General features: G+C 42.8%; 1 protein-coding gene and 1 pseudogene across 3 annotated transcripts; one reads left to right on the top strand and one right to left on the bottom strand.

Moving 5' to 3' along the window:
- Nucleotides 1–22,158: 22,158 nt before the first annotated feature.
- Nucleotides 22,159–30,290, bottom strand: LOC109894851 (peroxisomal multifunctional enzyme type 2-like; annotated as a pseudogene).
- Nucleotides 30,291–47,223: 16,933 nt separating this feature from the next.
- LOC109895596 (protein Largen) lies at nt 47,224–60,227 on the top strand. Of its 3 annotated transcripts, none has more exons than XR_004210834.1 (3): nt 47,224–47,798; nt 53,283–54,204; nt 58,748–60,227. XR_004210834.1 is itself a non-coding variant. In XM_020489429.2 (3 exons), exons 1-2 carry the CDS (start codon nt 51,095–51,097, stop codon nt 54,018–54,020), a joined length of 876 nt encoding a protein of 291 aa, XP_020345018.1. In that variant the 5' UTR covers nt 50,483–51,094; the 3' UTR covers nt 54,021–54,062; nt 58,748–60,227. The 3 variants fall into 3 exon arrangements, 1 of the variants encoding a protein (XP_020345018.1); XR_002256007.2 differs by lacking the exon at nt 47,224–47,798 and adding an exon at nt 50,459–51,232; XM_020489429.2 differs by lacking the exon at nt 47,224–47,798 and adding an exon at nt 50,483–51,232 and having other exon boundaries at nt 53,283–54,062.
- Nucleotides 60,228–60,336: the final 109 nt, after the last annotated feature.

Genomic DNA, 60,336 nt, shown 5'->3' on the forward strand with positions numbered 1-60,336 from the left:
TGTGTAATAACTACGTAACAAAATGAATGAGCGTGTTAATTATGTGATGTGGAGTCATATTCAGGTCCTGATTGGTCAAGAAGCTTATTTGACGTGTATCTTTTTGACACGCAAAGACCCAAATGGCATTCCATACATTGGTGGCAAATCTGATGGCCGATTGGTAAAGACCATCTAGCAGCTCGAGAGCACCCTTACCTGCTGTTCTATAAATTACGTCTCTATAATCAAGCATGTGTAGCAACAGATCGCAGTAACTCGTAACTATGACTAGTTCGTCAAACAACAACAAAAGGCAAGAGTGATACAGCCTGGTTTGGCGGTTGATTGCTGGCTGATGAAATTCACTTTCATTTCAAGGTTAAAAGTTAATCATATTGGCCAATGCCTTTTTGAACGACATGTTGTGCAATCTGGTCAAGTGTGAGAATGCAGTCATTTAGAGCGCTGGGGTGTGTTCCCTAGGAACCAAGCGGAAGCAAACAGCCAAAAACAGTGAGGGACTAACCTGAACTTTTCTAAAGAAAATGCTACATTTTATTCTAAAACATTTTATTTGCGAAACGTTTTCCATTACAAAATTGTTTTCCATTGCATAACGGTTTGCTACGGTGTGCACTAATGAATACACCGCTGCACGCTACCTACCCTACTGGGAGTTTTTTGTTTTGTTGTGCTGCTCCATGCTGCCCCTGAGCTGCTGCAGGAACACCTCAATGGCTAGGGTAAGGTACAGCTCCTGGTTGTTGAGCCAGTGCACGGTGAAGGGCCCGCCAGGCTCCTCGTCATCCCACCCACACAGTGACGTGATGGAGGGCAGCAGGGGGATATCTGCACCAGACACACATATCATCACTAACTCTGTACAGTAATGTGTGTGTGTAGGGCCCAGTGTTAACCCTGGTCAGGTTACATTGCCAGGAAACACTTTAGAGCCTCAATATGTGCAACGATGACTGATCCGTCAGATGTGCTTGTAAGACCAAGTCTAATCCTATTCTTAACCATTAAGTACAGTAGTGTTTGAGAGAGGCTGTTAAAGATAAGTTTTATCCTAAAATGAACTGTTACGCAATGTAAACAATGCTACTGAACCTCTTTATTAATGGTGACAGTTGGTTTGTGTCTTGAATTCCTGTGGCAGGGTTGATGCTGGCAGTGATGTGGAAGTGGCAGAGACAGTTGACATGGAGCATGCTGTTGTAGTGTGTGCTCTGCTGGTACGGGAGGCAGCCGTCAGGGAGGGCTGGGCCACACCTCTCAACAGGGCTCTGCACAACTCCTGCAGGTTCAACTGAGGCAAGAGACAAAATGGCTCCTAAGTAGGGCTCCCTCTCTTTGGAAAGACAGACAAACTAAAATAGTAGCTCTGATATGGCAATGTAACCTGACGCAGTCAGTGATTTTAATAAATTATTCTGCAAATGTCAGACTTTCATCACATTTACATATCAATTTTTTCCCCAATGTAATGTGTCTCTTGCTTATGTGTTTCTGCGTTTCTGGCGAGACGCATAACCATGTAATGACCACCTTCAAGTTTTGTACACTAGAAGTAATGAGGAGAGTGCATCCGGTCATACAACTAGTTACTAGGTCACCTCAACAAAGGCCAAAATACATTAAGAAAAAAGAGCGGAGGTACAGTAATTCAAGGGTGCACTGTACAGAAGCAAGGGCAATTTTCTTAATGAAGTTCTCAAGGGCTGCAAATCCTGGAAAACAATCTTCCCGACAGATATCCAATTCATCATGCCCTTTAGCTCTAAGCCAGCTGCTCTCACATCTTCTCACCAGTCTGATGGACTATGAAGCTGCGCTGGAGACACTTTTCCTATCTCCAAGGTGTTCCTGCCCTGCGTTTTGATATGAGAGGGAGTCTTCTTGTCGATTTGAGCATGTCGCTGATCTGGCTGTTATTAACATGTCTGAGCGTGTGTCCGGACAGCAAGGTGTCACTGGGAAGCAGGGTCTCGGCCCACAGGCGACACGCACTGTCCTTACAACAGGTCAGTAGCATATTACCCACAGAAGCCCTGGAGGGATGGGAAACACAGAGAATAGAGCTTTGTCAGATCAGGTATGGACAAACAAGGACAATATCAGTGCTTCTAAAACCTTTAACGATGGGCATTACCGTGGCATGTACTTGCTGTTCTTTCTCCAGAAGAAGCCTGTCACCGATCGTGGGTGGGCCAGGTAGACAAATGAGAAGTCCAGCTCCCACTGGGATTAAGTACACATTTACTACAAAGGCTAATGGCTATTTGACTGTGCACTTAATGAGTCATGTGTTTCTCTGTAAAGTCTTTCCTTTAAAAGGAACCGAGTGGCGCAGCAGTCTAAGGTACTGCATCTCAGTGCTAGAGGCGTCACTACAGACCCTGGTTCAGTCCCAGGCTATATCACAACCGGCCGTGATCGGGAGTCCCATAGGGTGGCGCACAATTGGCCTAGCGTCGTCAAAGTTAGGGGATGTTGTTGGCTGGAGTAGGCCGTCATTGTAAAATAAGAATTTGTTGTTATCTATAATAAAGGTTAACTAAATAGAATAAAAAATATGACACCAAAGGCCACCCTGGCAGTTGCAAAGAATTCTCCATCTGGAGAGAACTTCATGAACTGAATTGGGGAAGCGGTTCAATCTAAGCAGATGAGGGGAAAACGACAGCATATCAGTAATGCATGAAAAGGTTTTTGGGAATAAAAAAATAGTGCAGTTCCTACTTGTAGTGCCAGATACACATCCAGGGACACTGAGGGTCACCAAGGGTTATTTCTGCAAGTTCTCCTTCCTCATCCAAACCATCACTGATATTAGACCACAGCTGGAGGCCCCAATTAGGAGATGAACGCCTGTGCGCATCAACAACAAAAAAACTGACAATAAAATAAAAACATATTGGGGCAGCAGGTAGCCTAGTGGTTAGTGTTGGGCCAGTAACTGAAAGGTTGCTAGATTGAATCCATGAGCTGACAAGGTAAAAATCTGTCGTTCTGCCCCTGAACAAGGCAGTTAACCCACTGTTCTAGGCAGTCATTGTAAATAAGAATTTGTTATTAACTGACTTGCCTAGTTAAATAAAGGTTCAATTAAAAATGAAAATGTGAAAAACACGTTCTTATTCGAAAAGATACTAAATACACTTATCAAAATGGTTTGACCTGTGGGGTCCCAGGCCAGGTTGCATTCTAAACTGCAAAACAAACTGTCCAATCGTCTGCCACTGGTAGCTCAGTTTCTATATGCGCACAAGCATTAGAACAATCAAATCCAAATGTCAATATCAACTCATTCGGAACAGTAGATGTGTAATTTCCTTGCATATGTAATATTAGGAACTAATAGTGCAGTCATTAAGAATCAATTACTTATTTAGAATCAATACAATTAGCACTTACAGCTGATGCCCGGTCTTAATTATTAAGCTGCAATCCGTCAGCAACAATGAAGAGGGGGGACATTTTAATCAACGTGAAGACATTGTCACTGATTATAACAAGTACTATGCACATACTTGTGACTTTTGAGAGAACTGAGTTGCAGACCAATGTGGAGAGTGAAGATAATCAAAGACGACAGTACTGAAATATGCATCAAAGAAATTAGTACATAAGCTAGCCCAATTGTTAAGGAATCCTCACAGATTGTTTTTAGCCACATGTTCAGGGAACCAAACAGAATAAAATCCTACCCAAGGAACAAATATCCAAAAAGCAGAAAAATGTATTGGGACCTTAGAAATGCTATAATTGTACTTTAAGCATTTTACCACATGCTAAATGTTTTGTCTACTTAGCATAATTTGAAATCTGACCAAATAATTCACACATAGAAATAATGTTGGGCTAACTAATGACAGATCCAAATGAGGTATTTCCATGGCTATGCACAAAATTAACTACAGGCAAATGCTTACTTGCTTAGAGAATATAGGTTGTCTAACAGAATAGAATATTCCAACTGTCAGGAAGACTAAATGTCATAGAGTATTGAGTCTGAGTCACAGTTGTTTGTCTATTTATTGCTACAATGACAGACTAAGGCTCATGGGACAAAATTACATATCAGGACCTTTTACCCCGTCTTTAGTTGCTGGCTGGGTTTGCTTCTGTTCCTTAATTTCCTTTCAAACAAACCTTGACATCTATTGTCAGCGTAGACAGCCAAGCTCAATGACTAGTACATAACTGAAAATGTATTGTTAACCTAGGAGGAACGCACAATGGATCCATGCAACATGGACCGCTTTGTGCGGTACACCATGTATACTGGGCCATTTTATTTTTAGTCAGATGTTTATTTAAACAATACAAAACATACAAAAAAGACATCATACACCGAGTATACCAAACAATAGGAACACCTTCCTAATATTGAGTTGCACCTCCCCTTTTGTCCTCGGAACAACCTCAAATCGTCGGGGCATGGACTCTACAAGGTGTCGAAAGAGTTCCACAGGGATGCTGGCCCAAGTTTACTCCAATGCTTCCCACCGTTGTGTTAAGTTGGCTGGATGTCCTTTGGGTGGTGGACCAGTCTCAAAACACACAGGAAACTTGTGGAAAAAATCGGCAGCGTTGCAGTTCTTGACACAAACCGGTGTGCCTGGCACCTACTACCATACCCCGTTCAAAGGCACTTACATACACAATCCATGTCTCAAGGCTTAAAAATCCTTCTTTAACCAGTCTCCTCAAATCAAAAATCAAATCAAAATGGATTTATATAGCCCTTCGTACATCAGCTGATATCTCAAAGTGCTGTACAGAAACCCAGCCTAAAACTCCAAACAGCAAGCAATGCAGGTGTAGCAGCACGGTGGCTAGGAAAAACTCCCTAGAAAGGCCAAAACCTAGGAAGAAACCTAGAGAGGAACCAGGCTATGTGGGGTGGCCAGTCCTCTTCTGGCTGTGCCTGGTGGAGATTGTAACAGAACATGGCCAAGATGTTCAAATGTTCATAAATGACCAGCATGGTCGAATAATAATAAGGCAGAACAGTTGAAACTGGAGAAGCAGCACGGTCAGGTGGACTGGGGACAGCAAGGAGTCATCATGTCAGGTAGTCCTGGGGCATGGTCCTAGGGCTCAGGTCCTCAGAGAGAGAGAAAGAAAGAGAGAATTAGAGAGCATATGTGGAGTGGCCAGTCCTCTTCTGGCTGTGCCGGGTGGAGATTATAACAGAACATGGCCAAGATGTTCAAATGTTCATAAATGACCAGCATGGTCGAATAATAATAAGGCAGAACAGTTGAAACTGGAGCAGCAGCATGGCCAGGTGGACTGGGGACAGCAAGGAGTCATCATGTCAGGTAGTCCTGGGGCATGGTCCTAGGGCTCAGGTCCTCCGAGAGAGAGAAAGAAAGAGAGAGAAGGAGAGAACTTTCATGAGTTTGCAACATGTATTTGAGGAGGATCTCATTCTGGGCAGTGATCAGACAGATGCCACTCAGGAAGCTCCCGCTACAGACACTGGTAGGATGAGGAAACACACACTACTATAACCTTCACTTTGCTCTTGTGTCCCATCTCATTCAGTGTAATAAACATGTCATTGTGTGTTTGTTTTTCTCCTGCAGCCTCCAGCCAGCCAGGCTTCTCTGCCCGCTTCTTCCTGGTAGTGGTAGAGTTTACCCAGACTGGCAGGTCCCTCCTGCATATGTGGCATCTGGAACTGGCAGCTCTCCCAATCATTATGGGTGTGTACCAACAACTACACTCAAGGATTAATTTATATCTTAAAGTGTTGTGTGCAAAGTAAGCTAGCTTTATCTTGGCACCCAATTTTTGGCTCCCATCTGTTTTTGTGTGTCCTTACAGACGAGACCAGTGGTCCGCCTGAGAGGGCGAATGTAACCTCATCAACTCTGAATTGCTGTCACACCCTGACCATAGTTTGCTTTGTATGTTTCTATGTTTTGTTTGGTCAGGGTGTGATCTGAGTGGGCATTCTATGTTGTGTGTCTAGTTTGTCTATTTCTATGTTTGGCCTGATATGGTTCTCAATCAGAGGCAGGTGTTAGTCATTGTCTCCGATTGGGAACCATATTTAGGTAGCCTGTTTTGTGTTGGGTTTTGTGGGTGGTTGGTTCCGTGTCTGTGTTTGTTTCACCACACAGGACTGTTTCGGTTTTCACATTTATTGTTTTGTATATTTGTAGTGTTTTTCCCGGTATTCGTCTTGATTAAAGATGTTTAACCCTATCCACGCTGCGTTTTGGTCTGCTTCTCTTTCACCAGAAGAAAAACGTTACAGAACCACCCACCACAACAGGATCAAGCGCCGTGGTGAGAAGCAGCTAGCATCACAAGACTCATGGACTTGGGAGGACGAGTTGGACGGAAAAGGACCCTGGGCAGAGCCAGGGGAATATCGCCGCCCCATAGCAGAGCTGGAGGCAGCGAAAGCAGAGAGGCGGCATTACAAGGAGCAGGAGAGGCAGCGATGTCAGGATTTCGGGACATGGGAGCAGAATCTGGCAGGCTAGAGTGGGCATCGAGCTTGGGCAGGCTCGGTGCTCAAGAGCTCCAGTGCACCTGCACGGTCCGGTCTATCCAGTGCCACCTACACGCACCAGCCCTCCGGTGGCAGCCCCCCGCACCAGGCTTCCTGTGCGTGTCCAGAGCCCAGTACTCCCTGTTTCTCCTCCGCGTACTCGCCCTGAGGTGCGTGTCCTCGGCCCAGTACCTCCAGTGCCGGCACCACGCATCAGGCCTTTAGTGCGTCCCACCTGTCCAGCGTTGCTAGAGCCTTCCTCCTCTCCAGCGCAGCCGGAGTCTCCCGCCTGTCCGGCGCTGCCAAAGCTCCCGCCCCTCAGTCCAGAGGCGCCAGAGCCCCTCAGTCCAGAGGCGCCAGAGCCCCTCAGTCCAGAGGCGCCAGAGCCCCTCAGTCCAGAGGCGCCAGAGCCCCTCAGTCCAGCACTGCCAGAGCCTTCCTCTCCAGCGTTGCAGGCGCTGCCCGTCTGCCCAGCGCCGCCTGAGCTGCCCGTCTGCCCAGCGCCGCCTGAGCTGCCCGTCTGCCCAGCGCCACCTGAGCTGCCCGTCTGCCCAGCCCCGCCTGAGCCTCCCGTCTGTCCAGAGCTGCCAGAGTCTCCCGTCTGTCCAGAGCCGCCAGAGTCTCCCGTCTGTCCAGAGCCGCCAGAGTCTCCCGTCTGTCCAGAGCCGCCAGAGTCTCCCGTCTGTCCAGAGCCGCCAGAGTCTCCCGTCTGTCCAGAGCCGCCAGAGTCTCCCGTCTGTCCAGAGCCGCCAGAGCCGACAGTCAGCATGGAGCCGCCAGAGCCGCCATTCAGCATGGAGCTGCCAGAGCCGCCAGTCAGCCAGGATCTTCCAGAGCCGCCAGTCAGCCAGGATCTTCCAGAGCCGCCAGTCAGCCAGGATCTGCCAGAGCAGCCAGAATCTGCCAGAGCCGCCAGTCAGCCAGGATCTGCCAGAGCCGCCAGTCAGCCAGGAGCTGCCAGAGCCGTCAGTCAGCCAGAAGCTGCCAGAGCCGTCAACCAGCCTAAGCTATCTCTCAGTCCTGAGCTACCCCTCAGTCCTGAGCTACCCCTCAGTCCTGAGCTATCTCTCAGTCCTGAGCTACCCCTCAGTCCTGAGCTACCCCTCAGTCCTGAGCTACCCCTCAGTCCTGAGCTACCCCTCAGTCCTGAGCTACCCCTCAATCCTGAGCTACCCCTCAGTCCTGAGCTACCCCTGTCCCGAGCTGCCCCTCTGTCCCGAGCTGCCCCTCTGTCCCGAGCTGCCCCTCTGTCCCGAGCTGCCCCTCAGTCCAGTAGGGTCATTTAGAAGGGTCGCCGTGGTTAGGAAGCCACGGAGGCGGACAATGAAGCGGACTAAGACTATGGTGAGGTGGGGGCCACATCCAGCACCAGAGCTGCCACCGCGGACAGATGCCCACGCAGACCCTCCCCAATAGGTTCAGGTTTTGCGGCCTCCTGCCCTGGCCAAGTACACGGCTCCCAAGACCATCACGACAGAAATTATCATGCTTCCATGACCAGCCTGACCCAGAAACTGAGTGGTAAGAGGACAGCTGCTGTTTGAGGCAGCGCACCACCTGTTCCCAACGCGTCCCCACCTGTTCCCAACGCTGCCCCAATACCACCCGGTACAGCTGCTGGAGCTCATGGACCTGGGGAAGGTCCTGCGGGCCAAGGCCATCCTCTCCCACCTGGTCAGATGCATCAGAGATCGTGGCCCTCAAAGACGATGACACCAACCAGGAGGAGCGTCTCCGCTTCCGCACCATCAGCCGGCGGCAGCACCACCAGGGACCCCAAGCCCTTCAGCAAGGGTGAGAGTTACTCAGAGATTGAGTCCATCACTCCTCTGCCCTTGTACACGCTGCTGGTGGCCGATGAGGACTGCTCTCCCAAGCCCAAAGACAAGGTGGCCAGCTTGAGTGGCCACGGGTCCAGTCAGACGGACGCCTACAATGAACTTTTCCAGAGCAGTGGGGTGTGTGTGGAGGACCTGGAGCCCATGGACAGTGACCAGTAGGATGGCGGTGCTAAGGTCATAGACCAGTCCCAGTACAGTCCCACCTTCTTTGTGCCCGAGCATGCCCAGATCCTATCCAGCCACCTGCTCCACTCCAGCATACCGGGTCTGACCCTCATGGAGCAAATGTCCATCAAAGGCCTTGCCAACCCCATCACCACCACAAGCACCAGCATCAGGGTGAGTGCACAAACTGCCCTCCACAGTCCTTCTCCAAATAAATGTTGTTTTATGGACTAATGTAAACCATATCTCAAAGGGGTGTATTTGTTTTACTCTGGTAGAAGGCTTGTGAGGAGAAGTACTGTAGATGGTAATGTTCTTTTCATTGACTAGGTGGAGAAACTTTGGATGAGTGCCGTCTGAAGTTCCTGCTGACCACCCTGCCCATTGCACCCAGCTGCTCCGACAAGGTAGGCAAGGCTGAACTCAACAGTATAGCATACAGCACAGTGGGTTTGATTCCTTCATGGGCCACCTATGCTGATTTAGCCAATGTATTGTGGGGTTTTCCCTTGACATAGTGAAATATACTAAAAAGACTTTAAAAAATATTTTCCTGAACCATTGGTCAGATAGACTCCAGATTTGGTATATAGACTCAATGATTTGGACTTGATTTGAGAATGGTTAGATGCGGCATTCAAAGTTTTCCACGCTACACCACTAGATGGCACCATATCATACAAGGGCTTTAAGAACTGACCCGATGGACATGGGGCCATGAAGTTTGGTATGTAAACCTTATGTAAAGCTCCTTAGAACATCGTTTCCCAAACTCTTCCCTGGGAAATCCAAGGGGTGCACGTTTTGTTTTTTGGCCTTGCGCCAGTGGTGGAAAAAGTACCCAATTGTCATGCTTGAGTAAAAGCAAATACCTTTAATAGAAAATGACTGGAGTCACCCAATAAAATACTACTTGAGTAAAAGTCTAAAAGTATTTGGTTTTAAATATACTTAAGTATCGAAAGTTAAAGTAAATAATTTCAAATGACTTATATTAAGCAAACCAAACAGCATAAAAAAAAAATTCTCCAAATTTACAGATAGCCAGGAGCACACTCCAACATCATTTACAAATGCAACATGTGTTTAGTGAGTCTGCCAGATCAGAGGCAGTATGGATGTTCTGTTGATAAATGGATGAATTTGACCATTTCTGTCCCGCTAAGCATTCAAAATGTAACGAGTACTTTTGGGTGTCAGGGAAAATGTATGGAGTAAAAAGTACATTATTTATAAATTGTCAAAAATGTAGATACTCCAAAAAAACTACTGAAGTACTTCACAACATTGCCTTAGCACTACACAGCTGATTCAAATAATGAACACATCACGCTTTGATTATCTGAATCATCTGTGTAGTGCTAGGTTAATAACCTTAATATGCACCCCTTGAGGTCCCCAGGACCGAGTTTGGGAAATGTTGCCTTAGAGGCTGTGTGAATATAAAGCTACTGCAACCCATAGAGAATTATAGAGCCTCTAGCATGGGCAGTGCCATTGAGGGCTTCAACCATTTTAATGTAGTCAACTGGGTGGGACTTCCAACTTCATTGGAGACATGTCCAACGGGGTCATCAGGAGGAATCAGCCAGTCGTGAGGAAGAAAATTGTCTACTTCAAAATGGAAATTGCTTCAAAGGTACGGCCCATGTGCACAGACGCCATAATGGGATCTGTATAGGGATGCTTATTTTTATTTATTTGTGTTAGCTGAAATCACTTTGGATAAATGACCATAATATTAGTATTTTATGATCAAGTTTCAAAGTGTATTCGTCACGTGCACAGGATACGACGGGTGTACAACAGTACAGTGAAATTCTTACCTTGAGAGTGATAATAATTATAATTATAATAATAGAAAATTGAATACAAAAAAATAAAAGTAAGAATAAAAACCACACAAGAACAACAATGAGAGGTAAAGAAACATGAGAATGCAAGTACTGTATGTACAGGTCAGTGCCAGTACCTTATTCAAATTGCAGGGGAACTGGAGAAGTTGAGGTAGGTATATAAATACAAAAACCCTTTGGAAATACCTGGATTTCTGCATAAATTGGTCATAATTTGATCTGTTCTTCATCCAGGTCACAACAACAGACAAACACAGTCTGCTAAAACTAATGACACACAATTATACGTGTAAACATTGACAGTACAGGGTGGGAAAAGTATGTGAACCTTTGAATTTAATAACTGGTTGACCCTCTTTTGGCAGCAATAATCTCAACCAAATGTTTTCTGTAGTTGCGGATCAGACCTGCACAATGGTCAGGAGGAATTTTGGACCATTCCTCTTCACAAAACTGTTTCAGTTCAGCAACATTCTTGGGATGTCTGGTGTGAACTGCTCTCTTGAGGTCATGCCACAGCATCACAATTGGGTTGAGGTCATGACTCTGACTGGGCCACTCCAGAAGGCCTATTTTCTTCTGTTGAAGTCATTCTGTTGTTGATTTACTTCTGTGTTTTGGGTCGTTGTCCTGTTGCATCACATCAACTTCTGTTGAGCTTCAATTGGCAGACAGATAGCCTAACATTATCCTGCAAAATGTCTTGGTAAACTTGGGAATTCATTTTTCCGTTGATGATAGCAAGCTGTCCAGGCCCTGAGACAGCAAAACAGCCCCAAACCGTGATGCTCCCTCCACCATACTTTACAGTTGGGATGAGGTTTTGATGTTGGTGTGCTGTGCCTTTTTAGTTGTTGTAAGTAAGTAAGTAAGCAAGTAACAGGAGTAATAGTGCCCAGTAGCAGGATAAATCAAACAACCGTAGCTCCTGAGGCCTGGTGCTGTGTAGACTTGTGTGATGATGGATTGTCTGAACCTGTATTTGGTTCTTCAGGCTTGTCCACCTGTCAATACACCTGGGCTTTCAACTCTGAGGCTGAGGAGGCCGAGGAGGCTGAGGAGGCCTGAACTACACGCCATGGGCTGGTGGCTCAGGAGCACCAATAAACTTTGGCGGTATATTGAAAAGGTGAGCACAAGTGCTTTCAGAAAGTATTCACACCCCTTGACAATTTCCACATTTTGTTCCAGCCTGAATTTAAATGGATTAAATTGAATGTATACCCCATAATGTCAAAGTAAGTATTCAACCCTTTGTTATGACAAGCCTAAATAAGTTGAAGTTAGAATTTGCTGAAGTCAAATAAGTTGCATGCACTCACTCTGTGTGCAATAGTGTTTAACGTGATTTTTGAATGACTACCTCATCTCTGTACCCCACACATGCAATTATCTATAAGATCCCTCAGTCGAGCACCCACAAAGACCAGGGAGCTTTTCCAATGCCTCGAAATGAAGGGCACCTATTGATAGATGGGTAAAAAATAAAAAAGCAGACATTGAATATCCCTTTGAGCATGGTGAAGTTAGTAATTCCTCGTTGGATGGTGTATCAAAACACCCAGTCATGACAAAGATACATGTGTTCTTCCTAAATCAGCTGCCGGAGAGGAAGGAAACCGTTCAGGGATTTCGCCATGAGGCCAATGGTGACTCAACTTAAAACAGTTAGCGTTTAATGGCTGTGATTGGAGAGAACTGAGGATTGATCAACAACATTGTAGTTACTCCACAATACTAACGTAAATGAGAGTGGAAAGAAGGAAGCCTTTACAGCAAAAAATATATTCCAAAAACATCCATCCTGTTTGCAATAAGGCACTAAAGTAAAACTGCAAAGAAATTCACTTTATGTTTGGGGCCACTTTTTATATTTTAAAGCTTGGTGGTGGCTGCATCATGTTATGGGTATGCTTGTCAGCGGCAATGACTATGGAGTTTTTTAGGATAAAAATAAAGGTAATAGAACTAAGCGCAGGCAAAATCCTGGAAGAAAACCTGGTTCAGTCTGCTTTCCAACAAACCCTGGGAGAAATTCACTTTTCAGCAGGTAAATAACCTAAAACACAAGACCAAATATATAAACTGGAGTTGTTTAAGACGGCATTTGAATTAAATCGGTTTGAATATCTATGGCAAGACTTAAATGGCTGTCTTGCAATGATCAACAACCAACTTGACAGAGCTTGAAGAATTTTGAAAACAATAATGTGCAAATATTGTACAATCCAGGTGTGCAAACCTCTGACTTACCCAGAAAGACTCACCGCTGTAATCGCTGCCAAGGGTGATTCTAACATGTATTGACTCAGGGGTGTGAATACTTATGTAAATGAGAGATTTATATACTTAATTTTCAATACATTTGCAGAAATGTCTGAGAGCATGTTTTCAATTAGTCATTATGGTGTGTGTGTGTGTGTGTGTGTGTGTGTGTGTGTGTAAATGTAATCCATTTTTAATTCAGGCTGTAACACAACAAAATGTGGAATAAGTCAAGGGGTTTGAATACTTTCTGAAGGCATTGTACATCTTTATACATGTAATTATTGATTGATTGTCCTACTTTTATATCTCAAAGAATAAGGCAAAGTCCGGTTTTGCTGCACTACTGAATTCAATATTGTAAATGAGCGTGTGTGTGGAATGACCTATATACTTGTTTTTATACCTCTGTTATTCATCAGGTAGCAAAAGCATATTTTCAAAGGCAGAGCGATCCTCTGGACGCCGCAATATTCTATCTTGCTATGTAAAAGAAAGCGGTGGTCTGGGGACTGTTCAGGTAATGTCTTTGAGAAGATCTTGAATATCATTCCCCAAAACTCCTGACAAGATTGGAACAATTCTTTCACATTATAGAAAGTCAGTCTAATGACAACTTGTGTTGTTCCATCAAGGTCTAAGAAGAATGTCAAAATGACAGCTTTCTTCAGCAACAACTTCAGGGAGGACCGGTGGAGGAAGGCTGCTTTAAAGAACGCCTACTCTCTGCTTTAAAGAATGCCTTCGCTCTGCTGGGGAGGCAACGCTTCCAGCACTCTGCATCCTTCCTTCTACTGGCAGGCTCCCTCAAGGATGCTGTGGAGGTAATAATGTCCTCATATCGCTGTAAGCAGATAGATACATCTGTAGTGTGCTTTTTCATATATTTTTTTCTTCTTCTTAAATAGTAATTAAAAATATGTTTTTGAGCATTTTATGCAAATTATGTCTGGCCAGGCCAAGGGTAGAGCTGACCTTGTTGGATATTCCTGATATTCCTGGAGGTATTTTTCTGTTCTGCTACTGCAATTGCTTTCAACACAAATGCTGGGTGGGGGTTGGCTTGCCTTGTTCAGGTTGGCCTGGAAAAGATGCAGGAACTGCATCTGGCCAAGGTGATCTCCCGGCTATACGAGTCTGAGTTTGAGACGTCCTCCACCTACAAGCACATCCTGCAGAAGCACATGCTAGGCCAAGCCCGCCAGCTGCCTGCCCACCAGGACACTTCCCTGTCCTGCGCAGCATGGCGGAGGACTACAGCCGGCCACTTCTCACTCTGCTTGATAAGCCTGCTGCCCTAAACCCAGGCTGGCCACACCACTCAGCCTGATAGTAGTCGGAGAATTATCTTTTTCAGATTTGAGGTACAATCATTTTGTCAGTTATTTTGAGGTTAATTAATGATAGAGCTGTGGTTTGCAGGTACCTCGTCCATGTCCCCCTGTAACCCTGAGGTTTTCAACTTACCTACACCTACCTCCGGACACATCCGCTACTGCTGCGCCGCCTCACCAAGGTTGGTCTGATGGCGGTGGGCCGCATTGCCCATTCCATCAGCCTGGTGGAGAGGAGGCTGTTCTTTACGGCAGCCTACGCACACATGCAGGCCGGCTGCCCTATGCTGGCTCTGGAGGTCTTCTCCAAAATGCCCAAAGTCCTCAAAGGATCCATGGGACAGCGACAAGGAGGAGAAGGACAATGGTTATGAACCAAAGGGTTTGGCCATGAAAAACACCAGCACTAATAACAACTTCAGCGTCTTCCAGGACGCAGTCTCTCCATTGACGGAGACACCACTAGAAGAGGACGACATACTCATGCCCTCAGGGGACATCCTGGCCAAGTTCGGCGCCCATCTGAAGATCCTGACCACAGACCAAAGGACGCTGTCCACGGGGTACGAGCTGGACAGGGGGAAGCTGCGCTACCAGCTGTGCCAGTGGCTGAGGAGGGAGGTGGTTGCCCTGTAGAGGTGTTGCAGCTACAAGCCCTGCCTGCTGGAGCTGGCCAAGGGCATGGCAGGACCAGGGAGAGAGGTGGCCCAGGCCCAGCCTGGAGAGGTCCAACACACAGATGTTCCTCAGCTACTGCAGCCTGCACGGCTCCCACGGGGAGGCTTGGCCTCTGTGAACATGGAGCTCATCCTGCTACTGCAGGAGTCCCAACAGGTACAGCACACACAATGTATGTTGTAATTCTTACACAGGCTACATGTTGTCAATCGTATCATAAATAGGAACAAATTGATGCCATATCTGCATACTAGTATCTGCATATCTGCAAACCCTTCAAACAAAAAACTACAAACACAACTAAGAAAGAGGCTCTTGTATCTCAGTACTTGACAGCAAGTGTCAGAGGAGGGATATAGGGAGGAAGAGTAACTACACAAACACTAAAGCAAAGAACCATAACAAAACTAAAGTGTGTTGTTTAGTCTGAGGTTGGTGTTTGGGTGGTTTCCAGGGTGGCTGTGGTTTCATGTAGCTGATCGGTGCCATCAATGACATCTCCAGTGTGTGGCTGTGTGACAGGCGGTGCTGATTCTGATTCTCAGCTTTCTTCCCTTCTGAGAGGCCTCGTCCTACTTTTAGGGAGATTTGGAAAAATATGATTTGTGTCACAGACACTAGGAACACACATACTGCTCTCCTCGGAAGCTTTCGTAACATCATACCATGACAGGAACTCCTCTGACTCGACTATTTGAGAGGACTTACTTTTTCTTTGACATCAAAGCAGCAAGTCTCTGATCTGATGCGTGAACCGCAGTGTGGTAGCCAGCATGGAATTTATTAGCAATTTTTATTTCCAAGCTTGAGAGTTGTTTATGATGTTCATTCAGTTTATGTATTTTCTTTGTTAGTGTGTGTGTGTGTGTGTGCTGATGTGTAATGATCGTTAGGAACAGGAAGGATCAGACCAAAACGCAAACCAAAATGTTAATTTTAATAAATAAACTGAACACTGCAATAACCAAAAAACAACAAAGAGAGAGCGTGAACAAAACGAAACAGTTCTGTAAGGTGAAGACACACAAAACAGAAAACAACTACCCACAACCCATAGTGGGAAAACAGGCTGCCTAAGTATGGTTCTCAGATACAACGAGTGACAGCTGCCTCTGATTGGGAACCATACCAGGCCAAACACCTAGAAATATAACACACAGAACCAAAACATAGAATGCCCACCCCAACTCACGCCCTGACCAAACTAAAATAGAGACATAAAAAAGGATCTAAGGTCAGGACGTGGCATGATGGTCTTCATTCATTCACGCCACGCTACTCTATGTCCACAGGATGACCATGTCCAGAAGCCATAGCCTCCTACTTCCACCACGGCTCCATCCCACTCCTGCTGGCGTGCACTGCCAGCGCTAAAACGGTGGTGACCAACCCCGTCAGACACATGCCTATACACCCGCCAAGGCTATCATGCACTTTATTGAACTACACACAAAGATCATGTTAATAAATTGGAGTAGTAATTGTGTCTTGTCCCTTTTGGTAGTAATGTGCTTTAAATATGAAAACAGGGGGGAAAAAATTGTCTGAGCGTTTGAGTTTAGATTTTGTGATGTAAAGATCAATGATTGGGTGAGTTGGCTGATTGGAGGGAGTGTTCCACTGATCTTAATGTATCTGTATGAATGTATATGTATGAATTCCTCCTGCTCTTTCAGATCTATGTGATGCACACACTTGCAGCCTCACTGTCTACCTGCATATACCAGTGTCTCTGTGATGGCCACAACTACAGGTGAGTCTAGTTCCTAACACCCACCTCTTTTCTCTGTGCACTTGATGTCTGTACTAGAACGGCACATAACCATGAGAATGCTGGGAAATGCACATTAGGCAACATTTCAGACATTTGAGCTACACAGTGCACCATGCTGGTCATTTATGAACATTTGAACATCTTGGCCATGTTCTGTTATAATCTCCACACGGCACATCCAGAAGAGGACTGGCCACCCCAGGTCCTCTCTAGGTTTCTTCCTAGGTTTTGGCCTTTCTAGGGAGTTTTCCTAGCCACCGTGCTTCTACACCTGCATTGCTTGCTATTTGGGATTTTAGGCTGGGTTTCTGAACAGCACTTTGCTGATGTACGAAGGGTGTACGAAGGGCTATATAAATACATTTGATTTGATTTGATTTGCATCTGATCTTGAGAATCGACCTGTCAGTGTATGTAATAATTATCATAAATATAGTTCTGTTATCTGATCCTAGAACAGCAGTTCTGCAACAAGGAAAAAGTGTGTCAAGTTAGTGAAGATGCTTTATTTCTTACTCGTCTCGTGGTTGGAATGACATTATTAAAATAGGACCCATGTTATTTATTTATTTAACCTATATTTAGCTCGAGCCCATGTGACCAGGGCTCGAGACTAACTTTTTTCCTCACCGTCCTGAAGTGGGATTTTAACCACCCCAAATTAAAGTACTTACTTTTTTTAATGATTTGATATGCCAACATGGGTCTACTTTAGGACCTAGGTTTAAAAGGCTAATAAGAGTAGCCTACTACTGAAATAGATCTGTCAACTGAGCCATACATTTGCATGGCCTTGTTTCTATTACAGCATATTGGATGACTGTCATTCATATTCCATTCACCCAGCTCAATGTTACATTGATAGGTTTAGGCTACTACAATGATACTCAAATTTTCCCTGTACCCATCATGAGGTTGCTACAACCTAGACTATGAATGAACGTTTATAACATAGGTGTACAGATCGATAGAAATTTTAGTAATCAAGGTGACAGACATTGACATGTTCAATAATGCCTTGAACACTCTTGGCTGCATCTAGCTGATCTAGGGTGTAATCATTAGTCCAACAGTTGCAAACAAGAGTTTCTATTGGACAAATTCCGGTATGTTTATCTTCGTTCCGTTTGCTTCCGTTTAAGAAAGTTTTTCATCAGAATCGGTGGAATGAATGCACCCTTGATCATACGCAAACACAATTCACTTTAATAGCAGCCTCATGATACCTGATACCTTGGATCGTTGTATTCTTTCTCGCATATACACACTTTCCTCTCACTTTTTCCCTCCGCTTGTGGACTTCAGTGCACAACATATCAGCTTCCTGTGACCAGGCGAAAAAACCTTGCAAGCCAAACCATATCATAACCGCTAACCGGTTATATCTTTGTCACCATATTACTGTCATAGTTCTAGTAGCTATGTTGACTAACGTGTTAGTAAACCCCCTATAATCCTTTTTATGCAGTACAGTGTAAAGTCAGAAGCAAGCAGTCTAGGAGTTACAACGGGGTGTCCCGGTGGAAATTAATTAATAAAACCAAAAGCTTACCTTGACCTGGAAGAGTTCCAGTGTTGTATAGCCAGCTAGCTAACATAGCATCCCTGTCTGTTTGAGCTGGTTGATTGAGTAGGCTAAACTAGCTAGCTGCATTTGCTAGCTATCTATGTGAAAGTTTTAAAAGATTCTAGCTCTCTTGCTTCTCCATTTTTAATAATAAATGTATTTGTTCAAAACTGTTGTCTTTGTCTCTTGAGTCAACTACTCACCATATTTTATGCACTCCAGTGCTAGCTAGATGTAGCTTATGCTTTCAGTACTAGTTTAATACTCTGATCCTTTGATTGGGTGGACAACATGTCAGTTCATGCTGCAAGAGCTCTGATAAGTTGGAGGACGTCCTCTGGAAGTTGTCATAATTACTGTGTAAGTCTATGGAAGAGATGAGAACCTAGGTTATGTATTGAAGTCAATGTACCCAGAGGAGGACAGAAACTAGCTGTCCCCCGGCTACAACATGATGCAACCCTACAGAGCGCTGTTGAGGCTGCTGTAGACCTTCAAGGCAAAATAGTGTGTTTTAATCAATTATTTGGTGACGTGATTATATTTAGTATAATTTCCACTGCCTAGTTGACTTGCGTATTGGCTACAGCCTCATGTCCACACACACACGCTCGCGAACAAGGGATATGCCAGAAAATGTAGTCAAACTTGAATTAGACTTTTTTTATTACATAAATATGTTAAACGCCAGTCATGTTAGACCAATATAATGCAGAATAATTAACATTAACGTCTAAAGGCTTGATTCTGTTCACATACTCCAGGCACGTTTCGTTCAGATCAAATGGTCACGAGTGGTGAGAAAGACAAGTGCCTATTGCCCACCGCACACATCACCCACCTTGCAATCTGAGTGGAGGCAGTCAGCATTTTTAAACTACACTGAACAAAATATAAATGCAACATGTAAAGTGTTGGTCCCATGACCATAAGCTGAAATAAAAGATCCCAGAAATGTTCCATACGCACAAAAAGCTTATTTCTCTAAAACTTTGTGCACAAATTTGTGTTACATCCCTGTTAGTGAACATTTCTCCTTTGGCAAGATAATCCATCCACTTGACAGGTGTGGCATATCAAGAAGCTGTGCAGAATTTGGCGGTACGTCCAACTGGCCTCACAACCGCAGACCACGTGTATGGCGTTGTGTGGGTGAGTGGTTTGCTGATGTCATTGTTGTGAACAGAGTGCCCCCGGGGTGTGGTTATGGTATGGGCAGGCAAGCTATGGACACACCCATTGACACACACACACCCATTGATTCTTAAAGAATATAACCCAGAAATTACTCATAAGCTTAGTTCAACAGTCATACACCATCACAACCCAAAATATAAGCTTGTTTTACGCCAATGTTTGTAAATCATGATATAAAATATATAATTTTGAAATCATGGATGGTCAGTCCTTGCATCCAAAGCTCTGTCTATGAATTTGAGAGTGGGCACATTTCTCCTACCCCATCCTTCAGCTTTTTACTAAAACGGGTGAGGGAGTGGCCTTTGTTTCAACAGCTGATTGCTGCTTTTAGGAAACTGGGCTCTGATCTGTTGCATTAGCCTCATTCATTTAAAGAAAAATGTACAGTGGTTGTATGAATTGCCCTTGGCATTTCAAGCTCACAGATCTGTAAATGAGTAAGTACTTTGTTTTGAAGTGTGCCCAACAGTTCCCCCTCACGTGTGTACAATGAAGCAATGCAGTCAGACTAAATTATCTTTTTCTAATGTAACACTTGCTTCGTGCTAATGCTTTCGAATACACCCACAACAGTTGTGTTAAGAGGTTTGTCAAAAGGTTCACTCTAAAGTTAACCCATAGTCGAGGATTCCGTCTGGCGAACATCTGAAAATCACGCCGCAGACATTTTCACAGTTCATTCAATCTGCTCTGTCCAACAAAAAGAAGCCTGTAGACTTGTGAAATCGGTGTAATGTTACAGCAAATGGATCTTTTCATGCAAGCTTAGAGGATTTAGCAGGTACTATGCACTATAATAGGCCCTTCAGGATAGCAGTGTTAGCAATTTTCCCCCTGTAAGAAATGGAACTGCCTCCCTCTCAGTCCCAACTCATTTAATATCTAGTGAAGATTCTTTGATGTCAGAATACACTTCTGCGCTTTATCTATACTGTAGCTCCTGAATTCTTTATTGTAACCAGAGGGTGAGCAGCACTGTATTTGTATTTAATAGTGTTAAATGGATCAACACTTGTCATTTGCCTCCAGCCATCTGCTGTGCAAAACTTCTCCTCATTCAGATAAGATTAAACATTTACAGTGTGCTCCATATACAGTACCAGTCAACATTTGGACACACCTACTCATTCAAGGGTTTTTCTTGATTTTTACTATTTTCTACATTGTATAATAATAGTGAATATATCAACACTATGAAATAACACATAAGGAATCATGTAATAACCCAAAAAGTATTAAACAAATCAAAAGATACATCACATTCCTTCTTGGTCAAATAGCCCTTACACAGCCTGGAGGTGTGTTGGGTCATTGTCTTGTTGAAAAACAAATGATGGTCCTACTAAGCGCAAATCACATGGCATGGCGTATCGCTGCAGAATGCTGTGGTAGCCATGCTGGTTAAGCGTGCCTTGAATTCTAAATAAATCAGTGTCACCAGCAAAGCACCATCACACATCCTCCTCCATGCTTCACGGTGGGAAGCACACATGCGGAGATCATCCGTTCACCTATTCTGCATCTCACAAAGACACGGCGGTTTGAACCAAAAATCTCAAATTTGGATTCATCAGACCAAAGGACAGATTTCCACCAGTCTAATGACCATTGCTCTTGTTTCTTGGCCCAAGCAAGTCTCTTCTGATTATTGGTGTCCTTTATTAGTAAATATTTTTTTGCAGCAATTCGACCATGAAAGGCCTGATTCACGTAGTCTCCTCTGAACATTTGATGTTGATGTGTCTGTTACTTGAACTCTGAAGCATTTTTTGGGCTTGTAATGCTCCGGGTGTCGTGGGTGTGGAGTCAAACGCAGGAGACAGAGAGTGCAATGCTGTGCTCTTTAATTGCACCAACGCACCACAGGGTGCTCACAATAATAACGGCCCCAAACACGGGGAATGAAAAATGTACAACTGAAAAATGCACGACCAGGAACTAACACGTTCCTCTATTACAGAGCCGAAGGTTACAATGATTAATCCCGCACAACAAACAGGCGGGCCGGCTGTCTAAAGAAGCCCAACTAATCATCACAAACAGGTGCTACCAATAAACATACAAGAAGGGGGAGGAAAGACAATCAGTGGCAGCTAATAGGCCGGTGACGACGACCGCCGAGCGCCACCCGACCGGGAAGGGAAACCACCCTCGGTCGGACTCGTGACACAAATCTACTAATTATATGCATATCCTAGCTTCTGGGCCTGAGTAACAGGCAGTTTACTTTGGGCACGCTTTTTATCCGGACGTGAAAATACTACCCCCTACCCAAGAGAAGTTAAAGAAGATGGTGGGTATCAACCATTTTGTTCTAGAAAAATAATGGTACTTCTGAAATGTCACAGATTGGAAGAGTTACCATTGCTTCATCAGATGTTCTCTTTCCTCCAAAGCCACCAGCCCCCACGATAAACAGTGAGTACTGGTTGTAGAACACCAACTCTTGTTGTAGAACACCAACTCAACTACTGTGGAGAAAGACAGCTATGTTGTCATAATGTTCAGAGTCAGCAATAATGAGAAATTATAAAGACTTTCCACAGGACAAGTAGAGAAAATATTATTTCAGCTTTTTCTGAAAGAATCTCTAGATTGCATGTATTTGATTAGCTTCGATTCTTAAATTCCACCGCTATTTGTTTAATTAATCCCACCGAGTCATTTCTCTGCTCATCTCATGCAACCCTGTGGAACAAAAATAGTTATTCTCAATATATACCTCAACAGAAGCTCAAGACAATTTTTCACTCTAATTGTCAGGGAAAAGGAAGAGTAACACAACTAACCATCCAGGAGAATGACTGCTCCAGATCCTTTGTCTAACACATCTTGCGACTGCAGCCTGAAAGGTCAGATTTCCTGCAAATGCAGACAAAACTATTTCAAATCACAGGCTTTTGTCAGCAGAAAATTATGTTGTGCTCAGAGATACTTAGAATCTGTATTGGGACATACCCAAGGTGGGTAATGGAAAAGCTCCAGCTACTGCTCTCCATGCAACAACTGTGAGAGAGTGACAATATCAGAACGAACAAAGGTGAGTTCATAGATAATTACATAGTGGTTTCAGTTAGTATTTCCCATTCCGTTTCAAGCAATAGAACATTTTAAGCTATCAAAATGCATGATATACCCACTGAATGAACTGTGTGCAAACAGCAACACCATTAGTGCTATTCAGTGTGTTAAACCAATAGATGGTTGCCAATACTGTGTCGGGATGAGTGTTTCCTTGAGCTTTTGGTGAGGTCAAAGTTGAGTCCAGGCACGGAGCCCAGCCCTACATCATGGCCGCCTGGGAGGGGATGACACCGAAGGTAGGCAGACAGATGAAGCCCTCATGGCCCTCATACAGGAACTTGAGGTGTTCATCGTCCTTGGTTGACAGGCCCACTCCCAGGTCGTACAGGATGCACTGAGCTTAGGAGTAGCTGAAGGATGACTCTGGAAGCTTCTGTCCCACTGCCTCCATCTGAAGGGGAAGCACAGTATGAAGTGACATGAGTCGTAATGTTACTCATCATTGCCTTTCGACAGAACCAGACCCTGTAGGCCAGCTGGGGACGCACTGACTGACATCTGCCAGAGAGAGTTTGACTTGGCCACTTGGCTTCAGAAAGACACTCCAAACAGACAAACATGTGTCTTTGAAGACATTGGTCCACAGTAGGAGACCACAGAACATCATTATGGGGCCATCTGTCACCAACAGGCACAATGTCACTTCATTCCAGCCCAGTACGGTTGACCTCTCCACTCACAGGACTGATCCCGGATGCAGCAGTAGAGACAATAGAGCTGATGGGGTTGGGGACGGTTCCTGACAGCACCTCCACCAACGTGGCCAGTGACTCTTAACCGGCAACAGGGAAGGGAGGAGAATAATTACAATCACTCAATAAAGCTGTTATAGAACAACGTACTCTTATAAAAGGTACAAATAAAGAGCACTACAAAGTCATGGTAATGAGGCACTCTTTGGGAGACTTCCACCCCCATGCTGCTGCTGCACATCCAAGGGCAAGCCGAGGGAGAGAGAAGAGGGAATAATGATGAACACTTGCCATGTTCTCGTCTCTGCCTGACCCCCAAGGCGCACTGCACCGCTAGATACTATACTGTACTTTTCCCTTTGTTCAAAGATGGGGGGACTGGTGGTGGTGTAATTTACATTCCGTGTCATAGCAGCACAAGCCAATGTGTTTGTTCACTGGAAAGTTAGCTTGTTGTCTCTTTTCTCTCATTGGTTTGTGCCCTGATGCTCCTCTATCTTTGTTTACACTGCAGCATACTGTTTAGAACTTGAACCTTCTCCCATGAAATCAGTTTCAGTACCGTGCCTCAATGGTTACAACATCAAAAGAGTTCTGGCATTCACTGCAGGTGGAATATTATTCTGATGTTTGATTTAAATCTACCTATTAATTTTCTACATTTTGCACTATTGTTTGAAAAAACGTATGTTGGTTTGAATTCAATGGCAATTATCAGTAACATATCTGGCAGAGGCAAAAAATGGCGTAGGTGTTATGGGCTGTGTGAGTTTGTTACCACTGATGTTGGCAGGTTTGGTGGCATTGGTGAAGTCACAGATGTTGTCCCACTGGTGTCGCACTGCCTCAGGAGACATGCCCTGGTTCTTGTGCCTCACGATGTGGCCCTGGGAACGCTCCCATCGCACTACACACACACACACATTTGTGGAAATTGAATATTGTAGAACAATGCAAATACTCCCAAAGGAGAATAATAAATTCTACATACATTTTCTAATCCAGCCAGCCCCAACCTGAACAGGGAGAGAACATCAAAAGAACAATCAGTAAACATTCAGAGTAAGACGAAAGGCATAGTGAACATGTGATACATTTCTCTTACAAACCTCCAACAGGCCTCCATTTTCTTGACACTGCTCATGAGACAGCCATAGAACAAGGGGGAAATGTATTCGGCTTTCAAGGACTCCAAGAGATCTATGACAGAAAAAGTATAGTAGTTAGTTGCTAACGTTATGACATGACAGAGTATACAAATCATGATGATAAGCTAGCCCTTTGTTTTGATATCAAACATTATGTTATTGAATCTGTCTCTTAAACTCTAGGGAAATCAAGGTTACTGACATATGGGACAATATCACACTCGACTTTCATACTGGGTATAACAGGACATCATGTGGCAGATACCAAGAAGAAAATCACAGATGCCAGTCTGCCAAGCAGAGGCATCAAAACAATCTACGACGCCTCAGTAAATGCTCAATCCACAAATCAACAAGGTCATTTTTCAGTGTATGATTGATTCATCTCTATTTACTCATTTTGTGCGTGCATTTGTTTGACAATAGCAGGTGACTTCAAGTATCATATTTACATGTCGAAATTAATTGTAACACATGTAATATTGCATAATTATGCAACAGATCAACTCAAATCATTGAGCCTCAATAAGATGACAGTAATGTGTGCTGCTCAGCTTGTGTTTAGAGCCGTTTCTCAGCGACTCCTCTGACCTGGGGGCATAACAGTCTCTGTGAGGCACGAGCCCGCGGTCGGGGTGATGGTGTTGTAGTGGATATTGTGCTTTTGACCCTCGATGGCCAGGGTGTTGGCCAGTCCCAGCTTCGCCGCGCTGTAGTTCGCCTGCCCAAAATTGCCATAGATGCCAGCAGCCAATGATGTCATAACGATCCTGGGCACAGACAGGGCACCGTGAAATGTCAGTTTAATTCAGTGCGACAGTGTTGAATCAATGTGCCACGGCTGGTGCAGTCACGCAGCAATAACAAGAAAACACATTATGACACAGCAACTGCAAAGAAATCAGACCGCTTCACTGCCTGCCAAAAGTCAACAACGATCACAAACAAAACATTTTTAGGGCCGTTTTGTCACTCATTCTTGGTGCCATCGCTGCAAATCAAAGGGGATCATAAGGATGGATTTTTCTATATGAATACGTAAAGGAAGGGCCCACCTGTGCAAAAACTTGCAACAGATGTTCAAAGCTATGCTCTATAGGCAACCTTATTCCTGGAGTGCCGCAGGTACTGCTGGATTTTGTTCCAACTAAGCACCACATCAGGGGTGCGTTCAGTTTGCTTTAACAATTGCTACTCTACGGTACGGTTTGTACTGAACGACATGTTTTCCCAAAACGTTCTTGTACGATTTTGAAAGAAAACGGCGATACGTTTACACCATTCGCTGGGTGTGCCGAGTTGTGGCTTGAAGCAATGAGTGACGTATTTAAAGGGCAGCAGTGCATTTTGAACCCACAACCCAACCCCGTTATTCAACTGGTCCTTCAGTACAGCACCGTTTCCGATCAATTGAACGTTCTATTACGTTTTTATGTACTGAACAGAGCCCTGACCAACTGAGCTAATTGATCAATTCAGTGATTGCCTAAATTCAACACACCTGGTCTTCCAGGTCGGTTAAATCAAAAACATGACGTGTCTGCAGCACTCCAGGACCAGAATTACCTAGCCCTGCTCTATACCCTGCACCTGTCATTGCCTATTTGCTTTCTGAAAAGCACCTTTTTTAATTTTTGTCATTTTTAATAGGATCCCAATTAGCTAATGACGTAACGCTAGCTAATCTTCCTGGGGTTAAGCACCAATTAACAAGACATTACAAACAACCATAAATCAAGACTTCAAACATTCAACAAGTAGACAATACAGACAATTAAAATACCTGACAGGAAACACATTTAACTTTCAGTTGATGCTTTCTATTTCCTGTCCAGTCATATGGTCTATCGCATTAGATGTTCTTTTGTTTTTTTCTTGAAGGTGGATTTACTTTTTCCCTGGGAAATATGGATTGGTAAAGAGATCCATTCAGCTATGGTTTATATAAAACTGTAGATTTAAGGCAATTTGTCCTTGGCTTGGGTTGTCTTAGCTGCCCTGAATTTGCCTGTCTGGTTTGGTTGTAATGCGTGTTGCTAGTATGTACTAACTGGCTAATCAACCCATAGGCACTCGATTGAATAGGTGGCAGCAATATGGTGAGAATTCAAACCAAACTATCAGAAGGCAAGATTAAACAATTGCTATGTTGCTTATGCCTATCCCTACAGGAGTGCCTAGGGAGTCATTTGGATTTCAGCAGAGGATTCTGCTCTATTTCATTTCAAATAGGCAACATGGTGCTGGGTCTGACCCTTGACCTTTACTGTACAGTACATTACCTCCCAAACTTCTGGTTCTTCATGTGGTTCCAGGCAGCTCTAGTGACCATGAAGGAGCCTCTCAGGTGAACTCTATAGAGGAGGTCTGAAATACAGGGAATGAATGTTGCATTAAATCAAATTGTATTAGTCACATGCGCCGAACACAACAGGTGTAGACCTTACAGTGAAATGCGTACTTACGAGCTCCTAACCAACAATGCAGTTTTAAAAAATACGGATAAGAATAAGAAATAAAAGTAATGATCACTATGTGGTGGTTATCCTGATCTAGGATCAGTTTTGCCTTTCAGATCCTAATGAATAAGGTGATATGGACAGGGGGGACCTAAACATAGATCAGCACTCCTACTCTGAGACACTTTATGGATACAGGCCCTGGTCAATCTCATTACTACTTAGACCGCAACTATATTTGTCATTCAATTCTCTATTCTATTTGAAGCTACACTGTTGGTTAGGGTCTCGTAAGTAAGCATTTCACTGTGAGGTCTACACCTGTTGTATTCGGCGCATGTGACTAATAACATTTGATTTTGAATTATTTAGAACTTGTCAGAAATGGCCAGATCAACTAGCCCATGTAAGCTAAAGTTTTTTTTTATTTCATTTTTTTTAGCACCGTAGGTATTGTTGTAATTTCTTTGTCACTCAAATATCACATGAATACACATTAGACATGGAAAATGTCACGCCCTGGCCTTAGTATTCTGTGTTTTCTTTATTATTGTGGTTAGGCCAGGGTGTGACATGGGTGATTATGTGTTTGTCTTGTCTAGGGGTTTTGTAGATTGATAGGGTTGTGTTCAGTGTAGTATTCTAGGTAAGTCTATGGTTGCCTAGAGTGGTTCTCAATCAGAGGCAGGTGTTTATCGTTGTCTCTGATTGGGAACCATATTTAGGCAGCCATATTCTTTGGGTATTTCGTGGGTGATTGTTCCTGTCTCTGTGTTTTGCACCAGTTAGGACTGTTTTCAGTTTTCCATGGTTTCTTGTTTTGTATAAGTATATTGTTCACGTTATCATCTTTATTAAAGATGTTTATAAATAACCACGCTGCATTTTGGTCCTCTTCTCTTTCACCGGAAGAAAACCGTAACAGAATCACCCACCACAACAGGACCAAGCGGTGTGGTGACAGGCAGCGGCAGCAGGAGCAGCGAAATCAAGATTTCTGGACTTGGGAGGAAATCTTGGACGGAAAAGGACCCTGGGCACAGCCAGGAGAATATCGCCGCCCCAAAGAAGAGCTGGAGGCGGAGAGGCGCTGGTATGAGGAGGCAGTACGGCGGCGCGGATGGAAGCCCAAGAGTCAGCCCCAAAAATTTCTTGGGGGTGGGTACAGGGAGAGTGTGGCAGAGTCAGGAGTCAGACCTGAGCCAACTCCCCCTGTTTATCGTAAGGAGCCAAGGAGGAAACCAGAACCAGAGCAGGTGTTGGAGGTGAGCGAAGCAGAGACTGTGAAGGAGTTAATGGGGAAATTGGAGGAGAGAGTTATGAGGGAGTTGCTGTGTTGGTGCATGAGGCACGGAATTCGCCTGACGGAGCGTGTCGGGGATTTGATGGCACCTGGGTCAGCTCTCCATACTCATCCTGAGGTGCATGCTAGTCGGCTGGTGAAGATTGTGCCAGCCTCAGGCACCAGGCCTCCTGTGCCCCTCCCTAGCCTTGCACGTCCTGTGCCAGCTCAGCGCTACAGTGCGCCTAGCAGTGCTAACCGTGGCAGGCGTGGTACTGGTCAGGCACCGTGTTATGCGGTGGAACGCACGGTGTCCCCAGTACGCGTGCTTAGCCCGGTACGCTACATCTCAGCTCCTCACATCTGCCGGGCTAGGGTGAAGATCCAGCCAGGGCGGTTGGTGCCAGCCCTGCTCTCAAGATCTCCAGTACGCCTTCACGGTCCGGTCCATCCAGTGCCACCTCCACACACCAACCCTCCGGTGGCAGCTCCCCGCACCAGGCTTCCTGTGCGTGTCCTCGGCCCAGTACCACCAGTGCCAGCACCACGCACCAGGCCTACAGTGCGCCTCGCCTGTCCATCGCTGCCGGAGTCTCCCGCCTGTCCAGCGCTGCCAGAGCTTTTCTCCTCTCCAGCGCTGCCAGAGTCTCTCGTCTGTCATGAGCCGCCAGTCAGCCAGGATCTGCCAGAGCCGCCAGTCAGCCAGGATCTGCCAGAGCCGCCAGTCGGCCAGGATCTGCCAGAGCCGCCAGTCAGCCAGGATCTGCCAGAGCCGCCAGTCAGCCAGGATCTGCCAGAGCCGCCAGAGCAGCCAGGATCTGCCAGAGCCGCCAGTCAGCCAGGATCCGCCAGTCAGCCAGGATCCACTAGTCAGCCAGGATCCGCCAGAGCCGCCAGAGCAGCCAGGATCTGCCAGAGCCGCCAGTCGGCCAGGATCTGCCAGAGCAGCCAGGATCTGCCAGAGCCGCCAGTCAGCCAGGATCAGCCAGTCAGCCAGGATCAGCCAGTCAGCCAGGATCAGCCAGAGCCCCCAGTCAGCCAGGATCTGCCAGAGCCCCCAGTCAGCCAGGATCTGCCAGAACCGCCATTCAGCCAGGATCTGCCAGAGCCGTCAACCTGCCTGAGCTACCTCTCAGTCCTGAGCTACCTCTCAGCCCTGAGCTACCCCTCAGGCCTGAGCCTCCTCAGTAATGAGGCACCCCGCAGTCCAGGTGGGCCCTTTGTTAGGGTTGCCACTAAAAGGACGCTAAGTAAGCGGACTAAGACTATGTTGGAGTGGGGTCCACATCCCGCGCCAGAGCCGCCACCGTGGACAGACGCCCACCCAGACCTATGGGTTTAGGTGTGCGGCCGGGAGTCCGCACCTTTGGGGGGGGGGGTACTGTCACGCCTTGGCCTTAGTATTCTGTGTTTTCTTTATTATTGTGGTTAGGCCAGGGTGTGACATGGGTGATTATGTGTTCGTCTTGTCTAGGGGTTTTGTAGATTGATGAGGTTGTGTTCAGTGTAGTATTCTAGGTAAGTCTATGGTTGCCTAGAGTGGTTCTCAATCAGAGGCAGGTGTTTATCGTTGTCTCTGATTGGGAACCATATTTAGGCAGCCATATTCTTTGGGTATTTCGTGGGTCATTGTTCCTGTCTCTGTGTTTTGCACCAGTTAGGACTGGTTTCGGTTTTCCACGGTTTCTTGTTTTGTATAAGTATATTGTTCATGTTATCATCTTTATTAATTAAAGATGTTTATAAATAACCACGCTGCATTTTGGTCCTCCTCTCTTTCACCGGAAGAAAACCGTAACAGAAAAAGTGTATAGAATTGCAATTTGATTTAAAACTGCAAAACTTTCTTTGCACCATGACAAAATTTGTAGAATTGCAAGAAATACGCTTTAAACCTGCAAAATTCTCTCCCCCAACAAAAAGGGAGTGAACAGTTTGTGCCATGAACTGTACTTGTGCTCATAGAAATAGATGTGGCGCATGCTTGCACTCACAGGGGGAGGAGTGGGATGTTCCCCAATGCTGGAAGGGGGGCCCAGAGTGAAAAAGTACAATGCCAGTACAATGCCCTGGTAGTTTCAATGAGGGTGAAAAAAAAACATAAGGATGTGTAATTGGACACTGGAAGGATGGAATTTGAGACTGCATCAAGGCTCTGTAATACTGCCCTTAAACATGCAAACTGCCTACATAGCCATGAACTTAGCCTCAGATTCCAGGCCTCCAAACAGGATTCAGAAGGGTGGCCACACGAGACTACCTTGAACCATGTGTAAAATATCGAATGAAGGAAGATAACTAGGTCCAAAAACTACCCACCATAGTTAGCCACTGCTTTGCCTCCGTTGGCTTTTATCTCTTTATCCACTTTATCAGGAGCAGCAGAGCGCTTCCTTCCCCCTTTAATATCTCTTCCAAGGTCATTAACCGTGTGTGGAGAAGACATTTTGAAATTGCGCCTGGTGTAATATTCTTACACTCAATAGTAAATTGAGTACCTTCAGAAAGCATTCACAACCCTTTACTTTTTCCACATTTTGTGTTACAGTCTGATTTTAAAATGTATTAAATATACATTTTGAGTCACTGATCTTCACACAATACCCCATCATGTCAGAAGTGAAATTTGGTTTGTAGAACATTTTAGAAATGAATAACAAATTAAAAGCTTTAATGTCTTGATTCAATAAGTAACGGCATTGAGTTTCCTAAAAATCAAAACAAAACCGTAGAGACCCATTCGGCTTAGGTACTAAAATACAGGGAGAACAAGTACTGTTGCCATGTTGTGCAATGCCGTGTTCAAGCATGAACTCCACCTCACTTGCAGAGCTTCGCTCTCTTTTTAGGATTCACTCGATAGGCATGTTGTTGATTAGGGCAGAGTCTGAAACGTCAATGTCATGCTTTAGTACATTTGTCTGAGTTGGCACATCTGACAATAAACCCTGATATTCTAAAAGCAGTACAACAATGTTGCCTTTTTCTAACAGCACATACAGTTGACCGGGGCAGCTCTAGCAGGGCAGACATCTGACAAACTGACGTGTTGGAAAGGTGGCATCCTATGGCGGTGCTACATTGAAAGTCACTGAGCTCTTAAGTAAGCCCATTCTACTGCCAATGTTTGTCAAATCAAATCAAATGTATTTATATAGCCCTTCTTACATCAGTTGATATCTCAAAGTGCTGTACAGAAACCCAGCCTAAAACCCCAAACAGCAAGCAATGCAGGTGTAGAATCACGGTGGCTAGGAAAAACTTCCTAGAAAGGCCAAAACCTAGGAAGAAACATAGAGAGGAACCAGGCTATGAGGGGTGTCCAGTCCTCTTCTGGCTGTGCAGGGTGGAGATTATAACAGAACATGGCCAAGATGTTCAAATGTTCATAAATGACCAGCATGGTGAAATAATAGTAATCACAGTAGTCGTCAAGGGTGCACCAAGTCAGCACCTCAGATGTAAATGTCAGTTTGCTTTTCATAGCCGATCATTAAGAGTATTTCTACCGCTCCTGCTGTCTCTAGAGAGTTGAAAACAGCCGGTCTGGGACAGGTATCATGTCCGGTGAACAGGTCAGGGTTCCATAGCCGCAGGCAGAACAGTTGAAACTGGAGCAGCAGCACGGCCAGGTGGACTGGGGACAGCAAGGAGTCGTCATGCCAGGTAGTCCTGAGGCATGGTCCTAGGGCTCAGGTCCTCCGAGAGAGAGAAAGAAAGAAAGAGAGAATTAGAGAGAGCATACTTAAATCCACACAGGACAAGACAGGAGAAGTACTCCAGATATAACAGACTGGCCCTAGCCCCCTGACAAATAAACTACTGCAGCATAAATAGCAGAGGCTGAGACAGGAGGGGTCAGGAGACACTGTGGCCCCATCCGATGATACCCCCGGACAGGGCCAAACAGGCAGGATATAACCTCACCCACTTTGCCAAAGCACAGCCCCTACACCACTAGAGGGATATCTTCAACCACCAACTTACCATCCTGAGACAAGGCCGAGTATAGCCCACAAATATCTCCGCCACGGCACAACCCAAGGGGGGGTGGCAACCCAGACAGGAAGATCACGCCAGTGACTCAACCCACTCAAATGATGCACCCCTCCTAAGGACGGCATGAAAGAGCACCAGTAAGCCAGTGACTCAGCCCCTGTAATAGGGTTAGAGGCAGAGAATCCCAGTGGAGAGAGGGGAACCGGCCAGGCAGAGACAGCAAGGGCGGTTCGTTGCTCCAGAGCCTTTCCGTTCACATTCACACTCCTGGGCCAGACTACACTCAATCATTTGACCCACTGAAGAGATGAGTCTTCAGTAAAGACTTTAAGGTTGAGACCGAGTCTGCGTCTCTCACATGGGTAGGCAGACCATTCCATAAAAATGGAGCTCTATAGGAGAAAGCCCTGCCTCCAGCTGTTTGCTTAGAAATTCTACGGACAATTAGGAGGCCTGCATCTTGTGACCGTAGCGTACGTGTAGGTATGTTTATTTATTTATTTATTTTATTTTTATTTTACCTTTATTTAACCAGGTAGGCAAGTTGAGAACAAGTTCTCATTTACAATTGCGACCTGGCCAAGATAAAGCAAAGCAGTTCGACAGATAAAATGACACAGAGTTACACATGGAGTAAAAACAAACATACAGTCAATAATGCAGTATAAACAAGTCTATATACAATGTGAGCAAATGAGGTGAGAAGGGAGGTAAAGGCAAAAAAGGCCATGATGGCAAAGTAAATACAATATAGCAAGTAAAATACTGGAATGGTAGTTTTGCAATGGAAGAATGTGCAAAGTAGAAATAAAAAATAATGGGGTGCAAAGGAGCAAAATAAATAAATAAATAAAAATTAAATACAGTTGGGAAAGAGGTAGTTGTTTGGGCTAAATTATAGGTGGGCTATGTACAGGTGCAGTAATCTGTGAGCTGCTCTGACAGTTGGTGCTTAAAGCTAGTGAGGGAGATAAGTGTTTCCAGTTTCAGAGATTTTTGTAGTTCGTTCCAGTCATTGGCAGCAGAGAACTGGAAGGAGAGGCGGCCAAAGAAAGAATTGGTTTTGGGGGTGACTAGAGAGATATACCTGCTGGAGCGTGTGCTACAGGTGGGAGATGCTATGGTGACCAGCGAGCTGAGATAAGGGGGGACTTTACCTAGCAGGGTCTTGTAGATGACATGGAGCCAGTGGGTTTGGCGACGAGTATGAAGCGAGGGCCAGCCAACGAGAGCGTAAAGGTCGCAATGGTGGGTAGTATATGGGGCTTTGGTGATAAAACGGATTGCACTGTGATAGACTGCATCCAATTTGTTGAGTAGGGTATTGGAGGCTATTTTGTAAATGACATCGCCAAAGTCGAGGATTGGTAGGATGGTCAGTTTTACAAGGGTATGTTTGGCAGCATGAGTGAAGGATGCTTTGTTGCGAAATAGGAAGCCAATTCTAGATTTAACTTTGGATTGGAGATGTTTGATATGGGTCTGGAAGGAGAGTTTACAATCTAACCAGACACCTAAGTATTTGTAGTTGTCCACGTATTCTAAGTCAGAGCCGTCCAGAGTAGTGATGTTGGACAGGCGGGTAGGTGCAGGTAGCGATCGGTTGAAGAGCATGCATTTAGTTTTACTTGTATTTAAGAGCAATTGGAGGCCACGGAAGGAGAGTTGTATGGCATTGAAGCTTGCCTGGAGGGTTGTTAACACAGTGTCCAAAGAAGGGCCGGAAGTATACAGAATGGTGTCGTCTGCGTAGAGGTGGATCAGGGACTCACCAGCAGCAAGAGCGACCTCATTGATGTATACAGAGAAGAGAGTCGGTCCAAGAATTGAACCCTGTGGCACCCCCATAGAGACTGCCAGAGGTCCGGACAGCAGACCCTCCGATTTGACACACTGAACTCTATCAGAGAAGTAGTTGGTGAACCAGGCGAGGCAATCATTTGAGAAACCAAGGCTGTCGAGTCTGCCGATGAGGATATGGTGATTGACAGAGTCGAAAGCCTTGGCCAGATCAATGAATACGGCTGCACAGTAATGTTTCTTATCGATGGCGGTTAAGATATCGTTTAGGACCTTGAGCGTGGCTGAAGTGCACCCATGACCAGCTCTGAAACCAGATTGCATAGCAGAGAAGGTATGGTGAGATTCGAAATGGTCGGTAATCTGTTTGTTGACTTGGCTTTCGAAGACCTTAGAAAGGCACGGTAGGATAGATATAGGTCTGTAGCAGTTTGGGTCAAGAGTGTCCCCCCCTTTGAAGAGGGGGATGACCGCAGCTGCTTTCCAATCTTTGGGAATCTCAGACGACACGAAAGAGAGGTTGAACAGGCTAGTAATAGGGGTGGCAACAATTTCGGCAGATAATTTTAGAAAGAAAGGGTCCAGATTGTCTAGCCCGGCTGATTTGTAGGGGTCCAGATTTTGCAGCTCTTTCAGAACATCAGCTGAATGGATTTGGGAGAAGGAGAAATGGGGAAGGCTTGGGCGAGTTGCTGTTGGGGGTGCAGTGCTGTTGTCCGGGGTAGGAGTAGCCAGGTGGAAAGCATGGCCAGCCGTAGAAAAATGCTTATTGAAATTCTCAATTATGGTGGATTTATCAGTGGTGACAGTGTTTCCTATCTTCAGTGCAGTGGGCAGCTGGGAGGAGGTGTTCTTATTCTCCATGGACTTTACAGTGTCCCAGAACTTTTTTGAGTTAGTGTTGCAGGAAGCAAATTTCTGCTTGAAAAAGCTAGCCTTGGCTTTTCTAACTGCCTGTGTATAATGATTTCTAGCTTCCCTGAACAGCTGCATATCACGGGGGCTGTTCGATGCTAATGCAGAACGCCATAGGATGTTTTTGTGTTGGTTAAGGGCAGTCAGGTCTGGGGAGAACCAAGGGCTATATCTGTTCCTGGTTCTAAATTTCTTGAATGGGGCATGTTTATTTAGGATGGTTAGGAAGGCATTTTAAAAAAATATCCAGGCATCCTCTACTGACGGGATGAGATCAATATCCTTCCAGGATACCCCGGCCAGGTCGATTAGAAAGGCCTGCTCGCAGAAGTGTTTCAGGGAGCGTTTTACAGTGATGAGTGGAGGTCGTTTGACCGCTGACCCATTACGGATGCAGGCAATGAAACTGTACAGCAGGACCAAATCAGAAGGATAGGTAGGAGCAAGCCCATGTAATGCTTTGTAGGTTAGCAGTAAAACCTTGAAATCAGCCCTTGCCTTAACAGGAAGCCAGCACAGGAGTAATATGATCACATTTTTTGGTTCTAGTCAGGATTCTAGCAGCCGTATTTAGCACTAACTGAAGTTTATTTAGTGCTTTATCCAGTGGTCTAACCTAGAAGTAACAAAAGCATGGATACATTTTTCTGCATAATATTTGGACAGAAAGTTTCAGATGTTTGCAATGTTACATAGATGGAAAAAAGCTGTCCTTGAAACAGTCTTGATATGTTTGTCAAAAGAGAGATCAGGGCTCAAGTAACGCCGAGGTCCTTCACAGTTTTATTGTCAGATACAACAGAAGATCTTTGTTTCTTGGGACCTAGAACAAGCATCTCTGTTTTGTCCGAGTTTAAAAGTAGAAAGTAGAAATGGAGATTGCATTGCTGTGTGCCCGATTTTATACACGATTTTATACTCCTGTCAGAAAAACATATTTTTCTCTTTCTCATTTTTCTGTTTCAACTTAGGCCACTGAGAGAAAATGTGTCCTTCCTCACGGCAGTAACGACAAACTGGCAGATATTTAAAAAACAGTTCAGTTTATCTTTGGGCAGTGTAGAAAAAGACTGTATCCTCATAGTAGGAGGGGACTTTTCTGGATTGCTTTGCCATAAGGATGCATATAGTAACTGGAACGGACTGCAACAAACACTCAAACTGGACAGTTTTATCTCAATCTCTTCGGCAGGGTAGCCTAGTGGTTAGAGCGTTGGACTAGTAACCGAAAGGTTGCAAGTTCAAATCCCTGACGTGCCTAGTTCAATAAAGTACCAGTCAAAACCTACTCATTCAAGGGATTTTCTTTATTTTCACTATATTGTAGAATAATACTGAAGACATCAAAACTATGAAATAACACATATGGAATCATGTAGTAATCAAAAAAGTGTTCAAAAAAATCAAAATATATTTTAAATTTTAGATTCTTCAAATAGCCACCCTTTGATTTGATGATAGCTTTGCACACATTTGGCATTCTCTCAACCAGCTTCACCTGGAATGCTTTCCCAACAGTCTTAAATGAGTTCCCACTTATGCTGAGCACTTGTTGGCTGCTTTTCCTTCATTCTGCAATCCAACTCATCCTAAACCATCTCAATTGGGTTGAGGTCGGGTGATTGTGGAGGCCAGGTCATCTGATGCAGCACTCCATCACACTCCTTGGTCAAATAGCCCTTCCACAGCCTGGAGGTGTGTTGGGTCATTGTCCTGTTGAAAAACAAATTATAGTCCCACTAAGCACAAACTAGATGGGATGGCATATCGCTGCATTATGCTGTGGTAGCCGTGCTGGTTAAGTGTGCCTTGAATTCTAAATAAATCACAGACAGTGTCACCAGAAAAGCACCCCCACACCATCAAACCTCATCCTCCATGCTTCACAGTGACAACCACACATATGCGGAGATCATCCGTTCACTTACTCTGCGTCTCACAAAGACACAGCATTTGTGAAACTCGGTGAAACATTTATTTGGGCTGCTATTTCTGAGGCTGGTAACTAATGAACTTATCCACTGCAGCAGCGGTAAGTCTGCGTCTTCTGTCAGTTTCATCATAGCGCTTGATGGTTTTTGTTACTGCACTTGAAGAAACTTTCAAAGTTCTTGACATTTTCCAGATTAACTGACCTTTATGTCTTAAAGTAATGATGGACTGTCATTTCTCTTTGCTTATTTGAGCTGTTTTTGCTATAATTTTGACTTGGTCTTTTACCAAATAGGGCTATCTTCTGTATAACACCCCTACCATTTCACAACATAACTGATTGGCTCAAACACATTAAGAAGGAAAGAAATTCCACAAATTCACTTAACAAGGCACACCTGTTCATTGAAATGCATTCCAGGTGACTACCTCATGAAGCTGGTTGAGAGAATGCCAAGAGTGTGCAAAGCTGTCATCAAGGCAAAGGGTGACTATTTGAAGAATCTCAGATATAACATATATTTTTGATTTGTTTAACACTTTTTTGGTTAATACATGATTCCATATGTGTTATTTCATAGTTTTGATGTCTTCATTATTATTCTACAACGTAGAAAATAGTAAAAATATAGAAAAACTATTGAATGAGTAAGTGTGTCCAAACTTTTGACTGGTACTGTATGTAATATATAATGTATATATAATATACAATATATATTTCTTTAATGATTATTATTAAACCTTTTTATGCCTCTTGGTTCCCTCACAAGCCTGGGCACAGCCCCGGTAAACACCTGCATTAATCCGGCCCTGAGGCTATAGATCATTTGATTGAGACCATACTAGGCACACTTGATATTAGCGCCCAGCAGAGAGTTAGGGATGAGGGGCAGCATCGGACACACATCGAGATATAATAAGCAACTAATTATCAAACACTGAGTAATAGGACATTTAATCGATTATAAGTGGCATGACCCTCCCCTGGACTAAATTTTAAAAAATTAAAAAAAACTAATGCTTTATGCTTCAGGAAAGGCTCAGGGGCACAGTACAAATACTGTATGGTAAATCATTTTCTTTAATAGGAAATACATCCTATGAAAATGGCTTGAAATAACTTATATGCTTTCTAAATATACTATAGTACAATTATAAAACGACTAACTATAAGATTTCACCTTTGTTATAACTGTAAAATACATAATTATATGTTCAGCGATGGATCAAAATTTACAGAATGTTTACTTGGAGGAAAATGGGGAAGGGTCATACTTTTTAAATTTCAGTCAAGGGTAGGGTTTAATATATATATATATATATATATTATCTAGACCAGAGGAGGGTCATGTAATCTATAATTGATACAATTTTGATATTTCTCAGTGTTTTAGAATTAGTGGTGCCCGATGCCGTCCCTCATGTCTGATTTTCAGCAGGGCGAGAAAATCAAGTGTGGCTATGGGCTATTTAGTGTGGTCTCAATCAAATGATCCATAGCCTATAGGCTATGAAGTGCATGCTCGGAGAAGCATGGAGCAAAGTTATATTTCTAAGATAGCTGCTGGAATGGTGTAAATTAAACTAGGCTGCATTATACACTGCAGTGGATATTGCAAATCAAATCAAATCAAATCAAATTTATTTATATAGCCCTTCGTACATCAGCTGATATCTCAAAGTGCTGTACAGAAACCCAGCCTAAAACCCCAAACAGCAAGCAATGCAGGTGGAGAAGCACAGTGGCTAGGAAAAACTCCCTAGAAAGGCCAATACCTAGGAAGAAACCTAGAGAGGAACCAGGCTATGTGGGGTGGCCAGTCCTCTTCTGGCTGTGCCGGGTGGAGATTATAACAGAACATGGTCAAGATGTTCAATGTTCATAAATGACCAGCATGGTCGAATAATAATAAGGCAGAACAGTTGAAACTAGAGCAGCAGCACAGTCAGGTGGAAGTTGAAACTGGAGCAGCAGCATGGCCAGGTAGACTGGGGACAGCAAGGAGTCATCATGTCAGGTAGTCCTGGGGCATGGTCCTAGGGCTCAGGTCAGTTGAAACTGGAACAGCAGCATGGCCAGGTGGACTGGGGACAGCAAGGAGTCATCATGTCAGGTAGTCCTGGGGCATGGTCCTAGGGCTCAGGTCCTCCGAGAGAGAGAAAGAAAGAGAGAAGGAGAGAATTAGAGAACGCACACTTAGATTCACACAGGACACCGAATAGGACAGGAGAAGTACTCCAGATATAACAAACTGACCCCAGCCCCCCGACACATAAACTACTGCAGCATAAATACTGGAGGCTGAGACAGGAGGGGTCAGGAGACACTGTGGCCCCATCCGAGGACACCCCCGGACAGGGCCAAACAGGAAGGATATAACCCCACCCACTTTGCCAAAGCACAGCCCCCACACCACTAGAGGGATATCTTCAACCACCAACTTACCATCCTGAGACAAGGCTGAGTATAGCCCACAAAGATCTCCGCCACGGCACAACCCAAGGGGGGGGGGGGGCCAACCCAGACAGGATGACCACAACAGTGAATCAACCCACTCAGGTGACGCACCCCCTCCAGGGACAGCATGAGAGAGCCCCAGCAAGCCAGTGACTCAGCCCCTGTAATAGGGTTAGAGGCAGAGAATCCCAGTGGAAAGAGGGGAACCGGCCAGGCAGAGACAGCAAGGGCGGTTCGTTGCTCCAGAGCCTTTCCGTTCACCTTCCCACTCCTGGGCCAGACTACACTCAATCATATGACCCACTGAAGAGATGAGTCTTCAGTAAAGACTTAAAGGTTGAGACCGAGTTTGCGTCTCTGACATGGGTAGGCAGACCGTTCCATAAAAATGGAGCTCTATAGGAGAAAGCCCTGCCTCCAGCTGTTTGCTTAGAAATTCTAGGGACAATTAGGAGGCCTGCGTCTTGTGACCGTAGCGTACGTATAGGTATGTACGGCAGGACCAAATCAGAGAGATAGGTAGGAGCAAGCCCATGTAATGCTTTGTAGGTTAGCAGTAAAACCTTGAAATCAGCCCTTGCTTTGACAGGAAGCCAGTGTAGAGAGGCTAGCACTGGAGTAATATGATCAAATTTTTTGGTTCTAGTCAGGATTCTAGCAGCCGTATTTAGCACTAACTGAAGTTTATTTAGTGCTTTATCCGGGTAGCCGGAAAATAGAGCATTGCAGTAGTCTAACCTAGAAGTGACAAAAGCATGGATTAATTTTTCTGCATCATTTTTGGACAGAAAGTTTCTGATTTTTGCAATGTTACGTAGATGGAAAAAAGCTGTCCTCGAAATGGTCTTGATATGTTCTTCAAAAGAGAGATCAGGGTCCAGAGTAACGCCGAGGTCCTTCACAGTTTTATTTGAGACGACTGTACAACCATTAAGATTAATTGTCAGATTCAACAGAAGATCTCTTTGTTTCTTGGGACCTAGAACAAGCATCTCTGTTTTGTCCGAGTTTAATAGTAGAAAGTTTGCAGCCATCCACTTCCTTATGTCTGAAACACATGCTTCTAGCGACCCCGAGCCCTGGCCTGCTGATCAAAACGTGTTTATGTGCCGCATACCCAATGTTGTGCTGAGTAGCCCTACCGTGGCAGTTCAGCAGGAGTCAAATAATTATTCCACACATTTTTGGGGATTATGGCTATTCCAATAAAAACTATATCTTGCCTTGGACTAGCCTATATCCTATGTTTTATTCCATTTGAGAAGGAGAGCGCAAAGATGAAAACAAGTCAACTTTGATAGCTTGCTACTACTATAGTATATTTGAATAAAATCTATATGTTTCTTGCCCATTATATATTCAGAGAGTTATTGACTTCACAATAAGCCAGATTTGAGTAACTTATTTTGTGGTGCTGAAATTTGAAGCATCAGCCGTGGAACAATCAGAAATGGAAAGCTCATGGTACTGAAAGTAGGCAAATTGGAGTAGCCTAGGCATAATTCATTTCAACCTTCTTCATTTAAATGAGACTTTACTAACAACGAACAAGAGGGCTTTGTGTTGAGGCGTATTTATTCCTAAGAAATAAGAGACAGGCCTACCTGTTTGACAGATGGAATTAGGATATAGGCTGCTAGATCCATAGATTTTCCAGCCAATTCCTCCACCTACCATGCACTCTTTAAAAGAGCCTGCCTCTGTGTCAGTAAAGGGCTGTGAAGTTAAAATCAGGACTCGAATTGAGGAGGTTTGAGAGAGTATGCCATAGGCCTACCTTTTATTAAAGAAAATGGCAAAACAGATCCGATTATTTACAGCGCTTTGGTCCATGATGCTTTATGCTACAAACAAACTGTAAAATACCCAGGGAAGACGTGACAACGATTCAAATGGGGATATCATTGTTTCATTTATTTGACACCGAGGCTGAGCTACAACCTTCTATAGCCGAGGAAACCAAAAATGTACTTTAATTGTGAAGTAATTTAATTCTGTCACTATCAATTGATTAAGATATTAACTTTCTGTACAGTAGAATATGTTTAAACCCAGACAGCTTTTAGGGAAACACTTGTGACCTTTTCTGGTTGGGTTAAGCCATGGAAGAAGAGTAGCCAGCAGTTAACTCTTAGCGCACAGATGCTGTTAACGGGATCAAAATCGACAACATCCGGTGAAGCTGGAGCAAGCCAAATTCAAGTGACAAAATTGTAATATTAAACATTCATGAACATACAAGTGTCCTACATCATTTAAAAGCTTAACTTCTTGTTAATCAAACAGCGTTGTCAGATTTCAAAAAGGCTTTAAGGCAAAAGCATACCATGCGAATATCTGAGGACAGTGCCCCGCATACAAAAGCATTAAAAAAAATTGAAACCAGCAGAGGCTTCACAAAAGTCAAAAATAGCGATAAAATAAATCACTTACCTTTGAAGATCTTCCTCAGTTTGAAATCCCAAGGGTTCCAGCTACACAACAAAAGTCCTTCTTTATATCCCCAAAAAGTCAGTTTAGCAGACGCGTTTGATTCAGTAATCCACTCGTTCCACTAGTTCAACATGCATACAAAGGAATCCAAAAAGTTACCAATAAACTTTGTCCAAACAATTCAAACAACATTTCTAATCAATCCTCAGGTACCCTAATATGTAAATAAACAACAACATTTAAGACGGAATGTAGTATGTTCAATACCGGAGATAAATAACTAGGTGCGTGCCCTCATCCACACGCGCCACAAGACTACAGTCAAAATGAGAGCCACCTTGAAAAACTACAACTACTAATTCATTTTTCAAAAAACAAGCCTGAAACCCTTTCTAAAGACTGTTGACAGCTAGTGGAAGCCATAGGAACTGCAATCTGGGAGCTATTTACTTATATATCCCATAGACCAGCGTTGAAATGGTCAGTAACCTCAACAAAAATAAATTCAGTGTCAGTAGGCCAGCTCTGTCTATTGTTGAAAGCTAGGCCTTCGTTTTGAAAGTACCATGCTCAGATAATGTCTTAGGGACAGTTCTTTTGCAAACAAGACACACTGATTTACCATTGGAGGAAGAAGATAGGATGAATACATAAGGTTCTCTCTCTGTCCATTCTTAGCCTGTAATTTTGTTAATTTGTGTGGTATGAACAAATATTCTGCTAATATGCAAAATGACATATGAAAAAAAATATATATACATTTTTATAAAAGACACATTTTTCTCAGACCTGCAAATATGATGATATATTCATGCAATGCTTTTACTATAAAGGAGATATTTCCACCTCTACTCTTGTCCATGGTGGTCTGTGAACCCACAACCTTCTGGGGGAGGGGGGGGGGGTGCATACCAGCAAACCCCATACACAGCAAAACACAAAATAATACATTAATTGCCCTGTAATGGTAACAAACTGTACCCACACACTGTTAGGGCCTACATGAAGTTGTCTCAACAGCAGAGTCCGAAAAGCAGACCCAGCAAAACAGCTAATCCAGCCTCATTTACTGCCTTTTAAAAAACATAGCTGATATGGCTGACTTGGGTAAACAGATGTGGTTTCCACCGAAAATTGAGATGTACAAACTATGGCATATGCGGACGATGGGCACGATGAGTGGATAAGAGGCGATCCGTAATTTCGATTAATACATTAATGAGCGAGCTAGGACGGACGTAGTCAATATAACTATTTGTTCAGCACTTTGAAATGTACAGCGACAGAATTCAGAACATGAGCCGTTCTTACAGTATTCTCCCTGTACACAAAGTCAGAACCGTAGGATAAATAAAGGGGGAATATAAGCAGACAATGAAAGCTCTTACAATATTCAGTGTTTATATTTCTCTAAAACAGGCTATAGGCTACATGTGCACCACCAAGTCAGAATATAGGTGAAATTAGGAGGGGAAAAGAGACCAAATTATTGGGATGAGGCACATGGGATACTAACAGCTTACTACACAACATGCACTTAGTATGACTTCCTTAGCAACAGTATAAATATCTCCCTGGCATATTTCATCATTTTTGCGGCAGCATACCAAACATTTATGGACTCACCTTGTTGTGCTGTGCTCACTTGAACAAGAAGGTGGCGCGGCAGTCTTTTGTTGGCAAATTTTGACAACAAACTTTGTCATCAAAGTCTGGCATTCTCTGCATTGATGGTGCTTTCAAGAGAACTGGGAACTCTGAAAATATAAGGTTAAATCATGATTATGTTAAAAATAGGCCAGAGTTCCAAACTTACAATTCCGATGTTGGATGACCGTTCAAAAAATATTTTCCCAGTCGGAGCTTCCGGAGTTCCCAGATGTCTTGAACCCAGTGAAATCAAATTCCCCAGTTCTGTTTTGAGTGTGGCAGAAGACATGCTGGATTGACACCAAGGCCAATGTTGAATGTTTATCCTTTTAAGCTTGGAAAAGAGACCGTTAAACCCAGACTTGTGACCACACACCCACTCCACTGAATACCAGGCTAGTGATTGCTTTGCAATGCTTGCAGTTAGCCACTGATTCCTTCCAAACCATTCATTGTTTAATTTGCGAATTCCAACTTGTTGTGTAATGTTTATGCCCAATGGCCAATGAGCACCGATATGTTTATCTATAATTTCTCTTCATATGACAAGGATTAAAAAGGATTTACCAGTAGATTGTCGACGTGATTCATGATGATGACTGCTAGCTTGCTAGCTAAGATTTTGAAAGTATCAGTCCAATCAAAGCTGCTGTAGATATAAAGTGATTTGACATAATTTTATCTGTGGCCAATGACCTTGAGCATTCTTGGATGGGAACTTCTAATGTAACTCTATGGCAGTACCGAAGGGGCTTGAAATTTCAAGCGCTACCCTTAGATTTGGCAGTGACGTAGTGTCCCCATGAGTGACAACACTGAGCCAATCACGGAGCAACTACAGAACATTGTCAACTCCTACGCTTCTAATTTTCTACTGCCTGCCCCACCACCATCACCACAGAAAACACTGAGTTAGGCTGAAACACCTGCATTTTGGAGCTGACTTACTCAAGAAAGCAAAAAAGAGACCAATTTTGTATGCAGCTTTATTAACTCAAAAAAAAGAGGACCAAAAAAAGGAAGACAAAACTGATATGTGACACGTATTTCTGCCAAAATAACATGCAAAACAAGCATCCCCCAAAAAATATATAGTGCAATTGGAAAGTATTCAGACCCCTTCACTTTTTCAAAATGTTGTTACATTAAAGCCTTATTCTAAAATTGATTAAATTACTTTTTTTCCTTATAAATCTACACACAATACCCCATACTAACAAAGCAAACGAAACATTTAAAAATTGTTTGCAAAATTATTAAAAATACAAATCAGAAATACCTTAGTTACATAGGTATTCAGACAATTTGCTATGAGACTCAAAATTGAACTCAGGTGCATCCTGTTTATATTGATTATCCTTGAGATGTTTCTTCAACTTGATTGCAGTCGGCCTGGGGTAAATTCAATTGGTTGGACATGATTTGGAACGGGACACACCTGTCTATATGAGATCGCACTGTTAACAGTGAATGACAGAGCAAAAACCAAGCCATGAGGTCGAAGGAATTGTCCGTAGTGCTCTGAGACAGGATTTTGTCGAGGCACAGATCTGGGGAAGGGTATCAAAAAATGTCTGTAGCATTGAAGGTTCCCAAGAACACAGTGGCCTCCATCATTCTTAAATGGAAGAAGTTTGGAACCACCAAGACTCTTCCTAGAGCTGGTCGCCCGGCCAAACTGAGCAATCGAGGGAGAAGGGCCTTGATCAGGGAGGTGACCAAGAACCCAATGGCCACTATGTCAGAGCTCCAGAGTTCCTCTGTGGAGATGGTTGTCCTTCTGGAAGGCTCTCCCATCTCTGCAGCACTCCACCAATCAGGCCTTTATGGTAGAGTGGCCAGATGGAAGCCCCTCCTCAGTAAAAGGCACATGACAGCCCACTTGGAGTTTGTCAAAAGGCATCCAAAGACTCTCAGACCTTGAGAAAAAAGACTATTTGGCCTGAATGCCAAGCGTCAAGTCTGGAGGAAACCTGGCACCATCCCTACGGTGAAACATGGTGGTGGCAGCATCATGTCCTAGGGACTTTTGGCAGGGACTGAGAGACTAGTCAGGATCGAGGGAAAGCTGAACGGAGCAAAGTACAGAGAGACCTTTGATTAAAACCTTCTCCAACGCGCTCAGGACCTCAGACTGGAGCGAAGGTTCACCTTCCAACAGGACAACCACCCTAAGCACACAGCCAAGAGAATGCAGGAGTGGCTTCAGGACAGGTCTCTGAATGTCCTTGAGTTGCCCAGCCAGATCCCCGACTTGAACCATATCGAACATCTCTGGAGAGACCTGAAAATAGCTGTGTAGTGACACTCCTCATCCAACCTGACAGCTTGAGAGGATCTACAGAGAAGAATGGGAGAAACTCCCCAAATACAGGTGTGCCAAGCTTGTAGCATCATACCCAAGAACACTTGAGGCTGTAATCACTGTCAAAGGTGCTTCAAAAAAGTACTGGATAAAGTGTCTGAATACTTATGTTAATTTGACATTTCAGTTGTTGTTTTTTTATAAATATGCAAAACTTTCTAAAAACGTATTTTTAATTCAATTTTAGAATAATGCTGTAACGTAACACAACTACTCATTCAAGGGGTTTTCTTTTTTTACTATTTTATACATTGTAGAATAAAAGTGAAGACATCAAATCTATGAAATAACACATATGGTAGTAGTAACCAAAAAAGTGTTAAAGAAATAAATATATTTTAGATTATTCAAAGTCTGCAGCAGAGGTAACTCGGGGTCTTCCTTTCTTGTGGTCCTCATTAGAGACAGTTTAATCATAGTGCTTGATGGTTTTTGCGACTGCACTTGAAGAAAATGTCTTGAAATTTTCTGGATTGACTGACCTTAATTTCTTAAAGTAATGATGGACTGTCGTTTCTCTTCGCTTATTGGAGCTGTTCTTGCCATAACATGGACTTAATATTTGTGACCCGGTTCAGGAAACTAGGCGTATGTTGCAAGTCATGACTTCACAGGAGAAGATGTAAATATTTTTTGATCAAAATGCTTTTTTTGGCAGAAATGCCTTCTCGAACATACAAACTTTCATGTGCCTTATTATCAAACTTGTATGCCATCTGTAAATATGAATAAAGTTATTAATTGACAAGCCTAGTTGGTTTAGCCTCAGAAAAAGGAAGCAACAGAATTTATTCTCGGAGCGCGCTGCCACGTTCCTACGAGCAACAGTTTATATACAAATAACATGACGTCATTTCATTGCTTAACAGAATCCCCTCCTCTCGATTTACTAACTTACTAACACACTCCCAGGTAACTTTTGACCCCTCAACATTATCGATCACCACTTAGCTGACAGTTCTAATGAACAGAAAACCTAGGAATGTCTTATCTAAAAAACCCAGAGCTCAGTTTCGTCGGTTCATCCATAGGTTAACGACCTTATCTGTTTACACAGTCCACTTCTTTCTTCCTAGTTGGAATGGTGTTCATCAACTTTAATTACTCCTTGTCTGTGTCACACAATCCCATTTTACGGACCCAGATATTTAATCAGACATAATAAAACATATTAAAACAGTATAAGTTTTACTTAGTTACAGTTCCATTTAAAATGATTTGTTCAGTCATTTAATCATAATTTTCCCAACAATGTCTTAACAAAAGACTCTACTCTAATTTTGTCATAGTATTTCCATTTCAAGTTAGTGTACTGTTAGCTAGCTAGCTAACGTTAGCTGGCTGGCACGCTAACTAACGTTACGTCATGCGTTGGGATTCAATGTTTACCTAGCTAGCTATCTAGCTACATTTCTTAACAAAAGACTCTCATTTTAGTGTGCCAGAGCGCAGAATAACTGATGCATTTTTGAAAGCTCAACACCCGTTTAATATGTCCGGTGTCAGTAATTGTCTGAAACAAAGCATAATTAAATTGTTGCCATGAGCACAGTTAGTCACCAACGCTCTGGATAACATGACAACTGCCTAAACAGCTCTGCTGGTCAGAGTGGGGTGTTCTCTCATTATGTGTCTGGAAGTAGCTAGCCAATGTTAGACAGTTAGCTTGGGTGCTTGACTGTAGTTATGAGGTCAGAGCTTTCGGAACAACCCTACTTATTTGCCAGAGCATCCAGTGTGCGCTCTGAACGCGAAGCCACAGAGCAATAGGGCAAGTAATGTTCCGTGAGCTGTTCTCCCTCTCTTAGATGTCTGGAAGTAGCTGGCAGGTTAGCACAGAACGGTTCGATCAACCCTTAAGGAGATGGGTGTGGCTAAGGCTTAAGAGGGTGTGAACAAGGCTCAATGGGTGTGAGGGCGCGCAAGATGGCGGTCAGTGCAGAATATTTGTTTTGGTAGCTGAAGGAATTATTGGATTTCCTTACCCAATTATGACCATTGGATCATTTCTACGGGCATAAAACCCCGTATGAATATGGTTTAGATTATTTACCAAAGTAATTGATTACTTTCTGCAAGTTATTCCCCTCTAAAACTAAGTTTGCTACAACACTAGATAGCCAGATAAGCTATCTAGCTCAAAAACTAGCTTGTCGAACATACATGGGAACTGCCACGACCAGAACCAAAAGGAAAGAAATGGAGAGATCGTCAGATGGACAATTAACCGCAAAAGATAGTATGATTTTGGATACTCCTCTTCAGAATGTAACTGTGGGGGGAAAGACTGCAATGAGTGATGAAAATGTGGTGAGCATCCCCTCCAGTCCCCAGCTCAGGCCGTTACCTTACGACCCCGGCACTCCAGTCAAGCCCCAGGGAAAAAAGATGAGGCCAAGAGGGTATGTCACTTCTTTGAGATGCAAAACAATATTGTAATGCTTTTGACAGCAAAGATAGATGAAAGGGCAAATGGCTTGGAGGTCATGGTTAGGGAGAATACAATGAAAATTTAGGCCATTAAAAAAAATCTGTTGACTTTATCTTTGGAGAAATTAAAACTGCCAGGAAAATGAAAAGAAGGTTGCTGAACTCGAGCAAAAGGTGAATGAGGCGGAGATATACCAGCGCAGGTGGAACCTGAGGCTCCATGGAATTCCAGAGTTGCAGAGTTGTTGACATCTGTGGAGCTGTCATTCCCAAATCAAAAGCAAAAACTTCAGGAACATGTAGACATCGTCCATCATTTGGGAAGACTCAAGGATCAAGACAAGAGACCGAGGACAAACATCATCCGGTTCACCAACAGATCTACACGGGATCTTCTTTGGAGGCGGGCGAAGAATTGTGAATTCCTCATCAAGCAAAAATTGAGGGTCACGGAGGTTCTGATCATCAGACAAAGTGACAAGAGAAAAACTGTGGCCGATGGTGGCTGCAGCTCGAAAGGCAGGGAAAACTGCATTTTTTTTATCTGTGCAAGAGTGATCATTGATGGGAAAGAAATGCGGCCAAATCAGAACATTTGAGAGAGCGCCAGAGTCTAACTCGGACAGAACTGTTAGTCCAAAAAACTGATTGCCAGGTGAAAAGCAGCCTTTTATTATAAAAAATGTTCACAAGAACTTGAATGAGAAAAGGCTGGCCTGATAATTGATCAACTTAACACTAACATGCTGACCAGACCGGACACATTGCGTGCATGCGCACGTTGCAAAATAAATTTAGAAATCCATGTTATTCAATTATTGCACCCACACTACTCGCGCGCGTCAACGAGAGTCTGCATTGCCAAGGTCTAAAATAGAACTTCTTTCTATTTCTGATGCAGATCTCGCTGCAAGTCCTGCCTCTCCCATTTCTCATTGGTTTATAGAAGCAGGTACCCACATGCCATCTCCTCACTGGTTATACCCACGTGGGTGATTGAAAGACAAACTGTTTGCCGGTCGTCGTGGTATACTATGAAAGTTTAGATGCCAATCACCATATAAGTTCAAAGATGGAAAAAGCCTGGAAGGAGGAGAGATGACTAGAAACTATTCAGTTGACCATTTATGTGTGGATTAATTGTCGGAGTTGAGGACCTTGTGCATTTCAGGTAAATTAACAACAATGTTTATATCCCAGGACAAATAAGCTAGCAACAGCAAGCTAGCTAAATAGGACAAGTTAGCTAGCATTTGCAAGCTAGCTAGCTAAATTGCCATACTTGTTTAATGCTTTTCGACCTGTCCCCAAATTAATGTAATTGGTTCAGAGTTTGTTTTGATATTTTAACCTGTGTGTCGTGATGGCGTTTAGTGTGCGGGGAAAAAATGTAATTATACACGATGGCGCACGCATGCAGCCGGTTTGGGTTCCGTGTAACTAAAGGTGAAAAACGACTTATTGTAAAGTCTACACAATGTCTCCCCCTTGTGGGAGTAAGAATACTTTTGTAACATTATGACCAATATTTTTTGTTTTTTTTGTTGGAGAGGTTAATAATGGGATGGAAATCCTTTTGAGTTACATTTCCTTAGGAAAAGCTTATATTAGCATAACAAGGTTGTTGGTTGAAGTTTGTCTTTATCTCTTTGTTCAATTAATGTCAGGGGTATTCGTAATTTACTCAAGCGTAAGGCTATTTTCCTGTATTGCAAATGGTTTAATGCAGACTTTTGCAAGGAACTTTTAACAAGGTACACCTGCTAATAAAATGACGGTAGGCCTTCATTGTAAATAAGAATGTTCTTAACTGACTTGCCTTGTTCAATAAAGGTTAGATAGAAAACAAAAAAATATTGAAATGCATTTCAGGTGACTACCTCATGAAGCTGGTTGAGAGAATACCAGGAGTGTGCAAAGGTCATCAAGCCAAAGGGTGACTACTTTGAAGAATATATTTTGATTTGTTAAACAATTTTTTGGGTTACTACATGATTCCATATGTATTATTTCATAGTTTTGATGTCTTCACTATTATTCAACAAAGTTGAAAATAGTATAATTAAAGATAAGGCCTTCAATGAGTAGGTGTGTCCAAACTTTTGATCGGGACTATATATATATATATATATATATATATATTTTTTTTTTAATATATTTTTTTTATTTATTTTATTTTATTTATTATTATTATATATATTTTTGCTAGAAAGGAAAGGTAGAGCTCAAAACAGGTGTGGCTCTGCTCCACCTGCCCTGAATGACGGGTTGCCACTGCATGTAACCGTTATTATATTAAATGGTATTCACTCCTTATTAATGGAAAATGGCTGCATTCTTGTTCATATTTTTTCCCAGTTGTTTATGAATTAGCTTTCCATCATATTCCATCATTTTTTGCCACTAGTAGATGTGTGTACGCATGGTCTAAAGTTTGCTGGGAGGTGAGCACATTCTCATGTCAAGTACATTTTTTATAAATGCCAACTTTGCGTGAAAACTGTCGCACGCACATTTTGGGGTATATTTTGTACATACTGTACACATGGTTTATAAATGACGCCCCAGGTGATCTGCTTCTGCGGCGCATGCGCGTGTGTCATGCGACTACAGCTCTAAGCGCAGCCGTATAGAGACCGTTCTCTCCCCCGACGTCGGCTACCAAACACCATGGAGGCTTCGATGAAGCTGCAATGTGAAAATGGAATGATTTTCACGTGTCATTTATTCAGTAATGTAACTGCAGTTTATGAATTTAACCTATACTATATCGGACTGTCGTTGTATAGAATATAAATATATTTTTGAGAGAGAATCTGATCAACGGGGATGCCTGGCGCAGCCAACGGACCGTTATGATTAGAATATTGGGCATGGATTGGATTGCTGTGTTTTATCCTATTTACCTTGTTCCTTATCATTCTGTTATCACGCTGGACCTTACTAGGCATGTCCAAAATTGTGAATTTGCAGTGCTTGCCACAAGGAAATGTGACTATCAGCATTTTGTTTTTGAGAAAATGTAAAAGGTAACAGTGGAATGATCATGAGCGACTTTCGACAAACACCTCTTCAGTATATGTTTCTTAAGATAATATTATTTTCGCTATGCTCGCCGGGACGCTGTCACTCCACTTCACAACATTCTTGCGTGATGTAGCCTATAGGAATGTGAAGAAAACGGAGCAATAAAATGCATCGACAAAATGGTCTTGCTTCGCCGAAAGGATTTATTAGTGATCCTTAAAATACATTGTGCCAACGAAGAATGTCAGGGACATCAAATGCAGAATCTTCTGAAGGAGTAGTCTCCAAAGTGAAAGTAAAAAAGCAGATCAAGACAATCATGAAGGATTTGGAGACCATCCTGGGAGACTTGAGGGATGTGGCCAAAGAGCTCAAAGAGGTTAGTGGAATAGGTTCCTTATGTCCTTAAGTGGCTTTTAGGCTGTTTGAGATGAACATACATTGTTTCTTTATTTCATGCTGGTATGGTTAGGCTATTGTTTGTCTGTTGATGGGGAGCAAAACAAGCTTGTTCTATAATAACATCTGAAGGCTCATATATAAATAATTAAGTCCAGGGCCTACAAACATTGCATTGGCCTATCATATGTGACAATATATCTTATCAGTGAACATGAAATATATTTAGGACAGGTTGCCTCTACGGAGGATGACAACGTAGCTGCGCCTTGTTGCGCATGCTTTGATTTAAGCGCACAAATTAATCATGATTAATTGTTCATCTTGAAGTTCCCCGGAATGGTGTTGCATTTCATTTCATCATCTTAACACAGTCTAGCCTAGGCCTACTGTTTCCATGAGATTTGTCTCCTGACAAATTATACAGCAGCTCATCAGCACCTTTTTACAATATCCGGGTTTTGTCAGTGCTGTCATTGGGTCCAAGTCATGCTGAATAACAATTGCAATTTTACTGCATTCATTCATTCATCTCACGCTTTCTTTGTTTTCTTTTAAATTCCACAGATTGATCATAATAATCCTTGTTGTCTACCATCTTCCATAACCCGCAGTCTAACGTGCTTTGACATGTGGATGTTGTCAACCTATGTGCTTTTGTAAGAACAGAGCTGTCCAGCCTGCTGAGGCTGAAATACTCGTCCCTATCTGACAGGTTGTCACTTGGATAAGACCTACTTACAAGATTTTTCTTACATCCTGTATTAAAATGGATATACGGCACACGTGTCCTATGAAATAATAGTCCTCTTTCAACCGTTTCAACAAGTATTTGAATGGAATAGTAGCAGGGTCAGTGTGTTCTATTCAGGGAAGCATACACAATCTGTCAGTCGAACAACACTGCTAAAACAACCAACCTAGAGGGTTGTCAATATCAAAGCCAATATTTCAGTAAATCCCATTCAAATGCAACTCACACACTATACTGGATGGATTCAAGCCTATGTTTAAGGGGAGCTGAACCCAGATGCTTGGCACGGAGAGAGAATCAACATGCCCTACAGCATGTGGCACTGGATACTGCGACTCTTTTTTTTTTGTGGCCCACTAAATGATCAATTTATGACTGTGCATGGAGATTTCACTCTAAATGAGCTTTTCGCACCAGCCTCAGTTTAACTTTCCATGTAATTTAGATATGCGGATATTACTTCAATATTACTTCAATGTCTTTAATTACTTCAAAATGTAATGATTTTTAAAAAGGTATACTGTATGGATACTGTTCACAGACATGGTTTGGCAAAGTATTGGCTGCCACTGTAATGTGAGTAGTAAAATGTTTTAATGATATGTAAATCATCTCCATAGGTCTTAATAGGTATTATGTCAGTTATGGATTACAAAGTCCTTTCAGACTATCCCTAATAGTTTTTAACATTGTGTCTTTTGATGCATGCATATCAGTAATAAGGGTTGATTTCTAGTCAGAATTAGTAAAGATACCTAAGGGAAGATGAAGTCATTCACTACGAAGAGATGTCTTTGCAATTTTCACTGACTATGTATATTATTATCATCACCTCAACCATGAATGTATGGGAAGCAGAGTATGTGCTTTCAACAATTTCAATTTAATATGTCCACTATGTGTAAGTGCATACACACAGAATGAATTCTTATCTAAACAAGTTAGTACTGCTAATTCATAGCCAGAGGGTTCCACTTCTGAGTCTGAATACAATTTGGTTGGTTGTGTGGGTAGTTTCCCCTTACCTTACAAATACATAATGAATCAGATAATATTGTTGTGTTGCAAGTGAATCTGGCTTGAGATTACCAAATGTTAAAAGTTATTATAATAATGCATTATTTTAATAGCCAGGTTGCACATCAACAAGTGCTTCATACAGTAACATTTTGGCTGCTGCTGTATTTTGTACTCTTAATAGTCTGTTACTTTGATGTCTGTCAAGCTAAATATAAGTACTGTCCATGATAGCTCTTTTTCCTTTCTACTGGTGCAGGTTGTGCATGAGATCGACTCCCTCACGTGTGACCTACAGCTGGAGGAGGCGATGACGGACAGTTCCAAGACAGACACCCTGAACAGCAGCTGTAGCAGCAGCACCACCACAGCCTCCAGCATTGACAAGATCAAGATCTACCCTGACGACGCTATCTTTAGGCCCCCGTCTGTCATCCCTGCTGTCCTGTCTGTGCTGAAGAAGCCCCACCCTCCTCTGCCGCCTCCCAGGCTGACATCTATCAAAGCGGAGAAGAACAACAAGAATCCTCCATCAGGGAACCTACTAGCCAAGGCTAACGGGACTCTTATGCGCAATGAAGTTTGCACAGGGAAGTCAAACAGAGACTTATTGTACTGCATCTCAAATAGTATTCCAGATAAAGGACATACACCCATGCCTTTGCTACGGCATGAAGAGAGCAAATGCCACCAGGCCACCAGGGAGCGGGTCCGATTCAGTGAAAAGGTCCAGTATCACGGGTACTGCCCTGACTGTGACCTGCAATATGACGTCAATAACACAGATATACACTTACAGACAGAATTGACTGAAGAAATGAGCCCTGTCCATCAGTGTTCCTCCTCCTCACCACCACCCCAGCTCCTGTTGGAAAATGGCAGCCTCAGCGTCAGCCATAGTTTCCCTCCTGCAAACTCGCCTTGTGTGCCTCATCCTAACCCTTCCTTGAAACCACAGAAAACCATCCTCCGAAAATCAACCACCACAACGGTTTGAAAATCAACCACCACAACGGTTTGAAAATCAACCACCACAACGGTTTGATGTTAATCGCCCTTAATTAAACATTTAAAAATTATAGTGTTCTATTTCTATTTTACGAGCTTTCTACTCCAGTCAAACGTGGATTAATCTAAACAATGAGAAAAAAAAGAGACTATGCACAAGGAGAGAATGAATGGTGAGTGAGTGCCAACTGACAACTGTCCTTGGAGTATAAGGGGGTTTGGCAGGGTTGGGTTGAGAGTAGTGAATTTAAATTGACTCATTTTTTTGAAGCGATTCAAGAATCAGGAAGCTGTGTTAGAACATGTTATTAATTTATGCTTTAGGTTAAACAAGAAACCTAGCTTTCCTCAAATCTGTCCGCTGCCCAACACACTGTCTGACAGTATGGCAATGAGGTCATACCTTTTCTCACTCAATATCGCTCCACTCTCACACTTCACTTGAAGGATACAAATACTGAGCTGTATTGTATGCGCAATTTTTTTTTGTTAATTGGCCACAAAATCAACATTTTGCAATAGTCATCTCAGTCTCTGGATTTAAACCCCATTGAAAACCTATGGTTTGAATTGAATAGGGCCATCCATATGAGCAGATCTTTTTTATTTTTTTATTTTTACCTTTATTTTACTAGGCAAGTCAGTTAAGAACAAATTCTTATTTTCAATGACGGCCTAGGAACAGTGGGTTAACTGCCTGTTCAAGGGCAGAACGACAGATTTTGTACCTTGTCAGCTCAGGGATTTGAACTTGCAACCTTTCGGTTACTAGTCCAATGCTCTAACCACTAGGCTACACTGCCGCCCCAGTGGGCGGCAGTATCTGGAAGATACTAGGAATGGTCTAGGAAGCTTTCTAACGTGTTCTCCAATCTCATAAAACATTTTAGAAAAAGGCTGTGTCGTTATCCTTGTAAGGGGAGGTTGCCTAGAGAATTATAAACAGGAGTGCCAATACATTATGACCCCTATCTTTTTGAAATTTTATTTCTTGTTCAACAAAATGTCTTTCTGAGCAATTTTATTCGTATATAAATACATACAATGCCTTCAGAAAGTATTCATACCCCTCAACTTATTCCACATTTTATTGTGTTACAGCCTGAATTGAAAATGGTTAAACGAAACAAACACATGTCCACCCAGCTACACACAATACCCCCATACTGACAAAGTGAAAACATGTTCTTAGAAATCTTTGGACATGTAAATCTCACTTACATAATAAGTATTCACACCCCTGAGTCAATACATGTTAGAATCCCCTTTGGCAGCGATTACAGTTGTGACTCTTTCTGGGTTAGTCTCTACGGGCTTTGCACACCTGGATTGTACAATGTTTGCCCATTTGTTATTTTCAAAATTGTTCAAGCTCTGCCAAGTTGGTTGTTGATCATTGCTAGACAACCATTTTCAAGTCTTGCCATAGATTTTCAAGCAGATTTAAGTCAAAACTGTAACTCGACCACTGTCTCCTTGTTAAGCAACTCCAATGTAGATTTGGCCTTATGTTTTAGATAATTATCCTGCTGAAAGGTGAATTCATCTCCCAGTGTCTGGTGGAAAGGAGACGGAACCAGGTTTTCCTCTGGGATTTTGCCAGTGCTTAGCTCCATTCCATTACGTTTTGTTTATTGTGAAAAACTCCCCAGTCCTTAACAGTGACAAGCATGACACAGCCACCACTTGGCTTGACAATATGGAGAGTGGTACTCAGTAATGTGTTGTATTGGATTTGCCCCAAACATAATGCTTTGTATTCAGAACAAAAAGTTTGATTTGCCACATTTTTTGCAGTACTATTTTAGTGCCTTGTTGCAAACATGATGCATGTTTTGGAATATTTTTATTCTATACAGGCTTCCTTCTTTTCACTCTGTCAATCAGGTGAGCATTGTGGAGTAACTACAATGTTGTCGATCTATCCTCAGGTTTCTCCTAACACCATTAAACTCTGTAACTGTTTTAAAGTCACCATTGGCCTCATTGTGAAATACATAAGTGGTTTGCAACTGAGTTAGGAAGGATGTCTGTATATTTGTAGTGACTGGGTATATTGATACACTCTCCAAAGTGTAATGAATAACTTCACCGTGCTCAAAGGGATATTCAATGTATTTTTTTGCGAGGCATTGGATAACCTACTTTGTCTTTGTGGTTGAATCTGTATAGGTGTTGAATACTTGACTCAAGACATTTCATTTTTAATTAATTTGTAAAAAATGTAATTTTGCTTTGACATTATGGGGTATTGTAGGCCAGTGACAAAAATGTAAATTAAATCTATTTCAAATTCAACACACAAAAAAAAGTAAAAAGTCAAGGGGTGTGAATACTTTCTGAAGGCACTGTAGCTCAGTTTTTGTATTATTTATTTTATACAGTCTTTTTGGCTCTTCTTTATCAAGGCTGCCAATAATTAGGGACCTGACTGTATATAACCATTCATCAGATGTTGGTATTTTGGTCTTAATTTAATAGAACTGTAGTCAAACAGTCATACCCATGTGTGTATGTGGTAGGGCTTTACTATGTTATTATGCCATTCAAAAACGTATGAAAGGGTATGAATTCAAAGACATTTATAACCTAAAATGGTTATTTTGCTGTCCCCATAGGAGAACCCTTTGAAGAACCCTTTTTGGTTCCAGGTAGAACCCTTTTGGGTTCATGAATTACCCTTTCCACAGAAGGTTCTATAGGGAACCCGAAAGGGTTCTACCTGAAACCAAAAATGGTTCTCCTATGGGGACAGCCAAAGAACTCTTTTGGAATGAATGAAATTAGGCATACCCTGGAGGTGGATGGAAATAGGGGCACCTTCTACTAGCAAGGCTTCTAATGAGCAGGACTAGGCTATTACTGTGCTGATAGCAATCTTTCATACTGCCTTTGTACCATCACAAATGTTGACAATGCTCTAAAACCGACATGGACAAGCAGCGTGTGTTTGAAATGTGTGTGAGTGTGAACAAAGACAAAAAGCGGGGTGTGAAATTTTATGTTGATGTGACTCAATGCATGATCTCTTTGCTCTAATGGACAAGTTTACTAACTTCGTTCACCATTTAGATACGGATTTGTGCTTATTCAAGTATTTAAAAAATTAGGAATGCCATGAAGGACGTAGCAATGTCAGCCCCGCAGGCTTGTGCGACTGGTCACATTGATGAGATTAGTAGAAACATTTTATTCTAGAGAAATCAATGTATTTACCTTCATCAAGAAGTACAGTGCTATTGAAAACTAATAGATTAAGAACAATTTCCAGGAAATACAGAAATACATAATATAGCCTACTGAAAGGAAATGCTGAGAGATCAGTGTTGTGAGAACCTTAAAAGGGCTTCCACCAGAATGTGCCCACACGAGCCTTATAAAGAGATATCTATCGCAATGATGACTCCCACCCACCCAGCTACAAGTCTTGTATGTTCCTGGGGGTGGGAGTCTATTTTAGACATTTAAAAGTCTTGTGTGAAACTGGTTGTGCAAAACTCCAACATTCTATGTGACATGATTGCTTGCCGCCTGGCAAAGATAAATAGGCATACATGTAACACAATTACAGTACTGTAGTGCCAATCCACAATTACCTATCATATTCTGCCATATGTAGGCTGCTACTACAGTGCTAGACAAAATTGTTAATATACTCATCATGTATCAATGGGTTATGTCTTTTTTTGCTTCCTCAATCAAAATAAGATGAAAAGACATTAAACAAAATGAAAAGTGAAATATGGCAAGACAAATAATACAGTTTTGTGCCAGAGGCTTTCCATCTATAATGGAGATCTCAAAAGGTCATTACGATACAAAAGAGTGCTGAACTACATTATCAAACATCAGAGTGCTAACAATACATCTTGCACGTTATAGGTATGGATGCTCTGTTAGATTAGTCCCCCTACTACCATATTGCACATAGGAATGGTGGAAAGGGAATGTCCCCTTGCAGTCGTTTGTGTGTTTGAGAGCGAGAGCATGAGTTTGAGAAATGTTGTTGTGAAGCAAACTTAATCAGAGATTATTATGCCCCTTTGGAGACTATTAAAAGCAGAGGCATCAGCTGCATCTCCTTTTTTTAAGGGAAAACAATATTACAATTTGGACTTGTTTACCACAGCTATGGTGACACAGCTGTCCAGATATACACTCACGAATTTGTCAAGTATAAGAATTGACCAAGAGGCTATGAGGAATGTATGAAACCACACACATTTAGGAAATACAGTTAGGCCTTTTATGTCACCCCAAAACTTTACAGAAACTGTAAAAAAAGAGACAGTATCAACATTATACTGTTATGTGTAATCACCCTTGATGTAAGCCATTTGACTCTGACATTAGGTAAAGACAGCCCAATCTTCAATCCAAGTACAAAGCATTCAAGTTGACCAACATCTGTGAGTTACAAACTGTTAGGTTCCAACAACATACAGGATTATTGATGTTGGCTATTATTCTGTTGCTGCATGCACATGTTTTATAAGAGAATGTTCTATTTTGTTCACTCTTTTGCGATTAGATGAAAAAAAAGGTGTACAATGCAGCCTTGAATGCTCGGAAAGGAATTGTGCAACAATTTCTAACAAAAAAAATATTTGAATTGTGGTCATGTTCTTTTTTAATCTGTTCATTCCGCAAGTTCAATTGCATTTCCCTCTTATTGTCAGAATGCTCATATGCATGTTTTTCTTGTTTCCCCTGCAGGTCCTTCTGGGTAAGAGTGGAAACAACCTTCACTGACATTAAGCTGATCAACTTCAGTTCAGCATACAGTCACTGAGAACGATGCTCCCTACCTTTGACAGAACATCCCCCAGAACCCCCGAGCCATGGCCAAATAATTCATCCTCACAGAGAGAGAACATTGGAAGTCCTCAAGGCATAGTCTTACTCACAGATAAATATTGCAGAAGTTCAAATGTAATGGAAAAATAAGATGAAAACATTGTGTCCAAGTGGGACTGGTTCATTTACAACTGAAATTAAGATTTTCTGTTTAGTCATAGGTTAAACTGATGTCCCCAGCATTTGGATAACTATTCCAGGTGGAAGTCTACTCAGTCTCAACTCCTTTTGAGAGGGCAAGAGAGAAAGAGTGCGAGCGAGAGAGAGAAAAAAAGATGGTCAATATTTTAAAGCCATAATTTGAAAAGAAAAGACCCACTCAGTTACAGTTTTTTGCTCTGTGAATTGTGCTATATTTGCCTTGAAGATAACATATTTGACATAAACATCCAGTGAAATCTGGTAATCTGCAGTGACTGCTCTGAAGATAGAAGCCGCAACATGGTCCTCTAACGTCTATGCTGTAGTAGGGTGTGAAAAACATACAGTAAATGTGTCCTTTTGCAAATCCAACATACAATAATGAGGCAAGTTGAATGGCTCAGAAATTGTAATGGAGGCTGGTCACTCATTTGTGTACAGAATATGTTTTGCATATTGACATCTATGTTCAATGTCATGCAAGTTACTTGCAAAGATATGGCATACAGCTTTAAACAACTCTTAAAGACAGAATCATTTGCATCTAATTGTATTTGTATATATTTAGAGTAATTTTCTACAGAGATTTTAACATAAAATCGAATATTTTTGATATTCCATGGGATGAGAGTAGTATTTTGAAGAAGACTGTCATACTTTTGAAATACATTTATCTCTGCAGGGCATATGTGGATATTCTATTTCTATAGTGAGAGAGTATTTATATAGATTTTTAAAAACATGTTATCATTATGTTACAGGGGTGTAAAAAAAAATGTGTAGCACATGAAAGCAAACTAGATTAAACCAAATACAGTACATTGTTGTGCTCAGAGGAAGCAGGATGCTGAATGAATGCACGGCTGATTCTTCTTCCACCTCATCCTGTCATCACTGTGGTCTCCTATGCATTTACTGGAGAGGCTGTTGAGACATGCTGCCCCTTCCACAAACTGGAGTGCACCTCACTTTTGCCCACCCTTAGCTGATGTGGACTTTGTGACTGTGTGTCCTTGTCTCTCTGGACCACTAATGACTTTGCTTTGAAGAGGATGGAACGTAACAAACAAACTTTGTCAATGACGTGTCGGGAAAACAATGTATTTGTCCACATCTTTATGAATAATTTGCACTTTGCACTTATGTTAGTCTTTATACTTTGTGGACTTTAATATGTGAATTACAGAATAATTTCAAGTATGTGTGTTTATTGTGTTGATTTGACATTTCAATGCCTGCTTTTAAAGCTTGTTGAAAGGTCAATGACCTACAGTATATCACCCTCTATAGGTCAAATGAAAAAGGAA

The sequence above is a fragment of the Oncorhynchus kisutch genome, linkage group LG8, assembly GCF_002021735.2.
Source record: "Oncorhynchus kisutch isolate 150728-3 linkage group LG8, Okis_V2, whole genome shotgun sequence".
Classification (NCBI taxonomy): domain Eukaryota; kingdom Metazoa; phylum Chordata; class Actinopteri; order Salmoniformes; family Salmonidae; genus Oncorhynchus; species Oncorhynchus kisutch.

Bases quoted from the DNA above. Each gene is read 5' to 3' on its own strand.
- LOC109895596 (XM_020489429.2), top strand. From the start codon at position 51,095: ATGTCAGGGACATCAAATGCAGAATCTTCTGAAGGAGTAGTCTCCAAA. The intron at 51,233-53,282 runs GTTAGTGGAATA...CTACTGGTGCAG, and splicing joins TGGCCAAAGAGCTCAAAGAG to GTTGTGCATGAGATCGACTC.